This window comes from Trachypithecus francoisi, unplaced genomic scaffold (genome assembly GCF_009764315.1).
Source record: "Trachypithecus francoisi isolate TF-2019V2 unplaced genomic scaffold, Tfra_2.0 Contig01440, whole genome shotgun sequence".
NCBI lineage: Eukaryota > Metazoa > Chordata > Mammalia > Primates > Cercopithecidae > Trachypithecus > Trachypithecus francoisi.
In genome coordinates this window covers 12,598,408-12,670,496 of record NW_022681431.1, presented here as the reverse complement: position 1 = coordinate 12,670,496, position 72,089 = coordinate 12,598,408, and the positions used below count along the sequence as shown (strand labels likewise).

General features: G+C 41.6%; 1 long non-coding RNA gene across 1 annotated transcript; it reads left to right on the top strand.

Annotated features, from left to right (window-relative positions):
• The first annotated feature begins 14,326 nt into the window (after positions 1-14,326).
• On the top strand, positions 14,327-47,885 carry LOC117092154. The gene is made up of 4 exons (XR_004440649.1): positions 14,327-14,412; positions 36,653-36,739; positions 47,251-47,426; positions 47,715-47,885. It is a non-coding gene; the product is annotated as an uncharacterized LOC117092154 (long non-coding RNA).
• The last annotated feature ends 24,204 nt before the right edge of the window (positions 47,886-72,089 follow it).

Here is a 72,089-nt window from a genome sequence, read left to right as displayed (position 1 = left end):
GCAGAATAAAATTTAGGTCAGTGAGAGCCATGGGAAAAACTGTGGTAGACCTCTAATATACGGATGATTATTCCCATTTTATAGGTAGGAAATTAAGTTGCGTGAATTTACATAAGGGTATTATTCTACAAGTCAATGACAGAAGGGTGTAACTCAGCAGGCTGGGCAAACATTCCACTACAGTTCAGATATTTTCCTGGCTCTGGTTTAATGACTTTGACCTAAAGTTCAGTGAAAAATCTTGGCTTAGTAAATAATCCCTACAGAGACCATTTCACGATGCCAATTAAAAAGTTTTCCTGGCCACATTTTTGTTCTCCATCCTTTCTTAATAAAACTTTCTACATTAACTGCCTGGAAGAGATTCATTCAAGCTGTATGCAGATGCTCCAGGTGTTACAGAGCTGTTGAAACTCACTAGCTACAAGTTCTCAGGGAGCATGCTGTGGCTCTCCCTCTGCTGAGAAACTGCAGGAACCAATATGTCTGTATTTGAGTTTTGTTAGCAATGTTTTTTCCCTGATTATGAAAGGAATGCATGCTCATTATAGAACATGATGAAAGCACAAAGAAAATAATAAAAATTGAAATCACCAAAACAGATGCCCTTGTTAAAATTTTCCATTCTGTTTTTCTATGTGTATTTTAAACATATATTGACAAGAATGACTGTATACACAGATACATGTGCACACACACACACACACACAATAATACCTACACTATTCTGAATGTATGTACTTATTGTATAACAAACCTCACACTGGAAGGTAAGCTGCCAAGGGTTAGAGATATTTTCCGTTTTATTCATTTTTATTCTCTGTGTCATAGGATAATGTCTGATTTTTAGTAGATGCCTAACAAATGTCTGTTGAATGAACAACTTAATAAACATTTTAACATTTAAAATGACATTAACATTTCTCCATATTATTTTTCTTTTATAGCATCTCTTAAAATATTTAAGGTATAAGTTACATACAGAAATTGTGTATATATTAAATGTACACTTCAATACATGTTTACATCTGTGTGCATCTATTGGCCCCACCCTAATCAGCACATAGAACATTCCATCACTCCACGGGTGCTTTTGAGCCCCTTCCCATTCAATATCCCGGTAGGTGGCTCTATTCTGACTTTTCTCACCAGAGATTATTTGGCCTATTCTTGAATTTTGTATAAACAGATTTTTTTTTAAAGTACCCTTTTGGATCTGCCTTTTTTCTACTCAGCATAATTTTTAAAAGAGATTCATCCATGTTGTTTCATGGACCAATGGTTCATTCTTCTTCATCATTGCTGTATAGTATTCTAGAGTATAAATATGCCACATTTGCTTATGCATTCTCCTATTGACAAATACTTGGGTCGTTTTCATTTTCGATACCTATTATGAATAAAGCTACTGTGGACATTCTTGTATAAGTCTTTTTGTGGACATATGTTTTCATTTCTTTTGCATACCTAGGAAGAACACATCTCAGGGTAGGTGTATGTTTCCATTGACACTCTCACCAGCGATGTAGGGCAGTTCCAATTTTTCCACATCCTCACCAACATTTGGTATTCTCAGTTTCTCAAATTGTAACTATTCTAGTGGGTATGTGGTGGTATCATTGCTGTTTTAATGAGTATGCCCTTGATGAATAATGATGTTGTACTCCTTTCATGCTTACTGGCTGTTTAAACATCCTCTATTGTGAAGTGCCATTTTTTTGTGATGCCTTTTGGTAAACAGAAGTTTTTCACTGTAATAAAGTCCAATTTATCAATTCCTCTTTTTTTTTTTTTTTGTGGTTAAAGCTTTTAGTCTCCAATTTAAGAAAGTTTTACAGGCCAGGCGCAGTGGCTCATGCCTGTAATCCCAGCACTTCGGGGGCTGAGGCGGATCTCCTGAGGTCGGGAGTTAGAGACCAGCCTGCCCAACGTAGTGAAACCCTGTCTCTACTAAAAATACCAAAAATTAGCCGTGGGGGCGTGGTGTCGGATGCCTGTAATCCCAGCTACCCAGAAGGCTGAGACAGGAGAATCGCTTGAACCCAGGAGGTGGAGGTTGCAGTGAGCCAAGATGGCGCCATTGCACTCCAGCCTGGGCAACAAGAGCGAAACTCCGTTTCAAATTAAAAAAAAAAAAAAAAGAAAGAAAGAAAAAGAAAGGAAAGTTATACCTACCCCAAGGTCATAAAGCCATTCATCTATGTTTTCTTCTAGAGACTTGATACTTTTACCTTTTACAGTTCAGTCTATGATCCATCATAAATCAATGTTTGTGTGTGGTGTGAGCTACAGATCAAAGTTCATTTTTTCCATATAATATCCAGTTGCTCCAGCACCATTTATTGAAAAGATCGTCCTTTCCTCAGTGAATTTCACTGGTGCCTTTGTTGTAAGTCAGGTGGCTGTGTATGTGTGGGTCTACTTTTTTGCTCTGCTCTGTTGGTCTATTTATCTATCTTTGTGGCATTACAGCATTGTTTTTAATGATTTCAAAGCTTATTTGTTTTTTCCCCCATAGTTATTTAGTTACTAAACTTTCTCTTTGTAGGCATGAATATCTCTAGAAATAGGCTCTTATGCAGATCCATGACTTTTTTTTTCCCCATAGGATAAATTGCAGAACTAGAATTGCTGAATCTAAGGAATGTACATATTTTAAGTGTTCCTATACTTTTTCTAATTGCTATTCAGAAATATACCAAGTTAAGTGTCTGCCAACATGACATGACAGTGTGTCTTTATACCAATGTTTATACATTTCTTTAAAATTATCTGTAAATTTATGTTTGGGCTAAGGGCAAACTATGTCTCTCCGTTCTTTTTTTGTTTTTTAAATTATTAGTGTGCCAAAGGTGGATTAAAAAAATATATATTTCAATATGTATTCAAAAAATATATATTAAATAATTCAATAGCAATTTGGTTTTTACTTTTGTGAATTGTGTGCTTGTATACCTTTTCTATTTTCTACTAGGATGTTTGTCTTTTTAGGTATTAGAAATAACTCTTTTGAATATTTAATATATTAACATTTGTCTGTCATATGTATTGAACATTTTCACATTTTTTTAATTTAAAATATTTTAGGTTAATTTTAAACTTACAGTGTAATTTTTAGTGTTTTTATTTTTCAATTTATTATCTTTCAACTTAATCTCTTTCCTTACAAGTTCATCTCTAGTGTCATGATTATACAATCCTTTTCCATTCTGAGGTGGTTCTGTGTATTCACATATATTTTCTTTGATTTACTTTAGGATTCTTACTATAAATTCTAGTAAATTATAAATCTTATCCTAGTTCGCATTTATTGGCATGAACATTTTATATTATACTTAATAAAATCTCTATTCTACTTGTACGTCTTTGTTTTCATTTTTGAGAGAGGTTGTTTATCTCTTTCTCTTTTTCTAGGTCAGTAATCAGTGTTTTTCTATTTTATCTTTTCAAAAAACAGCTTTTCTTATACTCGTGTTTCTTCTCTTTATTACTTTTTCTTCTTTCTTAGGATTTATACTGAAGAGCTTCAAATCTGATGTTTCGTTCATGATTTCAATCATTTTTCTAAATATGCATTTAGTGTGTATTTTTTTCTCTAATGCTGCTTAAGCTTTGTATTAATGCTTTTCATATGTATTTTTTATTTTTAAGTTTTTGCTTATTTCTTCAATTACTCTTGAATTATTTGGAAGTATGTTCTCTAATATCCAATTATACACATTTTGGAATTATCCGTTATTCATTTCTTCTGAATTTCAGGATATTGTGGTCAGAGAATTTTGTTAGTAGAATATTAGCCTCATGCATCATCAATATTTGTAAACATTCCACATACCTTTAGGAGATTTTAAATTTCTCATCATCGGCTTCAGGGTTCTATCCCTGTGTCACTTAGATAAAGGTTGTTAGTCGTGCTATACAACTTTATTCTTAGTAATCTGTTGTCTGTCTAATGTATCACTTACAGAGAGAATTGTGGTAAGAAAATCTCTTACCACAATGATGTATTTATCATTTGCTTCTCATAATCTGAAAAGTTTTATATATTTGGAGCATATATAGTTAGGTATATACGTGTTTAAATTTCTGAAATCTTCATGGTGAATTGTTCTTTTTTTTTTTGAAATGGAGTCTGGCTCTGCCGCCCAGGTTGGAGTGCAGCGGCGAGATCTCGGTTCACTGCAAGCTCCATCTCCCGGGTTCACGTCATTCTCCTGCCTCAGCGTCCAGAGTAGCTGGGACTACAAGCGCCCGCCACCACGCCTGGCTAATTCTTTTGTATTTTTTTTAGTAGAGATGGGGTTTCACCACGTTAGCCAGGATGGTCTCGATGTCCTGACGTCATGGTCCGCCCGCCTCGGCCTCCCAAAGTGCTGGTGAGCCCAAAGGCGTGAGCCATATTAAGTAGTGATTAACTTTATCGCTAATAATGCTTTTGTTCCCAGTTAGAGCAGCATCAGTTGTCTTTTGGGTACCATTTGCCTGGTGCATGTGTTTCGTGTGTGTGAGTGTGCATGTGTGTCTGTGCATGTGCTAATTGATTTACTCTCTATCTCTGCATACTATTAGGTTTTAATTATGTCTCTTGTAAATAATACCTAATATGAATAGAAAGCTTTATATGCTTTTATTCTATTTGAGAAAAATTGTATCTTTTTCTATATTTTATTTTCATTTTTGCCAAGACAAAGCCTTGTATTAAAAAATATGTTAAAATCCCTGCCTCCTGAGTCAGGTCCAGAAGAGAAGCCTACTCTAGCACTGGTAGAAAGTGCCCAGGGAGGGGCTTCCTTCACCAAACAACTTCCAAGGAACCATAAATAGAATAAATATTTACAGAAGTCCAGGGAGAAGCCAGATCGCTCTTCTTTCCATGGAAGAGGAAGAGGCTTTGGGTCCAGCCCTGCTCTTATCCCAGGACAGGGGACTCCTAGAAGCGATATTTTAAGTGGTAAACTTCTTGAACCTGTTCTATTCTCTTATGTTTATTAATAGATTCAAGCATTTACCTTTGAAACCATAGACATTTCAAATTTCTTTTAAAAGAATTCCCAGCTAGGCATGGTGGTGCGTGCCTGTAGTCCCATCTAATTGGAAGGCTGAGGCAGGAGAATCACTTGAACCCAGGAGTTTACAATAGTTTATCTGTTAGCCTTAAATTTTAGATTTTGGCATTTTTTCCCCAGGATCTTTGAGGTTAATTTAAGAGAAGTGGGGAAAGACTGTATTAGGTCATGCTAACCAGATGGCATTTGAAACTGAACTTGAACTCATTTTTTAGGCTTTTAAAGAGCATGTAGAGAAAGTTAGGTGGCCTCCTCAGCCTCATAAAAATCTTGAGATTTTATGCAGCCATAAATCTAAGTAAATTGTTAGAATAATAATATAAGCCATGTTCTCATACTTAGGCTATTGTTTTGTCATGATAATTATGAATAATTATTATCTATTTATTATAGTGCAATTACTATCCATAATAGTTTCCTAGCCTGCTGGAACAAATTATGCCAACTAGGTGGCTTAAAACAACAGAATTGTATTCTTTCACTGTTCTGGTGGCCAGAAGTCTGATGTTAGGTGTGGGCAGGGCCGCACTCCCTCCTAAGGCTCCGAGGGGGAAATGCATTCCTTTGCTTCTTCCTGCATCCAGGGGCTCTATGCTTTCCTTAGCTCGTGGTCAAATCAGTCCAGTGCCTGCCTCTGTGGTCACATTGCTTGTCCTCTTCTCTCTGTGTGTCTCTGAAAACTCCCTCTGCCTCCTCCTTTTTTTTTTGAGATGGAGTTTCCCTCTTGTTGCCCAGGCTGAAGTGCAGTGGCAAGATCTCTGCTCACTGCAAGCTCTGCCTCCTGAGTTCAAGAGATTCTCCTGCCTCAGCCTCCCGAATAGCTGGGAGTACAGGCTCCTACCACTACACCTGGCTAATTTTTTGTATGTTTAGTAGAGATGGGGTTTCGCCATGTTGGGCAGGCTGGTCTCGAACTCCTGACCTCAGGTGATCCGCCGGCCTCGGCCTCCCAAAGTGCTGGGATTACAGGTGTGAGCTACTGTGCTTGGCCTCTGCCTCCTTCTTCTAAGGATACATATGATGACATTTAGGTCCCACCCAGATAATTCAGGATGAGCACCTCCTTTCAGGATCCTTAATTTAATTACATCAATTTTGCTATATTAAGTAACATCAACTCTTTTGCCTTATAAAGTGATAATCATGGGTCCTGGAGACTAGGATGTGCGTGTATCTTTTTGAGGCCACCATTCAGCTCACTGCACTACCTAACATTTTGGCAGCCTTGTGTAAATTACTGCACATCAAAATAATGAGAATCCGTTTTTAAAATTTCAAACTAAGGATTAAAATATGAAAGTTACCTACTTTCTTCAGATGCTTTATACTTTTTCAGAGATAATTGAATGAGATATAAATAGTCTCTATTCCCTTCCCTTCCCCTCACTGTTTTCTCCCACCCCAAACTTTGCTTATGGAAATGGACTAATGTCTTTAATTTTTGTCCTAATCTTAATAAAAGTACCACAGATACACAATGAGGGTCTCTTTCTATTTCTTAGCACCATTAATGTGCTATATGTCAAAACAAAAGTTTGTCTTTTTCTTAGTTGTGCAAAATAATTGCTTATAATTTACGAGCCTTGCTGGGGGTATTTGGTTTGCTTTGTTTGGCTTTATTCTCATTTTTCACATTCTAGCCAGGCTTGGCCATCACAGAGAAGAGAAGCAGCTGTCTGTAGAGTGTAGATGGTGCTGGAGAGGAGGTTAGTAGCTGAAGGTACCTTAGCATTCATTATCTCCAATCTCTTCACCTTGGAAATGCAGACACTGAAGTCCAGAGAAGGGGAGTGACCTGGCCAAGGTTGTGGGAGGTGCTGGAAGAAATGGAATGAAACCCTGCTCTCCTTTTCTCCTCCACAGCGCAGTGATGCCACCTATCATGAGGGCAGTAGGATAAAGTGACATCAGGGCCTCTAAAGCTATGCAGGGGAATCAAAGACCACATACCTTTAAAGTTTTCTCAAGATGGTGCTTTTGAAGGATCATTTCCAAAAGGGAAAATGTTTCTGTAATGACTTAATGCTCCCCCCACTTTTTAAAGCTGCTAATGACACTCGTGGAAATGCCTCTGAAGGATGAGGTGTGTGGGACATAGAGGTATAAGTGATTTGCTTGCATGGATGGAAGAGAGGACTAGAAATCAGGTTCTGGCATCCTGTCAACTCTTCTATTTGTTATTTGAGTCTGTCTGCTCTGCAAATGGGCACATTTGTCCATTTGCAAAAAAAATAAAAAATAAAAACTGATATAGGCCTGAGAAAAATCTAGCAATAAAAGGAAACATAATGTCTGTCTGGCAGCTTTTTCATTTTGGGGATTAGGAGTAAGGATCTCTGAATGTGAAGAGGTTATGATGGTTTCAGCACAGGCGCTACGTTCTTAGACTGTTTCTGAAGGCAGGACCAGGCTTGTCTGTGATCATAGAAGTCTGACCTCATTTGTGCCAGTGACATCCCCCTAATGTTTCCTTCCTTCCCTGCTGGCTGATAGCTGAAAGGGATCATGCTAATACTCTGGACAGGTCATGCTCCTTGAAATGTGTGCTGCAGAATAAATAATGGATATTGTCTCTTTTGCTGCAAGCAAGCTCTGTTAAGAAGGAGAGCCAGGAAGAGGCTCTTTCCCAGTGTAGAAAAGAGTTTGGAGAAAACAAACATATTTTCTCAAGTTTTCATTTTTGCTTAAGGCTGGTACTGGGAAGAGAGGGAAGATCTCCAAGGCCAGAGAAGGAGCAATTGAGCCTACTCCAGCCTTTTGGCCAAATAGAACTGATGTGCATTTGAAAATGTTTGGCAGCTGGGTGTGGTGGCTCACCCAGCACTTTGGGAGGCCGAGGAAGGCAGATCACCTGAGGCCAGGAGTTTGAGACCAGCCTAGCCAACATGGCGAAACCCCATCTCTACCAAAAATACAAACATTAGCTGGGTATGGTGGTGCGTGCCTGTAATCCCAGCTACTCAGGAGGCAGAGTTAGGAGAATTCCTTGAATCCAGGAGACTGAGGCTGCAGTGAGCCAAGATCACGCCACTGCACTCCACCCTGGGTGACAGAGCAAGACTCTGTCTCAAAAGAAAAAAAAAAAAAAAAAGGAACAGAAAAAGGAAATGCTTAGCAAGGTAGTTACTGAAGATCCCCTGAGATACCCGTCAGTCTGGACTCAGAAGCCATTTACATCTGTCTAGTAAAGACAGTGAAGATGTCTAATGAGTATTTGCACTTCCGCAAGTTACCATCTGAAATGTGTTTCAGATGAATGATTTGTGAGGCCTTTTTTGCTGAAGCTGAAGAGCCTGAGTAAGCTTAGATTATGATGTCAGGTGAAGTTTACGCTTATAGCCAAATCTCAAATCAAAAGTGTCTGCCTGCCTGCAGGAAAAATGACTTTTGTTATGCTTCCCAGAAACTAGTTTGTTTGTTTGCTTTTCTGGGACTTAAAAACCAAGGCTTTCCCATCTCCCAATGTGGTTGATTCATGGCAATGACGGAGTTGAATGAGTTAGGTTGGCATAGGCTAGCAAACTACAGCATAATATGAAGTTCCAGCCTTAAGAAGGACAGCACCAGGGATGTTTGAAGATCTTGAGAGCAGAAGCAAGCCAGTTCTTTCTTTTGGGAGTAGCAGAAAGCCTTTCATATCCCAGTTTTCAGTTGTATGTTACCTATTTGGAATACACCAAGTGGGGAGGGAGGCTCTGGGATGGGACAGCCTTTGATGACAGTGACATCAGAACCATCAAACATAGGGAAGGGTTAGTTCTCCAAAGAAAAGAAGAGATGCTGAGTAGATAAAAGCAGCCAAGGTCTCCTTGAAAGGCAAGGGAGGAAAATCTGTTTTCTGAACCCCTTGGAGGAGATAACATACTTTACTTGAAATGAGGAGGGAAGCAGGAGGACACAGTCATGAAGTAGGAATTAGGGGACCTCGACTGACTGCCTCTGACTCTGTGATATCTTGGGAAAGTGAGGGACCTTGTGTCTGTGCTTTCATTCCTGTCCCCTTATCTCCTCAGCTTATCCACTGAGCTTCTCTGAGATTCAGACTGCAAAGTTTGAATTTTGCAGAGTTTTGCAGACTGCAAAGCACTGGAAATACAGATGATCATACCATGCAGATTTCTTAAATTCCGTAGTGGCTGTGCTTGAGAGCATCAGAAACAGTAGCTTACAAAGGTTAACACACTAGGAAACAGACTTCCAAGTTCACAGTGCAGAGTTTTGTTGCAGTCAGGGTAGATGAAGAAGACAGCTGTATAAAATTGCCCTAGAGAGGTTTTATCAGTTACTTGTGACCAGAGAACAAATCTCTATCCTGGTTTTGGTTCTTTTCCTGTTTTTGCTTCCCAGTAGTCCAACTCCTTGCTTACCTCTGGTACCGTTCAGAAGGCAGTACTGCTGCATTGTGTATTCCATATCGGATTTGATTCTTGATGAAAAGAACATGACTGGTCCTGATGTGATGGTTCCTCCTCTGTCTGTTTGCCTTCTGAATGGCAACATGCATCCCAGACTATTTACTCAGCATTTTGCTTTGCAAAAAGTCTTGCCAATGGCCAGGCGCGGTGGATGACGCCTGTAATCCCAACACTTCGGGAGGCCGAGGCGGGCAGATTACGACGTCAGGAGATCAAGACCATCCTGGCTAATACGGTGAAACCCCCTCTCTACTAAAAAATACAAAAAAAAAAAATTAGCCGGGTGTGGTGGTGGGCACCTGTAGTCCCAGCTACTCGGGAGGCTGAGGCAGGAGAATGGCCTGAACCCGGGAGGTGGAGCTTGTAGTGAGCCAAGATCGCGCCACTGCACTCCAGCCTGGGCAACAGAGCGAGACTCCGTCTCAAAAAAAAAAAAAAAAAAAGTCTTGCCAAACATTCTTGAATGATCTCTTCTAACAGTGTTCTGAGGTGTGTCCTTAGTATTTTCATGGTTGAAGATATTCAGCCACTGCAGGCTGAGGCTCTGCTTGCAAATATGTCAAATAAGGGGCTGTATCAGAAAACACAAGACTTCATTGCAGAGGTGCGGATGTGGCCACTTTTTCTTCCCTCAAACTTCTTGTCAGATTTTTGGCAATTGCTGTAAAAGAGTGCTCAACGGAAGTATTTTAAAGTAATGTTTTAATGTACTTATTGAAAATTCAGACATGTTTGAGGGGGATGGTTGGTTGGAGAGCTGATTATTGCAAGTCAGCAAAAATGTCTCTTAAATGGCACGGTGTAGCTGGCTTAATGCAGTCTGTTGAGGCACAGGGTTTGGTATGAACCACATATACCATAGTTCCATCTGTGGGAACTCAATTACTTATAGGGTCTTACTATAATGGAACTTCACAGAGCTACAGTTCTAAGGTACAGAACATGTTATCAGACAACACAAGAGGCCAGAACCTGAGACTCAGAAATGTTTTTAGCAACCAGGAAAGGAAGCTAAAGCCAGATTCTAGAGATAAGAGGGAGTGACAGATCAGGAACTAGGTAGTGGGCAGATAAGATCAAAGATGACATGAACACTGAGAAGCCCCAGTAGGCAGCTGGGCAGGGGGATAACTATGGAACAGGAAGAGTAAGACCAGGTGAGCTAGAGGTGAAAGACCCAGCACTGTCAGCCCCTGATGGGGCCTCACTCCACTCCGAATGTTACAGATGTAATAGATGTCTGCAGTAGATGTTGGTCATTCTCTTCGGTTGCCCATTGATTGAGTTCCATTCCAGTGTCTCCAGTGTGCAGAACTCTCTGCCTTATGAGTGTTGTGGTGGAAGTGAGTTCACCTACCATGGTGGAAGCAAAGATCGGCAGGTATTCACTTTCCCACCCTCTCTTGCAGTGAGGCCATGATCATGCAACCTGGGCTTTGCCAACCTCACACACTCCTTGATTTTGAATCAGGATCTGGGAACACATAGAAGCAAGTACTGCAGTGAATCCTCTGGTGGTGACAATGGCTGCAGCATGACCATCTCCCCACTGCAGCAGTGGCTGCGGGACTGCTGGTTACTGGATGCAATAAGATGAAGATTCCATGGTAGCAGTGATAGGAGTGTAGCCTGTGGCATCTGGGGATAAGTGGATGAAGAATGAAGGAGAAAGGACTGCTAACTCAGAGTTGGGAACCAGTTCTGCTGTGGGTTTTCGGGTACTGTTTCTGGTCTGGCTCTCTAGATTTCCTAGTAATTCTATGAGCTAGCTATTACCCTTTTAAAACATTACTCTTCCTGCTCAAGTTAGCCAGATTTGATATCTGTCACTTGCTACCCCAAATCCTGCCTAATATATTGTTATATTCTATGTAGCAAAAAGACAAAACCAATGAACAAGCAAGCCAACAAACAAATCAACCCCAAAACCTAGTGTCTGAAAGGCCAGTATATAACAATATCGCTTGCTTGTTGAAAATATTTGCTTTGTGCTGTGCTGAGCTATAAGGCAAAGTCTCCATAAAGCTGCCATGTTTCAGACCACACTTTCCCTCACAGTATAACTTTCTATGGAGGACAGCTTGTCACCAGGTCCTGTTGGGTGAGGTGCTCAGAGTTGGGGGGACTTCCTGAAGGTACCGGGGCCAGGTTGACTTGAGAGTGGAGTCCTGCCTTGCACTGTACCTAAGAGCAGGGGTCTGGGGTTCTCCTTGGTCTCTTCCAGAGTCATTTGCAGGTCTTAACCTTGCTTCTTGCCCTCCCTTGACTTGTAGACATAATTCTTGCAATGACCTGGACTCTGCCTGATGTTCTAATGATTTCTGCCTTCACTTGAAAAGTTGGGACCTCCTCCCAAACTCCCTCCTTTCCCCCTTGCCCCACTCCCAGCCCCTGGCTGGTCAGCTGACTTGGTGCTGGCCTAGAATTAGGGCTGAATAGGCTGCAGCCCTGCTTGGACTTGCTCATTGCCTCTGTTTCTCCTCAAGATTCCTCTGCTTCTGCTGCCATGTCCCTCCCCTCACCAGTGTCCCTGTGTTCACAAGAATGTCTCCATGCAGCAGCATATACCCTGCCCACCGCAGAGCAAATTGCGACAAACGCCAAGGAGACCTTGATTCTGAGGTGCAGTCTTGTCCCCGCCAGAATCTCTTTATGTGCTTCCCACTGTGACAAATGCCCACCCTATAGACAGAAACCTGAACAGAGTCTAGATTAAGAGCAGAGCCCAACAGCTGTTGTTTTCCTCAGGTTACCTAACAGGAAATTTTGTTTCAGGCAGCAGAAAAAAGGAATAATGCAAAGTAGGGAGAAACATCAAAGACAAATCAGATATATCAGATCCTCAATATCAAATAGCCAATCTAATATAGCGTTGGCATCCAGAACCCCCTGAGCTTACAAGTTTTGAATTTTGTTATTATACAAAATAAATGAAAAGTAAAACTTCAACTAAAAGGAAGTGTTGAAGGCTTGGGTAGTTGGAAACAGAACTCTGGTTTAATCATTTATGTTTGTAATCAAAGTAATCAGCACTGATTTGTCCACTGTGATCAGCTCACAGCCTGCAATGCAATTCTTTTTATATTTACCTTTGGGTCTAACCCCTTCATCTAATTAGCGGTTACATTAGGCAGGAAATATGTGAATTTGCATAACCAGTATTCCACACTCTTTGCAAAGAGAGGCCCCTCTGCTAAGTTGGCAATTATACCAGCCTCATATCCTGTATTATTTGAAGTGCATTGACTGTAGGAGTCTCTGCACATGTTTAGTTCAGATGAATTTAGCCTAATGAGGTACGGCCAAGGAACTCTAATTAGTTTGTGTGAACATGTAGACATCTCATGCTGTTTTGTGTGGGTTTATCTCTGAGAGAAAGAGCAATTCATCTTTTTTTTTCCTGAGTTTTCTGATTACCCAACCCTCGGGGCCACGTTATTTCTTATCTACTTATCAATTCAGTTAGAAAAAGTTGGATCGCTTCACCAGCAGGTGTTGTAAAACTCTCAAAATTAGGATTGCTGAAATTCAATATAGGAGCAAATTAGGCCCTGTGGTGCTAGAAAGTTTTGAATGTTCCCCTCCAAAATTGTTCCCAAAATGTCTTTGTTTTTTGGAATCCACCAAAGCCCACTTGTCCCTGACACACTCAATATGAAAGGGACCCTTGGGCTTCTACTTGATGGAACACATGAGGCCGAGAATAAATTACTTCTCAAAACCTGGCTAAGCTTTGCACTCCAGACGCAATCTAAGTTTTAAAGTTGTTTGGCCTCTGCAAGACACTGCACAGAGCTGGCTTCAAGAACTAGCCAAGCAAATCAAAAAGATATTCTATTCCTAACCAAGCAGATTCTGATTCAGGGAATGTCTTAAGTCTGCTGTTGAAAAGTCCACACAACCTTCACAAAGCCTCAGGAACAAAAGAAAAAGAATTGCTTGTGGCTTATTTTGCATTTGTATTTTAATTGGTTCCAAATTAAGTTTGTGTCCAGCTTTATGACTCAATGATTGTTATGTTCAATTCTCAAAGATTCTCCTGGCCTAGAATTTTACTTCAATTTCAAGGCTCAGGGCCAGGGAAGGTGTGATATTGAGGCTTCTTAGTTGCAGATAGAGGTCATTCCTGGTTAGTTTAAGCAGAAATGGAATTTATTAGAAGGGTATCAGAAAACTTACAGAAAGGACAGGGAGCTGGAGAAAACAGAAATCATACAATAGTCAAAGGAGACCAGAGGTCAGGGCCCTTGAGGATGCCGCACGGAGTGGCTGGCTGGAGTATCTCCACTGCTTTTGTGGAGTATGAACCTGGGCCCAGCACTGTTATAGCCAGGAGAAGCTAAATGCCATTTCCAGGTTGCTGCTGACACTGCCACCAGGGAAACCTCTTGAGAATTCCCTGATGGCTTGCATCACTTAATCCAGAGCAAATTCCCAGTGAGGGTATCTGATTGGCTGAGGCCTCGTCCCAGGCCCAAGTTACAGCTGCCAGGGTCTGAGAAAGCAACTATCCAAATTTTGGGTTTCCAAGGTGAGATGGCATCTGACCCACCACCAAAAGTCACATAATGAGAGTCCTCAGATACAGAAAGGGGGTTCAGATGATGAGCAGTCAATCAATCAATGAATCAATCATCAATCAATGTCTCCCTGGGCAGTATGGAAGGGAGGGTGGCAGTAAGGTTTAAGCTAGGTGTTTGACTCTGAAGGGGACCTGAAGGAGCCAGGCAGCTCAGAACGCTCCCTGTACATTATTTCCAAAATGTACTTGACTTCTGTGACACAACAGAAGGAGCACCAGGGAGACACGACTTTAGAATGAGGTTGAGAGTCTCACTGGGCTGAGGGGTGTGGAGACTAATTTGGCTGCCAAGGAGTTGACACAGGAAGCTGAGAGCACAGGGCCCAACAGCGTGGCAAGAACTTGTCAGGTCTTCCAGGGAACAACAGGGGTCGGTGGTGGTGGATGTTTAAGCCTCATTCTTGCCCGTCTTGGTGGATTTTCCCTTTGACTTTATTAATTTTCAAACAGGTAGTGAGCTTGAACTTAGTTGTCCCAACAGTCTCCTGCTTAACATCTGTTTGTGGGTGTGTGTGTGTGTGTGTGTCCGTGTGTCCTCTAATTCTTTCTTGGACTCTGATTTTTTAAATTTTAATTTCTTTGTTTTAGAGACGGAGTCTTGCTCTGTCACCCAGGCTGTAGGGCAGTGGAGTGGTCATAGTTCACTGCAACCTCGAGCTCGTGGGCTCAAGTGATCCTCCCTCCTCAGCCTTCTGAGTTGCTGGGACCCCAGGTGCATACCACTGTGCCTGGCTCATTTACAAAATTTTTAAACAATTTTTTGTAGAGATGGCCTATCACCGCGTTTCCCAGGCTGGTCTTGAGCTCCTGGTGTCAAGTGATCCTCCTGCCTCAGCCTCCAAAGTGCTGGGATTATGGGTGTGAACCACCATGTCCTGCCTGGATTCTGATTTTTGTTCTGACCTTTATCCAGTAGCTTGGAGTAACTTCTAGTGGATTCATTTGCTTGACAGTTTGGCCTATTTTTTACTTTAACCTATTTGTTGACTCCATTGGAAATTACTGTTCAGGAGAAAGGGAGCTATGATCTGGATGTGTGTGTCTTCCTCAAATTCTTATGTTGGCCGGGCGCGGTGGCTCAAGCCTGTAATCCCAGCACTTTGGGAGGCCGAGACGGGCGGATCACGAGGTCAGGAGATCGAGACCATCCTGGCTAGCACGGTGAAACCCCGTCTCTACTAAAAAAATACAAAAAATTAGCCGGGCGAGATGGCGGGCGCCTGTAGTCCCAGCTACTCGGGAGGCTGAGGCGAGAGAATGGCATAAACCCAGGAGGCGGAGCTTGCAGTGAGCTGAGATCCGGCCACTGCACTCCAGCCTGGGCAACAGAGCGAGACTCCGTCTCAAAAAAAAAAAAAAAAAAAAATTCTTATGTTGAAACCCTAACACAAATGTGACTGTGTTAGTCAGTTCTCACATTGCCATAAAGTCTCCATACTTGAGACTGGGTAATTTATAAGAAAAGAGGTTTAATTGACTCATGATTCCGCATGCTGTACAGGAAGCATAGCAGTGTCTGCTTCTGGGGAAGCCTCAGGAAATTGACAATCATGGTGGAAGGCAAAGAGGAAGTAGGCACCTCTTACATGGCTGGAGCAGGAGGAAAGGTCGGGGAGGTGCTGCACTCTTTTAAACAACCAGATTTTGTGAGAACTCACTACGAGAATGGCACTGAGGATGCTGTTAAACCACTGATGAAGGATCTACCCCCATGATCCAATCACCTCTCACCAGGCCCCACCTCCAACATTGAGGATTACAGTTGAACATGAGATTTGGGTGGGGACACAGATGCACACCATATCAGTGACTGTATTTGGAGATGGAGCCCATGAGGAGATGATAAAGGTTAAATTAGGTTGTAAGGATGGGGCTGTAATCCAATAAGTCTGATGCCCTTATAGGAAAAAGAGATGCCAGAGCTTACCCAGTCCATCCATGCTCAGAGGAAGGGCCAGGAGAGGGCAGGGCCACCTGCAGGCCAAGAAGACAGCCTTCACCAGAAACTGAACCCTGTTTAAATCTTGATCTTGGACTTTCTGGCCTCCTTTTGGAGAAAATTTCTGTGGTATTTTGTTATGACAGCCCAAGCTGACTCATACAGAGGAACAGCACAGAAGCCATCCTTACCCAACATATTATTATTATCAAGACAGAGTCTCGTTCTGTCACCTAGGCTGGAGTGCAGTGGAGTGATCTTGGCTCACTGCAGACTCCGCCTACCAGATCCAAGCGATTCTCCTGTCTCAGCCTCCCCAGTAGCTGGGATTATAGGTGTGCGCCACCATGCCTGGCTAATTTTTGTGTTTTTAGTAGAGATAGGGTTTTACCATGTTGGCCAGGCTGGTCTCAAACTCCTGACCTCAGGTGATCTGCCCGCCCTGGCCTCCCAAAGTGCTGGAATTACAGGCGTGAGCCACAGCACCTGGTCCCAACATTTATTTTTCGGAAGCATTTTCCCTCTGCTGGTCCATTGGCTTCCTTGTGGTCACTTGACTTGTTGAGAAATTATTCCATTGTTGTCTTTCATGACATTCTAGTGTTCATTTACCAATAACAAATGTTTTTCTGACTCTGTGAGACCTTATTCATTATGAACCTTCAGTGGTGTAATTGGATGTGATAAAATCACTGGGAAACTCATCCTGGAGGAACATCTTATTAAATGAAACTGTAATTAAGTAATGACAGCAAAATCTCGGGGAAGATCATTGAAGCGTGTTTGCCCTTAAAGGCACAGCTAATGTATGTGCTATATAAAATGTTATGATCCATAAAAAAAAAAAAAAAGGAAAACCAGAATCTGAACACTACATTGACTTTTTTTCTTTTAATGTAGAAACTTTGGGAGCTAACATTTGTGTTATAGCCAAGATGCAAAGTATCTTTTTTTTCACGTGTTTCAAAATCTTTGCATCAGAACAGTCTTTGAAACAGTGGGTTGCTGTAGAAAGGTTTTGCACATTTATGAAACAAAGAATTAAACTGGAAATAGCATTTCTGATATTCTAACATAGTAACTGAAATTACATATTTTCCATGAATATATTCAGTGTTGCAAAAAAATTTCATATTTAGTTTCATAGCCTGAAATAATTTTACCTTGCCATCACTAACAAAGACATAAGAAAATGTGTCCAAACATAGATTTTTAAAAATACAAATTGGCTTCCATGCTAGGTTAAAAAATCATAATAGTCAAATAGAAAACAACAGCTAGGAAGCCAAATTATGATTTATTTATGTATGTATTTATTTTTTGAGATGGAGTCTTGCTCTGTGCATAGGCTGGAGTGCAATGGTGTGATCTCAGCTCACTGCAACTTCCATCTCCCAAGTTCAAGCAATTCTGTCTCAGCCTCCTGAGTAGCTGGGATTACAGGCACCCACCACCACGCCCAGGTAAATTTTGTATTTTTAGTAGAGATGGCGTTTCACCATGTTGGCCAAGTTGGTCTTGATCTCCGGACTTCAGGTGATTCGCACACCTCGGCCTCCCAAAGTGCTGGGATTACAGGCATGAGCCACCGTGCCTGGCACTACTTGTAAATATTAAAGGGTATGTTGGCCATTATCATCTGGGGTTCTTGCCTCCCAGTGTTTAAAATATGACCATTCCAATCAGCCACCTTGAGTCGAGCCTTACCTCATTTTGTCTTCATGTGGCAGCCATTTGTCTTGGTTAGGGTTGGACTGTGCAAACTAGATATCCTGGACTCTGTTTCGTCTGGTGTCCTGTTACATGATAACATGTCACCAAGTAGAGCTCCAGTGGCAGGCAGGAAAGCAGGAGGAGGGGAGAAATCCTGTTTCTAGCTCCCTTTAGCATCCTGCCAGCAGCACATGCCAGGGTCCCAGCTTCTTTCAGTACTTCTGGAACCTGCCGTGTGGTCCCACCATTCAAAAGTCTTTTCTTGCAGCAGCTGTGCAATGCACCCCCTCAGAAATCTAAGCACTAACCAATCTAACCAGAAATCTAACCACCTACCCTTCAAGTCCCTAAGTTGTTGTAATTCTCTTCACTTTGTTCCTCCAACCTGGGGTGGGAGCTGCTTCCTGCAGTTATTCATATCTGTGTTGCCTCAACCTTCCAACACCATATAACCAATTGCCTGTATTAAATGCCCTCTATTTGAAAAGCCTAATGTGGCTTCTAATTTCCTGACTTGACTCAGACTAATACAGTACTATTTTGTTCAGGTGATAAGGTTTGGCTGTGTTCCCATCCAAATCTCGACTTGAATTGTATCTCCCAGAATTCACACGTGTTGTGGAAGGGTCCTGGGGGAGGTAATTGAATCATGGGGGCTGGTCTTTCCCATGCTATTCTCATGATAGTGAATAAGTCTCACGAGATCTGATGGGTTTATCAGGGGCTTCTGCTTTTGCTTCTTCCTCATTTTTCTCTTGCCGCCACCATGTAAGAAGTGCCTTTTGCCTCCTGTCATGATTCTGAGGACTCCCCAGCCACATGGAGCTGTATGTCCAATTAAACCTCTTTTTCTTCCAGTCTCAGGTATGTCTTTATTAGCTGCATGAAAATGGGCTAATATACCAGGGATTGGTCTTGTTAAAATTAGCACAGTTATGACTTCAGTACACATTTTAAAATGATAATGGAGAGATGATTTTCCTGCACTAATTGATGTTAGGACAGTATATATGATAAATAAGTATTTTGTGTTTATCCCTGGTTCCTGGCACACAGCTCCCAAATCCCTTGGAATATCCTGGATGATACGACCATCTTTTGATCTAATGAGGCTACTCTTAGATCAAAAAGTAGACCCCTAGATAGCTTCAGGGTAGGGGCTGGTTGCCAGAAGGACCAAGCTATGATAAGAGCGTTGGAACTTTCAGCTGAAACTCCAGACCTCTAGGGAGAAAAGAGGGTTTGGAAATTGAGCTAATCACCAATGGCCAATGATTTAATCAATCATGCCTATGTAATGGTACCTCAAAAAAAAAAAAAAAAAAAAAAGATGGAGTTTGAAAAGCTTCCAGGTTGGTGAATGCATCCGTGTGCTGATAGGGTGGTGCACTCCAACTCCATGGGGACAGAAGCTTCTGTGCTCAGATGGGATGGAGATGGAGCTGGAGCCCAAGAATGGGCAGGACAAACACCATTTATTCCAAGAGCCTGGGTGGGAGAGGTGGGAAGGGAAGGATCAGGTCTGAGGTGAGTGGGATGAACTGTGGCCTCCGTAGGAAGTACTGTACACTTACATGGTAAGGAAAACCTGGCGTTGATTTTTAAGTCAAAGAAAAGCAGTCTGAAAGCTAGAAAGAAAAGAATGGAAATCATGTCTATCTAAGATATGGAGCTGGCAAAGATGGAGCAAGCAAGTAGGTTCTCATCAACACGCTGAGGCAAGCATAGGATCCCTCATAGATGCCACTATCCTGGTGGGTGCCTGCATGCATGTGTGGGTGTGCATCTCTATGCACATGGTTGTATGTATGTACTTGCTCGTGTGTATACGTGTGTCTCTGTGTGTGCATGTGTGTGCACTTGCTCATGTGTGTGTGTGTATGTGTATGTAGGGAATTAAAGCAGCGGAAAATATAAGGATGGGAAAATTCCAGATATTTTTCTTAAATAATAGAACCAGTAGATTTTTGCCCTTACAGAGATAATTGAGGTACAGTATGAAGGATGGTTATCCAATGATGCTCTGTGAATCATGGCACTAGAGCCCTCACCCTCAGACATGTATCAGAATAACATGTCCACTCTTTTTTTGAGATGAAGTCTCACTCTTGTTCCCCAGGCTGGAGTGCAATAGTGTGATCTCGGCTCACCGCAACCTCCATCTCCCGGGTTCAAGAGATTCTCCTGCCTCAGCCTCCCGAGTAGCTGGGATTACAGGCACCTGCCATCATACCCGGCTAAGTTTTGTACTTTTAGTAGAGACGTGGTTTCACCAGGTTGGCTAGGCTGGTCTCGAACTCCAGACATCAGGTGATTCGCCTGCCTTGGCCTCCCGAAGTGCTGGGATTACAGGAATGGGCCACCGCACCCGGCCAATATGTCCACTCTTACAGATACAGCAATAGCTACTACAGTTATAAACACTGATTATTAGAACAAAGTAATAAGGTCAGGTCTGATGTAATTTGTTGGCAATATTTTCCTTAGTAACTGTAGTAACTAATTAGATGGAGCCTCCTTGCTGTTTTAATAACCTGGTGTCATTCATTTACAAAGATCACTTAATCTTTGTAACCTACTTTCTCTCTCTTCATATCATCCTAAATTAGCTGCTGTCAGAATCATCTTTCTAAACAGAGCTCTGATCATATTACTTGCCTACTCAGAAAAGATCTGTGATGAACACTCACTTCCCTGTTAATGAGTAAAATCCAAACTTCATGGTGTGGCATTTGAGGACACTGTGAACAGCTCCAGTTGACCTCTCCAAATTCTGCCATTAGTTCTACTTATAGTCTTGTGTTCAGAAATAATGTGAAAAATATGTAACAGCCAGTAAAATGCAGACACTAACAATCAAAATTAACATGACCACAGCGCTGGGGCAGGGTCCTGCAAGAGTCTGCTGTGTTGGGGGCATCTCCTTGGACAGTGGGAGAAGCTCAGGATATCCAAGTGGCAGCTGGGATGGCCATGTGGGCGCTCAAGAGCTGGAGCTGGTGACTTTTGGTGACAAATAGTTCAGAAGCATCTCATTCTCTGAGCGACCTGCATAGCCTTCTTGTATGTAACAGCTGAGTATCAGCCCAGCCTATCTGTACTCTGCTGTCCCCTTTTTGTTCTCTGCTCCCTGCATGAACTTTTACTTTTCTACCCTCCTACCTTTGAACATAGTTTATAACCCCACCCCAAATAAAATTTATCTCTGCACTTCTAAGTCCTACAAATCTTTCAAGTTTCAATTCGGAAGTCACTTTTCCTGTGAGGTTTTTCATAATCCCTTTTGCCAAAAGCAGTGTTTCTTTCCTTTGAGCTACCTCAGCACTTTATCTACTTTCTTATGCAATCACCACCAACAGAGACCGGTGAGATGCTCACCTAACCCTTTTCTTGTTCTTCCTGGACAAAGGGTTGAACCGCATTTCCCAGTCTCCATGGAGGGGCAGTCACGTGACTGGGTCCTAGACAATAGAATGTGAGCAGATGTGATGTATATGAGTCCTCAGTCTGGCTCATAAAACATCTTCTGTGCAACCTTCCACTCTGTTCCCCAGAATGCCAGCTGGATGCTGAAGGTCCAGTGATGCACCAAGAGGTTGTAGGAAATGGCAGAGCCATGAGATGACAGAACCTGGGTCTCTATACCATCATATAGAGTTGCCTACTCAACTGTTTGAACTGTTGAAAGAGTGAGAAATACATTACTACCCTGTACCATGTACCACCCTATTACCTTCAAATTTATGTTATTGTTGTTCATAAGCTCTTTTGTCTCCTTGATTGTAGATTTCCTCAAATTCAACTTTTCTTTTTTATTTATTTATTTTTTTGAGATGGAGTTTTGCTCTGTTGCCCAGGCTGGAATGCAATGGCGCAGTCTTGGGTCACTGCAACCTCTACTTTCCGGGTTCAAGCGATTCTCCTGCCTCAGCCTCTGAAGTAGCTGGGATTACAGGTACCCGCCACCATGCCCGACTAATTTTTTTTGCATTTTTAGTAGAGATGGGGTTTCACCATGTTGGCCAGGCTGGTCTCGAACTACGGATCTCAGGTGATCCACCTGCCTCAGTCTCCTGAAGTGCTGGGATTACAGGCATGAGCTACCGTACCTGGGCCAAATTCAACTTTTCTTAAGTGAAGTATTTCAAATATATATGAGAAGTGTGAAGAATAATATAGCAAACATATTTGTCAGCCATACTGAACAAATATTACAATTTGCTGATACTTGCTTTAGACTCTTTTTAAGTAATAAAGCTTCACAGACAGAATTGGAATCCTTATTCTTCCATTTTGCAAAGCTCATTGCTTTGCAAGTATTCAAGAAATGCTTTGTGAATGGATACATGAAGTTTGATGCCAGTGAGCTGTTTTCTCACTGGTAGTAGTTGATTTAAATTTGATTTCCTTTGTGATCAAATCCATGCATTTCTGGGATCATTTGCTAACATCTATATAACAGTTTGACTCCATGAAACGCAATGAGGCTAATTCAGATTTAAATAGAAACTAAATCTGTTGCCTCTGCTTGTATCCAAACCACCTGCATTACCTGGCTACAGCCTGATTTTATGATGGGATGGCATTAGTACTCTTTTTTCTAAAAATTTTATTTATTTTAAGTTCCAGGACCCAAGTGCGGGATGTGCAGATTTGTAAACCTGTGCCATGGTGGTTTGTGTACCTATCAACCCATCACCTAGGCATTAAGCCCCACGTGTATTAGCTATGTATGCTGATGCTCCCCCTTCCCCTGCCCCACTGACAAGCTCCAGTGTGTGTTGTTCCCCACTCGCTGGGTCCATGTGTTCTCATTGTTCAGTTACCACTTACAAGTGAGAACATGCAGTGTTTGGTTTTCTGTTCCTGTATTACTTTGCTGAGGATAATGACTTCCAGCTCCATCCATGATCTCACTCCTTTTTATGGCTGCATGGAATTCCATGGTGTATATGTACTCACATTTTCTTTATCTGGTCTATCATTGACAGGCATTTGGGTTTATCCACGTGGTTTTTTTTTTTTTTTTTTTTTTTGAGATGGAGTCTCCCTCTATCGCCCAGGCTGGAGTGCAGTGGCACAATCTCAGCTCACTGCAAACTCTGCCTCCCAGGATCACGCCATTCTCCCACCTCAGCCTCCTGAGTAGCTGGGACTACAGGCACCCGCCACGAAGCCCGGCTCATTTTTTGTATTTTTTAGTAGAGGCAGGGTTTCACCCTGTTAGTCAGGATGGTCTCGATTTCCTGACCTCGTGATCTGCCCGCCTCGGCCTCCCAAAGTGCTGGGATTACAGGCGTGAGCCACCGCGCCCGGCCTATTCCATGTCTTTGCTATTGTGAATAGTGCTCCAATGAACATAACATGTATGTATCTTTATATTAGAATGATTTATATTCCTTTTGGTATATGCACAGTGGAATTGGTATTCTTTAAAATACCACTGAACTTTCTCTGGAAACAATGCATTTCATTATGTACTAATATAACTCTGATAAGTTTATTTGAATGTAAGTCTTTATAAACTCTGAGATTTTGTTTATTTTGATTTCTTTTATATTTCAGTTATTTGTTAATAGATACTATATAAAATATAATACTATTATAGTAATAGATAATATGCTGCTGCCTATTATGTTATTAAGTGTTCTATTTCTATTTTATTTCTATATATCTTTCTATATTTCTATTTCTTCATTAGTCTTTAGACACACCAATACAATATCTTTAAAGCAAAACCCTTGTTGATAAATAAGCTTCACTTTTACTGTAGTCTTTGCGCAGAAGGATGTGTCACCTGAATAAATTTCTCCAACTTGAAGCATATTAGAATCACCTGGGGAGTTTTAAGAATTTCAATTCCGAGGCCAGGCGCAGGGGCTTATGCTTGTAATCCCAGTGCCTTGGGAGGCTGTAGTGGGAGGATTGCTTGAGTTCGAGACCAGCTTGTGCAACATAGCTAGATCCTATCTCTACAAAAAATACAAAAATGAGCTGGGCGTGGTGGCACACATGTGTAGTCCCAGCTACTCGGGAGGCTTAGATGGGAGGATCCCTTGAGTCCAGTTCAAGTTTGCAGTGAGCTATGATTGCACCGCTGCACTCCAGACTGGGCAACAGAGCAAGAGCCTGACTCTAAAAATAAATAAATAAAATAAAAATATAAAAAGTTCTAATTCCCTTACTGCACTCCATACTGATTGCATTGGCATCTCTGGGGAAGGACTAGTGCATCAGCATATTTAAAAACTTTACAGGTAGTATCAAAGTGCAAGTTTGAGAAAGAGTAGTCAAGAATTTTTAGTTTTCAGCTATTCTTTGCATTTTTTTCCAGAAGGTTCATGGATTATGAGAATCAACTTGCTTTCTTTATATCAGACAATAATTGCACTGATAAATTTCAAATGAGCTAGAACATTATCCTGTTCTGACCAAACCTTCACCATGGCAGCATATTTTATCATTTGTGTGTAAATGAAATTTTATAATCCTTGGCCCACACTCTGGTGAATTGCTTAGTAACCTTCTCGCTGAATAATAAGTTTGCAAATAAAATCTTTATTGTTACTATTATAAGCAATTACACATTCTAACACTGGCTATTTTCTTTCCAGTGGGTGTTAAGAAATTAAAGTCATTTAAAATCGAATAACAGGACAATTTGCTATTCATTTAATTTCCTTCTAGAATAAAAAGTTCTCATTCATAATTTAGTACCTGGAGATCATCTTGCCCATCTTATTTAAATGACACTTTAGTGAATGTAAAAAAATTATTCTTGTAAGCACAGAGACAGAAATGGTTAAATTGGGAAAAGTGCAACCTTCTCTTTCCCATCTAAACCATCTAAACAATTTCATCATATACTAAATAAGGAGTGGGTTATTCATGAGTTTTCCAGGAAACGGGTGGACAATTCCCAGAACTGAGAGTTCCTCTCCTTTTTAGACTACATATGGTAACTTCTGGACATTGCCATGGCACTTGTCAACTGTCATGGTGCTGGTGAGAAAGTCTTTTAGCATGCTAATGCATTATAATTAGGGCATAATGAGCAGTGAGGACGGCCAGAGATTGCTTTTTCACCATTTTGGTTTAGGTGGGTTTTGGCTGGCTTCTTTGCCATATCCTGTTTTATCAGCAGCGTCTTTATGACCTATATCTTGTGATACCAGTCCTGCTGACCTCCTATCTTATCCTGTGGCTAAGGATGCCTAACCTTAGGAATGCAGCCCAGTAGATCTCATCCTCATTTTGCCTAGCCCCTATCCAAGATGGAGCCTCTTCAGTTCAAATGCCTCTGACATATTTTCCCCCTCCTTTTTACAGGAGAACCTTTAATCCTTAAGGGTTGTAGAAGGATGAAGATTCACCTTTAGTAATAGTATTACTGCCTAACTCTTAGGGTCTCTTGGATACAGGGTTCCCAGATTTTAAATCTTGCCTAGACAGTACTGTAGTTTAAAATGATAGATTAGCAACAAGAATTTTTCATCTCTGCCACCCAAAACTCGTCTAAAATGATAGATGAGGAATGAAAAGACAAAGGAAAAGAGCGTCTAAGAAAGGCAGGAGGAAGCAAAATATTGCAGTAGAGTTTTGGAAGAAAGAAAGTAGATGAATGAATGGCAATCGATTTCACTGAGCAAAAGAAACTGTACCCTAAAGTGCTTGCAGAACTGATTTGCTTCAGAGAATCAATGAGAGATTCACCAAAGAAGGCAGGCGTGAGGGGCAAAAGGAGGGAATGAAAACAGGAGACTTGGCTGAAAAGCTGAAAACAGAGTTATTAGACATTCAGGTCTTCTACCCCTGCTCACTCTCAGCTGGTCACACCATCAGGCAAGAAAGAGAAGTTCTCGAGAGAAACTGGTCGATAGATACTTAAGAATCGGAGACAGTGATGGCAGAAAGCAGGTGGATTGAGTAAAGTTGATAATGGTTGAGATGTGCTCCTTGGATTTCTTTTCTTGCCTCACTTTAGGAATACAGGAACAAGAGAAGAATGCAAGGATTCTTCTCTAGAGAAAACAAACAGTCCCAGAGAGAAGACACTAACATTTGGATGTCTTCTAATGAAATGGCTGGTTTCTCTCCCAACCACCAGGTAACAAAGCCCAGAAGTCAACAGGCTTTTCCCAGGAACAGTTTCCAATCGATTTTCTTTTTTTTTTTTTTTTGTTAGCTTTACAAAAAGACTTTAATAATCTGTATTATCTTCTGGGATTTGCTTTGCTACTAAAGTTTTGTTGCTTGTGACTTAATTTTCTTCCTGTGTAATATTCTTTTTTTATATATATATATATTTTTTATTATACTTTAAGTTCTAGGGTACATGTGCATAACGTGCAGGTTTGTTACATATATATACTTATGCCATGTTGGTGTGCTGCACCCATCAACTCGTTAGCACTAATCGATTTTCAGTGTCTCATTCTTAAAGGCTAAGTGAGGATCACCCTCAAAATAAAAAATAGAGATTATAGTAAACAGATAAAATGATCCTAAAATTTCAGACATAATGCTGAGAATCAGAGAAAGCATCAATAACTTCTAACTAATATTTTCAAAGGAAACCTACCACAAAATTTGCTATGAAAAATAGAAAATGAAGAAATGTCCTAAGGTAAAAATATGCTACTGAAATTAAAAAATAGATATTAAGGATAAGAGACATGGACATTGAAAAATAATAGGTAAGTATAAGCTTAGAGGATCTAGCCCAGAAATCTAATTTCTGACATAGTAATTCCAGAAAGAGAAATTGAAGAAAATGAAGATGAAGAAATTATTAAACAAATAGGCTGGGCACCGTGGTTCACGCCTGTAATTCCAGCACTTTGGGAGGCTGAGGCGGGCGGATCACCTGTGGTCAGGAGTTCAAGACCAGCCTGGCCAACATGGTGAAACCTTGTTTCTACTAAAAATACAAAAATTAGCTGGGCATGGTGGTGGGTGCCTGTAATCTCAGCTACTTGGGTGGCTGAGGCAGGAGAATTGCTTGAACCTGGGAGGCAGAAGTTGCAGTGAGCTGAGATCACGCCATTGCACTCCATCCAGCCTGGGCAGCAGAGTGAGACTCCATCTCAAAAAAAAAAAAAAAAAAAAAAATAGAAATAATACCTGAAGAACAGAAGAATCCATTTGTCTATCCATCCATCTAAAAAATGTTTGTTGAGTGTCGCATATTCTCTTAAATATAAGAGATATAGCAGCGAATGAAACAGATGAAAAATCCATGTCTTTATGGAGTTTACATTCTGATGGGGGAGATAATACAATTAAAGAAATAGGTAAAATAGTGTATTAATAAGTGCTAAGGAAGAAAAATCTAGCAGGTAAAGGAAGGAGAGTGGCAGGAGAGCTTGCAATTTTGGATAAGGTAGCCAGGGAAAGTCTCACTGAGAAGATTATGGTTTAGTAAGTTCTACAAGAAATAAAGGAGAAGCCACGTGGACCTCTCGATCAAGTGCAAGCGACCGAAGACAGGCGAACTCAGCACTGACTGACACTACAACCAGTAGCTGTCATGGACTAATCCAGAAAGAAATCAATAAGAGGGGGCTGGGCGCTGTGGATCACGCCTGTAATCCCAGCACTCCGGGAGGCTGAGGTAGGTGGATCACCTGACGTCAGGAGTTTGAGACCAACCTGGCCAACGTGGTGAAACCCCATATCTACTAAAAATACAAAAATTAGCCAGGCATGGTGGCAGGTGCCTGTAATCCCAGTTACTCCAGAGGCTAAGGCAGGAGAATCGCTTGAACCCGGGAGGTGGAGGTTCCAGTGAGCCTAGATCATGCCATTGCACTCCAGCCTGGGCGACAAGAGTGAAACTCCATCTCCAAAAAAAAAAAAAAGAAATAAATAAATAAGAGATAAGGTCAAGGATGTGGTGGGGGCAATGAGTAGGGGGGCTTTTATTTGCTACTTTAGAGATTTTGACTGCTACTCTGAGTGACTCCATATCAGTTCAAAAAGAGTCATTCTTTTGTTTTTATACAGATTTCTCTATTGTATGATTGTACCATGGTTTAGTAAATCTGTCTCCTGTTTGGGAATTTGGTGGTTTCTAATTAAAAATTAGAAACCTAGTAAATTACAAATACTGTAGGGTGAGTAGTGTATAAGTTGTTTAGAATTTCTGGAGGTGTATTTTCAGGGTGAATTTCTAAAAGTTGGATTGCTGAGTCAAAGGGGAAGTGCATAGGTAGTCTTGTTACCTATTCCCAAATTCCCTTCCATATCATATGCATACCAAATTCCCTTCCATATCATGGGCATACCATTGTGTAGTGTTACCAGCAAGGCTAGAGAGTGCCTGTTTCCCCATTTTCTCACCAACAAAATGTGTTGTCAAGCTTTTGAAAGTTTGTCAGTCTGACCTATGTAAAATTGTACCTTTGTGAGATTTTAATTTTCATTACTCTTAGTACAAATGAAGTTGAGCCTCTATTCACATGCCCGAGGACCATTTGTGAGTCTTTTTCTGTGATATGTTGGTTCCTGTCTTCTATTCATCTTTCTCTCAAGTTTTTTTATTATCCTTTTTATTTTTTTAAGATCTCTTTATGTAGATTGCAAATATATATATATATTTTTCAAAATGGAGTTTCATTCTTGTCACCCAGGCTGGAGTGCAATGGTATGATCTTGGCTCACTGCAACCTCTGCCTCCCCAGTTCAAGTGATTCTCCTGCCTCAGCCACCCAAGTAGCTGGAATTACAGGCATTCGCCACCATGCCTGGCTAATTTTTTGTATTTTTAGTAGAGACAGGGTTTCACTATGTTGGCCAGGCTGGTCTCGAACCCCTGACCTCATGATCCACCCACCTTGGCCTCCCAAAGTGCTGGAATTACAGGCGTGAGCCACCATACCTGGCTGATTGCAAATATTTTATCCTAGCTTGCCATTCTTTTTGTTGTTGCTGTTGTTATGGGATCCTGCCATGTTAAAAATTGGACTTTGTTATTACATGGTCAAATTTATTAATTTTCTCTTAATGGCTTCCAGATTTTGAGTCATAAGTAGAACAGCTTTCCTTGTATCCTACATCCAGGAACTTGCTCATATTTTTCATGGTTCCTGAACCTTTTTCTTTCATTGTACTTTTTAATGACATGAAATATAGTCTCCTTTAGCCTTTTATTAAAATGGCTCTCCTGTTGTTCCAACATCATTTAGCAAAGTCTGTCTTCTTTTCAGTGATTTGAAATGCTATCATGATCATACTAAATGTTTATGTATGGGACTCGGAACTATTCCTGCATTTTCTATTCTATTCTGTTTCTATTTCTATTCTATTTCTGTTCTATTCTGTTGGATTGTTGTCTTCGGTGCCAGTGCAGTTTCAATTATAGAAGTTTTACACTGTGTTCCATTATCTTGTAGGGCCAATTCTCCTCTTTCCTCTTCTTTTTCAACTGGTTCCTGGTTTTCTTCTGTGCATATATGTGTGTGTGTGTGCGTGTGTGTGCGCGCGCACATGTGTGTGTGTGTGCTTTTTTCCTACAGACTCTAAATAAAACTTGTCCATCTCTAGAAAAAGAAATTATTATTTTTATTGGGATCACTTTAAACTTACATGTTAACTAGTGAATCGCTTACATCTTTCAGATGTTGCTATCCTATCCGAGAACAAAGAATGTCCTTTTCTTTGTCCAAGTCAACTTTTATATCTTTCAGGAGGGCTTTGAAAGTCTCCCTTGTACGGCTTTTGCAAATCTTTTTGTTCAGTTTATTCCTAAGAAATTTATTTTTATTTTATTGGTTCCAAAAATGATGTTTTCTTTTCCTTCATACCTTCTAACTGGTTATTGATTGTAAATATGAAAGCTACTGATTTTTCAGTGTTTAGCTCATAGCCTGCTGTCTTATTGAGTTCTCTTGTTTACACTAGCCTTGGCATTGATATCCTTGGCTTTCTCAGATGGACTATCATATCAATTGCCTTCCCCTCTTTCCATGCACTCCCAACCTGACTCTTCATTCTGACAACACCAGCTGTCTTACTGGTGTTGGATATTAATTTTCCTGCATGCATGAGATTTTCAGTGTTCTTTGTCTCCTGGTTTTGCTGCAGACTTTGGTGACAGATGGTTTTATCTCTTTCATACTAATTCATCTGCATGGTTTTTTAACAGGGTGTGAAGGAATTTAGATTTCAGTTGTCGCCATTGTTCTATAGGAATCTTGAAATCCTGATTCTGTTAGGTGTGAACTATTTTCAACATTCAGAAAATTAAAGAGAATAATATAATGAATAACAATATACTTGATACCAAGTCCCATCTTTTTTTCCTTAATTTGTTTTTTGCTATGTTCACCAGATTGCTTTTATTTTAATAGAAAAGTATTTCACAGATACACTTAAAGGTTCCTCTGTGCCCTCACTGGTCAAATTCCCCTCCTGACCTCAATATTTATAATGGTCACATATGCTTTCCTACTTTAACTAAATATTATATTTTTCTAAACAATGCATTATTGCTTTAAACGTTTGTAAGTTTTTTTAGGAATCATATTTTGCTGTACATAGCCTCCTGCAACATGCTTTTCTTGTAGTTTACTTATTTCAACTTCTAAATCATATTCTGTTTGTCTCCAACTGAATTTACTTATTCATTCTTCCATTCATGGACATTAGGTTATCTTAGATGTTTGTTTTATTATTTATTTATTTTAGAGAGGGGGTCTTACTCTGTCATCCAGGCTGCAGTGCAGTGGCGCAATCATGGCTCACTGCAGCCTTGACCTCCCATGCTCACGCTATTTTCCTGCCTCAGCCTCCTGAGTAGATGGGACTACAGGTGTGCGCTACCACACCTGGCTAATTTTTGTTTTTTTTTGTAGAGACAGAGTCTCACCATGTTTCCCAGGCTGGTCTCAATCTGGGTTCAGGCAATCTGCCTGCCTTGGCCTCCCAAAGTGTTAGGATTACAGACGTAAGCCATCATGACCAGCCTGTTTTATTTTTGATTAGAAATGCTGTGGTGAGGATTCTCACACATGTCTCCTTGTTGCCTGGGTGAGAGTTCCTAGAAGATATGTGTCTAGGGATAGAAATGTTGGGTCATGTTGCTGAATTGTTCCTCGTTTCATTGCCAAAACCAGTGTTTGGGAGTCATTATGTAGTTACATAGGCACCAACACTTTTGGCACATCAGATCTTTACATTTTTCAGACTCTGATAGGTTTTGAAATGTTCTTTTTTCTGAGGCTTCATCATTACAACACAGTTATTTCTAAATACCGAGTCCATTCTGTAATGAGAATGGCATTACTTATGAACAGATTTATACATAATAAACGCTCAAGGATTTATCAACTTTCAATCTCTAATAAACCTTAATTAGTGTATAAACAATAATGATAATTACTATTTATTGAATATCTGCTAAAAACTTTATGTAAGCAGTCTTTTATCTTATACGTGTCCAATGAAGTAGGAATAAGTAAATTTATTTATTAGATGAGGAAACAGACTCGGAGTTTTCAAGGACACTTCCAAGTCACAGAGCTTCTAGGTGAAGGCAAGATTTGAAATTGATCTTGGGGTGGTACAGTCTGGTTATTCTGTGGGTCTCACACTGTCCCATCCTGTATGTCTCAGGCAGAAGCTGTGCCTCTTGTTCTGTGACTCCACTACCCTTTCTATTGACAGACTGTCACCTGCACTGTTGCAAGTGCCAAGTCATTTTCCATTGATATTTATTTATTTATTTTTTACAGAAGTCTATCCTTTCTTTTAATACTCTCTACAAACTGTTGGCTGCCTGCTCCAGTCAATAAATGGGATGGGCTGCACTGTAGCTATCTGACCTCTTTCTTCTCATACATGGTCTCAGCATTTTCTTTTTTGGTTGTATTCATTTTCTTTGCAAGCCAGCACTCTCCTCCAAAATGTTTAACAAAGTGTGGCAAATAGATAGCTAAAGGGAATTACTAACCCAAAAAGACTAACACCAAACCAAACTATAAAACAACCTAAAAATGGACGACTTTGCTGACAGTTCTTAGGCCATCCCTCTGCTGGGCCACCTCTCTATTTTAGCTCCTGGCTGGGTGACATGTTGTGTGGCCAGTCCACCCTCCACAATAGGATTGCCCTGACCACGTCCTCCTCTTCAGGTTCTTTTTCTTTCTGCAGCCTAAAGAGAGGGAGACAACCTCTTCCCATTTCATGGCTGCCTTCCAGACAGCCTGATAATCTGCAGAGTTATACAATGAAAACAGAGCAGTTGAGCTCCATGTTTCCCCAAAGTCTCCATTCTTGAGCAGGAACTGGGATTCTCTCCCTTCCCTGTCCTGCCCTGCAGAGATGCACAATGAAAACAGAGCAGCTGAGCCCTACATTTTCCCAAAGTCTCCATTCTTGAGCAGAAACTGGGATTTTCTCCCTTCCCTTTCCCCTCCCCTTTCCCCTCCCCCTTCCCTTCTCCCTTCCCTTATCCCTTCCCTTAACCCTTCCCTTATCCCTTCCCTTCCCTTTCCCCCGCCTTCCCCTACCCTGCCCGTACCCTCCCCTTCCCTTCCCCTGCCCCTCCCCTGCCCTTCCCTCCCCATACCCTTTGTTTTTTCTTTCTCAAGAGACCCTCCAAATGAGGTTCCTAACTCTCCCCAAACAAAAAGGCAGAAAACTCCCAGTTTTAGACTTGAAGCCAAATCCTGATGCTAGCCACCAAGTTTTAGAAAAATTGAGATTGACTCTGTTAGGGTACATTATCACAACTTAAGGATCAAAATTATATAGGGTAAAATGGCACAGTACTAATGCATAGATTCAAATATTTGTTAAATGTATTGAATTGAATGACTTTTTCTTCAGCAATGATTTACTCAACCATTGAGGTCTCTTTACAAGATTTTTCCAGAAAGGGGTGAAAGAGAAAGTCATAGACACCGCACAATATCCAAAAATTAATGATGGCTAGTGGGAAGCTGGAGAGAGACTACTGGCAGGCCTGCATTATCTCTCCTGCCCAGAATGGCCAGCCACTTGCTAGAGAGGGGCAAACTGTCCAGCAGTTTACTTGGCTTTACCAACTCCAGCTATTTTATTTTATCGATTTACCTGGGGTGAGAATGGATGAGTATTAGACTCTAGGACAGGAATTCACACTAATAACAGTTATGCAAAAATTATAAACCCAGGACATTAATTTACAGATTTAAAATGGTAAGTATATATGGGTCTAGAATCTTTTTTGCAAATTGTAATCGCCATATCTTTAAAAAACCATTTTTATACTTATTATGGATGAAAACTTTCCTGAAGTGATATGAGGTATTTAAAGTTTCCTTTTCAACTTCCTTCATGTGAATATTTATGAACTGCACTCCAAAAATATGTGTTTCATTTCATTTCTGCTGGAGTTGGGACATAATTAATATACTATACATATGTATATATGTACACACAAAATTGATATGTGTATTATTTCTACACAATAGATAGAATTCAAAAATAAATGCATTTTAAAGCACACTTGGTCCCAATGATTTCAGGTGAGGAACAGTGCACTTGTGCTGCCAAGGGTCAGAGGCCTTACACCCAGCCCTGGGTGAAACCCCTCGCTAGTGTCAAAGCGCCTGAGAAACAGGACCCCAAGGCCAACATGGCACCCAATCAGAAGAAGCTGGTTGAGCACCAGGCTCTTAAAGGAACTGTGAGAATCCTCTTTGCTTGTAACAGAAGAGCCTACTCTTTAACCAGACCACTCAGTCTGTCAGTTTGTTTTTCCCATAGAAAGACCTGGATAAACCCCAAAACTGTCCTACCACCAAACTGTTGTGTGTCCATATTCCCTAGCAATGGCAAATGACTTCTATTGTTGGGGGACTGCTTCAAAATTCTTAGACATTGAATCATAACTTAATTTACAAGAGTATCTCTCTCTCTTTATTTTCCTCTCTTTCTCTTCCTCTTCTCTCTTTATATATACACATATATTTTTTGAGACAAGTTCTTGCTCTGTTGCCCAGGCTAAAGTATTGTGGCATGATCATAGCTCACTGCAGCCTCCACCTCCCAGGCTCAAGTGATCTTTCTACCGCAACCTCCCAAGTGGTTGGGACTACAGGCACGCACCACCAGACCAGGCTACTTTTTGTATGTTTTATAGAGATGGGGTCTCACTGTGTTGCCCAGGCTAGTCTCCAACTCTTGGCCTCAAGTGATCCTCCTGCCTTGGCCTCCCAAAGTGCTGGGATTACAAGTATGAGCCATCGAAACTGGCCTAATTTTTTTTTTAAATTGAAATATAAACACATACTGAAAAGAACACAGATCATAAGCATACAGCTCGATGATTTTCATAAACTCAATACCTCTGATAAGTGACATCCAGATCAAGAAACAGAACCTCACCCAACACCCCAGGGGCTCCCCTCATGCTCTCTTCTGATCACTACTTATAATATATCTTATTGTTGTCTTCTTGATGAGATACCAGGAGGCACCATTGGAATTTTGAAAATCGCTGGGAGACACACTCTCTCCCTAACCACATTTGCAAAATATAATTTAATGGGGTTGACACACTAGAAATATTTACATAAATTGCTCATTTCTTTTCTTTGCTTGAATTACTATTTACTCCTATGACACTGATCTTCTCTGGCCTTGTCATCCAATTACTGAATGTCTCTTACTTGTGGTCTACAGTTACTGTGCATTAACTATAACTATTCGTCAAAGATTCCAGGAAGGTCAAGAGCCTCTGGGTCAAGAGAATATATCAGTTTGGGAGGGAAAAAAGCCTGTTCTCTTTTCTGGGAAAATCTAAAGTATGACAACAAGATATGATTGGGTCTAGTGAAAAACATTGCTGCTGAAGTAGCAAATCAGCCAACCCTCATTTTGGTACCTGACATTTTTGCATTTGATGCTTCTCTCATCTTTGTTCTATGCACTTGGGGGATCTGCTTCTCACTCAGAGGAAGTGGTGGTGGAGCACAGGACCAAGCCTAAGTCAGCTGGGGTATTGCCCTAGTTCCTGGACCAGAAGTGTACACATATAAAGGAGGTTGGTTGTCAGCTTGCTGTAGGAGGGCGATGGGGCAGAAATATGTAGCTCTACTTAGTCCCACATAGGCATACAAGTATAGGTTCTAGAACTTTCCTTTCCCCAACATCTCTACGTTCTCTGAGTATTCAATATTCAAGGAATCACCCTTTATTTTGGGGTGGGGGGAGGATTAGAATTGTCCTGACATGGGCAGTGTACTGAAAGTAAAGTTTGATGAGCCCATCACAGTCTTGATAGGTCCTGGGTGGGCTGTTGTTGACTGGATGTTTCCCAGCCTGGCATAAGTATTTTAGCAATGCCTTGCTGCTCAGCACAGGTGGGTGGCACACTGCCCTGCCTGGACTGGCTCTGGCCTCTGCAACAGCTCCCCTGAGACTCAGCATTGTGGACTGAAGGTGTTGCCTGCCTGCATTTGGCTCTCCTTGACATTGACTCTGCACTCCTCCACATGGTGCTCTAGGTTGAGGAGCCTCCAGTCTCCTCTCTCCTCTTCCTCCTCTGTCTTCTTGCCCTTTCAGCCAGAAAAACCTTGATCTTCTGCAGAGAAAGGAGTCCTCTTTATGAACTTCTATTTTCCATCTAATTTAGTGAATGAACGTTATGCCCTGCTCCTTTCAAGCTTTGCCTTTTTGAGGGAAAAGAGCCTTCCTCTTTCCTCCTGCAATGCCTGGCTCATGCAAAACAGATGCTTCAATTTTTACAACTATGGTTTACAGATTTCAAGAGTCTCTTTTGGAAGTCAAAATGTGGACACTTGACTCTGCCTTAGAGAATAGGGGAGGTCACCCAGGTGCAAGTACAAACCAAATACAAAAAGAATTTTCATATAAATGTGAAGTACTATTTCATGACACACATTATCTTTCTTCTCCAATCAGAGTGACACTCAGGATCCCAGCTGGTGTTGGGTTGTGAACCGGGAAGGATGTAGCCCAGGGTCTTGGCAGCCATCTTTTTTTTTTCTTGGTACAGGTGGGGTCTCACTGTGTTTCCCAGGCTGCTCTCGAATTCCTGGGCTCAAACAATTCTCCCTGCTCTGCCTCCCAAAGTGTGGGTATTACAGGCATAAGCCATCATGTCTGGCCTTTAGCAGCCATCTTGCTATGTGGGGGTGAATTGGACAGTGAAGATACATGGGCCAAATGTATTAGTCAGCTAGGGCTGCCATAACAAAGTGCAGCTTCAACAATAGACATTTATCTCTTCACAGTTCTGGAGACTGGAAATCCAAGATCAAGGTGTTGGCAGGGTTGGTTTCTCCTGAGGCCACTCTCCTTGGTTAATGGATGACCTTCTTCTTCCAGTGTCTTCACACGGTCTTCCCTCTGTGCCTGTGTTCTGATCTCTTCTTATAAGGACGCCAGTCATATTGGATTAGGACTCACCCCTAAATACTTTATTTACATTCTTTTTATTTTTTATTTTTTTGAGACAGAGTTTTGCTCTTGGTTTCCAGGCTGTAGTGCAATGGTGTGATCTTGGCTCACTGTAACCTCTGCCTCCCGGGTTCAAGCGATTCTCCTGCCTCAGCCTCCCGAGTGGCTGGGACTACAGGCACCCGCCACCATGCCTGGCTAATTTTTGCATTTTTAGTAGAGATGGGGTTTCACAACATTGGCCAGGCTTGTCTTGAACTCCTGACCTCAGGTGATCCACCTGCCTCGGCTTCCCAAAGTGTTGGGATGACAGGCATGAGCCACCACACCTGTCCTATTTTACCCTAATTACTTTTTCAAAAAAGACCCTGTCCCCAAATACAGTCACATTCTGAGATATTGAGTAGCAGGACTTCCACAAATAAATTTTGAGGGGACAAAATTTAGCCCATAACACTTTTCCAGATTTCTTTATTTCTTTTAACGATTTAATTTTAATTTACTTGTTTCTAATTTGTGTTCAAATTAGCACCATAAGGAAAGTTCATCTGTGTGCTTCCTGGCTCCCTGAGGCAACTGCAGTGAAATTGGCTCTTGCTGAATTGGCAACTGTCAGGTAATGCTGAAGAAGCCAAGATGGGGAGAGAGAAACCAGATCTTGCTTACATCAGCTGGGTCCATAACCAGCTGCACCTAAAGCCACTGCTTATTTACTTGAGCCGATAAAATCCCTATGGCTCAAGCCAGCTGGGACTGGGGTTTCAGTCGCTTGCAACTGAAAGAGTCCTAATGGGTACGCACACAGTAGCATTCTTCCCTCCTGCCCCACTTGAGGGTGCTAGAATTATTATTATTATTATTATTATTATTATTATTATTATTATTATTATTTTGAGACAAGGTCTCGCTCTGTCACCCAGGTTGGAGTGCAGTCGCACAACAATCATGGCTCACTACAACCTCAACCTCCTGGGCTCAACTGACATTCCCACCTCAGCCTCCCAAGTAGCTGGGGCCACAGGTGCGCACTACCATGCCTGGCTAATTTTCGTATTTTTTGTAGATGCGGGGTTTTGCTCTGTGGCCCAGGCTGGTCTTGAACTCCTGGCCTACCTTGGCATCCCAAAGTTCTGGGATTACAGGTGTAAATCACCCCTCCCAGCAGTTCTAGAATTATTTTTTTTCTAAGCTGAAAATAATTGCCTTTAAACATCTAAATAATTTAAATTATTGATACAAATATATAGCTGTTAATGTTTTTTATTGGTAAATACTTTCCCCCTAATGAATTGGACCTAGTTTGAGGGTATGTCTTAGTCCATTCAGGCTGCTATAAGTAAATATGATAGACAGGGTAGTGTATGAACAACAAAAACTCATTTTTCACAGTTCTGGAGGTTGGACAGTCCAAGGTGCTGATGGATTTGGTGTCTGGTGAGGGCACACTTCCTGGCTCAGTTTGTGTCTTCTCTGTGTCTTCACATGGTAAAAGGGGTGAGGGGTTTCTCTTATGTCTCTTCTTATAGCAGCACTAGTCTCATTCATGTGGGCTCCACCCTCTTGACCTAATCACCTCCCAAAGCCCCCGTCTCCTTCACAGTGGGAGTTAGGGTTTCAACTCATGAATTTTGGGAAGACGTAAAACATTCAGATCTCAGCCATGCTGTTTGATGAGTTTTGATAGAGGAACACATTCATGAAACCACTACCACATTCCCAAGCAGTCCTGTATCTCAAAGGTCATTCTTATTTCTTCATATTCTTTATGTTACTTTTCATTTTCTGAAGCCAGAACTAAGAGAGAACTTACGTTTTCTCTTTGGCATCGGTTTTTACTCTTATTTTTGGAGGTTCAGCACTAACACAATGAGAGAACGCACCCAAGGGGCAGCTTAAACCAAAGGTAAAGATAGGGAGTGAGAACAGATAACTTTTTTACTTTTATATCTTAATTAGGTATCATTTACCAAGAGCATGCTACATGTTTGGAACTGTTCCAAGTCATGATTTATCTTGTTTACTCTTGAAAATAAGCACTTGGGGTAGGCACTTTTATTTCCAAATTTTACAGATTAGGAGACTCATAAATAGAGCAATCAGCTTGATCAAAGTTAAGGAGCTCATAAGTGGGCTAAATTCGTGTTGTGGCTCAATCAGGTTCCCCCCAAATTCATATGTTGAAGTCCATAATTCCAGTACCTCAGAATGTAACTGCATTTGGAGATAAGGTCTTTAGAGGCAATTAAATTAAAATAAGGTGTTAGGGTGGGGCCCTACTCCAATAGGACTTCTGTCCTTATAAAAAGAGGGAGAGAACCAGGGGTGTATATATGAACAGAGAAAAGTTCTTGTGAGGACACTGCAAGAAGATGGCCATCTGTAATCTAAGGAGAGAGGCGTCAGGAGAATCCAATCCTGCCAACACCTTGATCTTGGACTTCCAGCCTCCAGAACTGGGAGAAAATTAATGTCTGTTGTGTAGACACTCAGTTCATGGTATTTTGTTATGGCAGCACAAGCAAACTAATACACATGGCCAAAGGGACTATGCAGGTGTGATTCTGTTACAGATCTTGAGATGAGGCATGTCTTAGGCTGTCCTTGCATTGCTGTAAAGAAATACTGGAGACTGGGTAATTTGTAAAGAAAAGAGGTTTAGGGACGGGCCTGGTGGCTCACGCCTGTAATCCCAGCACTTTGGGAGGCCAAGGTGAGCGAATCACCTGAGGTCAGGAGTTCAAGACCAGTCTGGCCAACATGGTGAAACCCTATCTCTACTAAAAATACAAAAATTAGCAGGGCATGATGGCACGCACCTGTAATCCCAATTACTTGGGAAGCTGAGGCAGAAGAATTGCTTGGACCTGGGAGACAAAGGTTGCAGTGAGCAAAGATTGTGCCCCTGCACTCCAGCCTGGGCAACAGAGCCTCTGTCTTAAAAAAAAAAAAAAAAAAAAAAAAAAAAAAAGAGGTTTAATTGGCTCACAGTTCTGCAGGCTGTACAGGAAGCATGGTACTGACATCATTTGGCTCTGGGCAGTTTCTGGGGAAGCCCAGGGAGCTTTTACACATGGCAGAAGGCTAAGTGGGAGCTTGTACTTCAATGGTGAAAGCAGGAGCAACAGAGAGAGTAGCTGGGGGAGAAGGTACCATACACTTTTAAATGCCCATATGTCTCAAGAAGTCACTATCACAAAGACAGTACCAAACTATGAGGGGTCTGCCCCTGTGATCCAAACACCTCCCTGTCCACCCTCCCCTGCCTCACCTGGCCATACCTTCAGCACTGGGGATTACAATTCAGCATGAGATTTGGGTGGGGACAGATATTCAGACTACCAGGGAGATTCTCCTGCATTATCCAGATGGCTCCCATGTAATCCCAAGGGTCCTTAATTTTAATTTTTAATTTTTATTTTTGAGACAGAGTCTCACTCTGTCACTCAGGCTGGAGTGTAGAGGCATGATCTTGGCTCACTGCAACCTCTGCCTCCCAGGTTCAAACAATTCTCATGCCTCAGCCTCCCAAGTAGCTGAGGTTACAGGAATGTACCACCATGCCTGGTTAATCTTTGTATTTTTGGTAGAAATAGGGTTTAGACATATTGGCCAGGCTGGTCTCAAACTCCTGACCTCAAGTGATCCACCCGCCTCAGTCTCATGAAGTGCTGAGATTACAGGCATGAGCCACCGCGCCCAGCACAGGGTCCTTACAAATGAAAAAGGGAGGCAGGAGAGTCAGAGTCAGAGAAGGAGACATGACAATGGAAATGTCAGAGTGACACAGCATGCGAAAGACTCCCCTGGCCTTTGCTGGCTTTGAAGATGAAAGAGAGCCAGGAGTAAGGAATGCAGCAGCCTTTAGAAGCTAGAAAAGACCAGGACAGGGACACTTCCCTGGATTCCCCAGCAGGAATACAGTTCTGCTGACACCTTGATTTTAGCCCAGTGACAATATCAGACTTCTGACCCCTGCAACTGTAAGATCATATATTTGTGTCATTTTAGCCACCAAGTTTGCAGGAGTTTGTTATAGTAGCAAAACAAGACCAATTCACATGGATTCTTTTTCACTTATAAAGAGACATTACAGTGCTAAATTTGAGAATCACTACTCTAGGAGATTGACAACTATTATAAATGTTGTTGTAGAGGAGGAATTTAATAATTAAGTGTTAGAAAGGATAAGTTGGATTGGAGTGTAAACTGGAAAAGGTGAAGATTATAGACAGAGAGATTGTGCGGTGACTCACATCTGTAATCCCAGGACTTTGGGAGGCCGAGGTGGATGGATCATGAAGTCAGCAGATTAAGACCATCCTGGCCAACATGGTGAAACCCCGTCCGTCTCTACTAAAAATACAAAAATTAGCTGAGTGTGGTGACATGCACCTATAGTCCCCGATACTTGGGAGGCTGAGGTGGGAGAATCACTTGAACCTGGAGGCAGAGGTTGTAGTGAGCCAAGATCGTGCCACTGTATTCCAGCCTGGTGACAGAGTGAGTCTCCGTCTCAGGAAAAAAAAAAAAAAAAAAAAAAAAAAGAAAAGAGAAGCTATTGTAATAGTCCAAACAAGAGAAGAAGGGTATCTGAACTTGAGCAGGGCCAAGTTAAGTTTCAGGGTAAAGGATGCATTTGGTAGTTTTAGGAGGAAGAATCAACAATGCTTGTTAAAAAATAAGATAGGGTCTTGGATGATGTAGGGAGACCCCCTGAAACTATTGCTACAGAATAAAAGATGAAATGCTCCTGATTATTGTAAATACAAAGTTGTATACAGGATTGTGTAAAGACAATTCCAGCTTGGACTGCCAGAATGAGCCAATAGCACGTGATGTACTCCCCCCTGCAGAGAGCCTATGAATGGACGTGCATTCAGGGAGGTTTCACATCACCAAGATTCCTATCCCAGAAAAGCAGATGTTCATAACTCTGGGAATAGAATATGACCCTTGTGGAGAGCCTATAAATGGATGCATGAGGGGCGCCTTTTCATATGGATAAGATAAGGCTGTAAATGCCCTCATCTTGCCACAGCTCTTCTAGGCCTCTTTAGGGTTATGACATACTCCCTTCTGAGAATTTCTGGTCTAACCGGTTGCCTAGCTTCACGTCCTGTTTCTATGGATTGTTTGTAACCAGTTTTTACTGCAACTGTTACTGCTGATTAATATCTTGTTAATCATAGGTTATGGAAAGACTGTGTTTCTGTTTTAAGGCTCTGTTAGAAATTACTGATGCACACACTATATTGTAAATTCTTACCTCTGTATACTGTACTTCTGCATACAGATGTTAAAGAATTACTTCATGCCCATGTGACCATCTCACCTCATAATCAAATGACCCTAAATCCCTCACTAACTTACCCCCGCCCTCACTAAACTTAATAATAAATGCTGGCATATCCAGTGCATTGGCGGCATCGTGGGACCAGAAGGCGGTGACCCCGCTGGACCCAGCTTTCACTATCTTGGGTGTGTCTATTATTTCTCAACCTGCCGATCCGCCTGGGAGCAAAGAAAGAGCCCCGTTGCATTGCGGGCTGCTGGTCAGATCCCGCAATAGGATAATATTCAAGTTTGTGGTTAGGAGAACTGGGTATGCTGTGGTACTAGTTTTGTTTGACATCTAAATTGAAAACTGGTGTTTAGGGGAGGGACGTTTGAGTTAGAAATAGACTTGACATCATTGGTGTAGACAAATATTGAGGCCACAGTTATGTGTGAGATCACTCAAAGACAAAAGGCAAAAGGAGGAAACAAATGGGCTGAGACTCAGGTTATCTACCTCATAGTAACTTAGTTACCTTCCAAATTGTTTTCTGCAAACAGGAAATCTTCACTTAAATTAACCATTTATAGGGAAAGAACCATTTAATGGGAATATTTGCCAATAGATCTTCAAAACTATGGGTGATCCAGGGTCTGTGTGATCAAATTTTGAAACTATTGCTACTGCTGGTATATTGAGGGGAAAAAGGAGACCATGTCTTAGTACATGAGGCATGCAGACACTTTACAGTTCTTAGTGGGGGTCATGTGGGACAGCCTGTGTATTACTATGTGAAGTTGCTGTCCCTATCTAATGAGTCAGCAAAATGGCTGTTATTTATTTAAACTTTTTTGAGAGGCAAGAGTTAATAATAATTGGAAAGCAGTACAAGTGTGAAGAACCAGCACTTGGGGGGAAAAGAATCCTCAAATGTGCCTGATCTTGTGGGTGAGTCATGGCTTCCAAAATAGGTTACATGTGTTTGAAAGCAGAAATTATGTCTTAAAAGCCTATGGATTTTCAAGCTACTCCCCTATGAACTATTTTGTGACATGGGCTCAGGTGTTTTATTCACTCATTAATGAGGAAATTTCCCAATTCCTGGTAGAATTTAATCAACAAGAGTTTTTGCAAGTCAGTCTCTTACACTGTTACTCAAACATTTTTTACCTGCTACCCTTGTGGGATAAAATGAGTGAAAAAGTACCACACACACACACATATAAAACAACAGAGTCAGAAACACCTGATTATTCTTAGTCCAAGGGCTTGTTTTATTTTGGAATACTAGAGCTTACAGTTGTGATTTTCTTATTCTTAACAGTGAAACTGCCTTTGCAAAATTATAACTGAGCGAATTATGACAGTGACAGAGATCAGACCTAACCGACTCCATCTTGCTCTTAACCTTTAAGCTGTCCTTGTTCATTTCTGGGCATAGGCTGAACTTACTTTGGGAAGGAATTCAGTTCATGGTTTGGCTCTGAAGCAAAATTGATAACAGCTCTTTCTGGAAAAGACTCCCTTCTTGCCTGGGGACCAGTCTGTCTTTGCAGGACTAACAAATTAACTACAAGATTAGAAATTGTGGTTTAGGTGTCAGACAGCCTTTGGCTCCAAGAGTCTGAACCTCCCCAAATTGCTCCTGGGGATAGCATCACTACTGCAAAACCTAAGATCAGTGCCTGGGATAGTTTGCACACCCTGCACTGGATGGACCACCACCACCCAGACAGATAATCTGACTGAATCAGTTCTGCCATCCCACCCAGCTACGGAAGACAGCAAGAAAACCTCACTTCAACCCCCTATGATTCAGTCTCCAACCCAACTAATCAGCACTCCCCACTTCCCAAGCCCCTACCCACCAAATTAATCTTTAAAAACTCCGATCCCCCTCCAGGCTGGGAGACAGAGTGAGACTCCATCTCAAAAAAACAAAAACAAAACAAACAAACAAACAAATCCTCCAATCCCCAATTTCAGTAACAATAAAACTCCAGTCTCCCTCACAGCCAGCTCTGCATGAATTACTCTTTCTCCACTGCAATTCCCCCTTCTTCTGTCTTGATAAATCAGCTCTGTCTAGGCAGTGGACAAGGTGAACCCATTGGGCAGTTACAATAGTTAGCAATTACATTTCCCACTTTGGAGGATGAAATGAAATCTGTTTTCCAATGCGTATTTTGTAGTGTACTAATTCTGTGGGATTCAGGGCTTATATAAAAAACTCTTCAGTCAAATAAGTTTGGGGAATACTGGTTTAAACAAAATTAAACTATTTCCTCAGAGTCTATGAAATGAGATTGTACCTTACATATCTCCAGGAAAAAATGGAGCTACATTTTCCAAACATATTTGACCTCAGCACCATAGTTTTTCTCCACTCTATCTTGTGGGGCTATTGTTCCATAGAAGGCTTTTCGTTTGTTTTAAACATTGATATTGAGCATCTCATGTTCATGTTTACTAATGATTCCTGGGTATTTTATCTCCTAAACAAACTTGGGAATGACTGCTCTATGTCACCAGAAAAACCTGGGAGATTACTGAACAGTAGGCGTAGTATGGCAAAGACTGCTGATTGTTCCTCAGAATCCATTCTCATCTTCTTCTTTTGATAATACCACTCCCAAATTTTAACAATGCACAGAAAAGTCTTCCTTTCAAGCCTCCTTTGTAGGAGGCAAAAACATTGAATTCTGGAGGAACCAATATGAAAAATCTCCGTGTTACAACATATTTTAAGCTTCACCTCTCCTATTTCTGTTGGCTGGAATGCAGATGTGATGGTAGGAGCCAAAGCAGCCATACTGGGATAGGAGATGAAACCTGAAGCTGTGAATGGCAGAGAAATATGATGGAAATAGTCTGGGACCCTCAAGATTATAGAGCCACCATATCTACCCTGAAGTGCTTACATAGTATTTTAGATAAAAGGGAAATGTACCTTAATCTGGTCTAAGCCATTTTTAAGTTGTGAGCCTTTGTTATAACCACTGAATTTATATCTTAACTCATCACTGGGCATGTGAATCAGGAGGAATGAGAAACACATGAGGATGTGACAGCCCTGGGCGCTGAATGCACTCAGAACAGCTGTGGTTTGCTGGTTAAGATGCTGTTGATGTGTTTTTATTTTGTGTTTACTATTATGCTGCTTTCTTATTGCCATCTACCTTGTCAACAATGAACACATTAGCTGTGATTTACCTTCCTGAAGCCATTATTATACTTATCAGGATAATTTATTTACATTATTTGATAGTTTTTTTTCTTTAGAGTTCCAGGTGGAAACTTTGACATACTGTCTTTTGCAGCAAATGAATTCTTTTTCTCAGACCAATTTTCAAAAGAAATACAGAATATCCAGGAGGTGTGACAAACCTGAATTGTCATTTCTGTCTCCATGCCACCTGTGGCAGAAGGAGGTTCAATTCAGCAAACATTTATTGGAAACCTACTGTATGCCCAGCTTTGTGCTAGATTCTGTGGTGATGACAGAAGACAAAGTCCTTGCTATTAAATAGACTACAGACTGGAGTTCTTGCCCTGCCTTTATGGGATTTTCTTGTTTGTTGGTTTTGCACAGATGTGCTACATAGGGCTCCCCTTTCCATGTGCAGTTTTACCAATATAGGACTTAATCAAAAAGTGCTGAACACCTACTGTTATGGAACGTTGCTATAGATATGACTTTATAGCTGCAAGAAACATGATCCTTTAAGACTAATTAAAAGAGCACATGTAGCAATGAGCAAACATTATAACAGTGTGAAATTAAATGCTGCTTATTTAATAGTTGCAGGCATCCAGGTGGTCAGTCTTTGCTCAATGCATGACAGATTTCTTTTCTTTTCTTTTTTTTTTTTGAGATGGAGTCTCGCTCTGTTGCCCAGGCTAGAGTGCAGTGGCGCGATCTCGGCTCACTGCAAGCTCTGCCTCCCGGGTTCACACCATTCTCCTGTCTCAGCCTCCCCAGCAGCTGGGAATACAGGTGCCCGCCACCACGTCCAGCTAACTGTTTTGTACTTTTAATAGAGACGGGGTTTCACCGTGTTAACCAGGATGGTCTCGATCTCCTGACCTCGTGATCCACCTGCCTTGGCCTCCCAAAGTGCTGGAATTACAGGCGTGAGCCACTGCCCCCAGTGACAGATTTCTAATAATCTCCATGGGAAAAATTTCTGTAGCACTCTGCCGAAAAATTAATTTCCTTATAGAGAAAAGAGGAAGAGTTAGGTGCGAGAGAAGATGAAGTGTATACAGTTGTGATGTGAATTGGAAAGGGTTTCCCCTCACACCCCCAGCTTCTGTTTTGGTGCATCGCATTTGTCATTTTCATTGTTTCCTAGGTTTGCAAAATCACAGTGTCAAAGAACCTGCTTAGAGTGTCAGAAGAGAAAGCACGGTAACCAGTTTTGATAAAGATAAATAAGCCCTTTGTCTAAATAACTTGCTTGTGTCTTCTGATGGTGCCTTTGTGATTTACTGAAATGTCTTCCCCAGCAGAAGACCCACATTTTCTAGATGAGCGAAGTCCATGTGATATATCACCTGGAGACAGAAACAATCACAGATTCTTCTCCATAGTCACTTACACCTCCTAGTCTTCTTTAGTCCCCAGGCGTCCTATGCTTTTAAGGGAATTTTTGTCATTGTTCACAGCATCACTACAGATGTGTGGAGTTCCAGTATTTAGATAGCACAGGAGCGAAAATGATGGCAGAATTTGTTGAGGCCAAAGCTAAGCCTTAATAATTGTCTTGATTGGGCATAGTGGCTCACGCCTGTAATCCCAGCACTCTGGGAGGCTGAGGTGGGAGGATTTTTTGAGTCCAGGAATTTGAGACTAGGTTGGACAACATAGTGAGACCCCCATCTCAGGAAGGAAGGAAGGAAGGAAGGAAGGAAGGAAGCAAGGAAGGAAGGGAAAGGAAAGGAAAGGAAGAAGGAAGAAGGAAGAAGGAAGGAAGGAAGGATTAGCCAGGTGTGGTGGCATGAGCCTGCAGTCCTAGCTACTCATGCAGCTGAGATGGGAGAATTGCTTGAGCCCAGGAGGTCAAGGTTGCAGTGAGCCATGATCATGCCACTGTACTCTGGCTTGAGCAAGAGGGCGAGACCCTGTCTCTAAAACAAAACAAAAAACAAACCCCAAACTGTCTTTTGTGTACCCCCAGTAGAAAGAATACTGGCAACTAAGTAGAGAAAGATAAATGGAGCATGACTGGAGGCAGAAGGTTTATGAGGGGAGGTGTGGAAAGAAAAGACTCTGAGTGCCTCCACTGTGTACTTCCCTTTTCTTCTCTTGTTTCATCCTCACTACAAAGTAGGCACAATTATTCTGTGGAAAAGAAAATTGAGATTTAGGGAGATTAAATAATTTACCCAACTGGACAGCTGGATTCAGTTTTTCATCTGTCTACAATTGTGGACAAAGAACAAATCAGAAGTGACCTGTGTGATCTAAAACATGGAGGGCATTTTCCTAAATGTCCTGTACTGTTTGTTTACAGACTCTTGGGACCTTCTCAAACAATGGACTGTAGAGTGGGAACCCATGTCATAACTGAAATAAAATTTTCTGGTGACCTAATGGATGGCAGATCACATCAGACTGTTTTTGGTTTAGGGGAAAATGTGATATTTCCTGCACACTGATGTTATGGACTGCAATTCATATGTGTCATACATGTAAGGTGACCCAGTGAGTTGTAGTCACTGTGAATATTAACACTATGTGGATGCCACCCTCAGAGAATAGCTTGTCTTTATTTTGTCAGCTCTAAGATCATGCATTAGAGGCATCCAAACCCACGGCAGAACCTCTGACTTCTCTGCATTCTTTTTAGCTGATTCATGGTGCAATTCTCCATCATCTCAGCCATTTTCGAGGCAGGAACTGGTGCAGAGAATAAAATATTTTAACACAGACATTCAAGACACCCTTAAGAGTAAGATTAGCAAGCTGACAGTTTCAATGGAGATATACATATCTGAATTGTTGCCTCGACCTTCACCGTGAAAGGTGAGCACCACACACAGCAGTAAGGGCTTTATGTCTGCAATAAGCTTTAACAGGGCAGGGCTTGTGTCCTGCAGACAAAAATTCTCAAAGGAAAACAAAAATCCTCTGAGAAAAAAATATTCCTGTAATCACAGATGGTGCGGTATATTTGCTCAACCTCAGGGTGGGAACATTCTGTTTCTCTCTGGGAGGGAATGCAGATATCTAATAATAATGAAGATGAATGAAGATTCCTGAGATTCCTTGTTTCAGGGAATAAATCCTTTGCTCCTCTTGTTCTATTTTCAGGAAATTGTCTGGGAGCAGGCTGCTTCCTGCTACAATTGCCAGTAGTGGGCAGATAGAAGGAAAGGCGAAGGCTAGGGGGAGAAAGAAACTGCTCAGCCGCCCCGCTTGCCGCATGCTTCAGAGCCGTAGAAGTATTCCAAATATGGGAAGCGAAGAGTTTCTCTTCCTTACTCTTGGTAGTGACTTAAAATCCTCTTTTCTACTTTTTCTGGGGGCGGAGAGGGTGAATGTTTGGCCTGAGAAAAATTGCAGCAGACTGGAAAAAATTTTGTTCTTTTGATTCTCAAATGGAGTGTGTTGAAGTTAGCACTGCAAATGTGTTCAAATAATAGGCACATTAGGACCTCGATGATGGAAGAGCTGAAAACAATCTGGTGGCCCCGTTCTGTGTGGGATTGAGGTTAGATGGTAGAGCATGCTGCTGGCTGTAGACTAGATTGGACTACATCTAGGCAGACCTCAGGGATTGAGGAGTGAGAGTGTGGCAGCCATGAAGGGAGACAAGGAATTTGGGTGAATTCTTGAGCAATTCAAACCCTGGTAGCTTCAAAGAGCATCAACAACTTCCCACTAACTAGCTTTGCTGGCAATTTGTTACTTCTGAGACTCAAAACCATCCACATCAACAACTTGTTGACTATGTAAGCATCACTGTATTATTTGGCCATCTTCACTAACATGACTTTACTCTCATGCTGTCTTCACTGATGTGCCTTACTATTTCAGTGAAGTGGATCAGCATATAACATCCCAAACTATGCCACTTGGGCATAAAAATTGCTTTGAGCTGAAGTCAATTAAGTAGTAAGTACACAAGGAACTCTCTCTCTGTCCTCCCCTATCTTTCTAGAAGTGGGGGATAAACTTCCCTTTGTGAAGTTCATCCCCCTCCACTCTCACATACAAGAGGAGGAAAAACAACTATTATCCCTGGAGACAGAAATTTGGTACCAACATGGGTCTGTACATACAAACCTTATTAAAACTGCCCGTATTTTTCACTAGACTGCTCCTCCTTCCTACCATTTACTATTCCTAGAAGCCCAAACCTCTTTTCCTTTATGTTACCATTTCACCACAATTTATTACCCTTTGTTAAAATGGTATACAACCTTCCAGATGTAACCACTTTTTTGGGCCTTCACTTCTTTCTGTGAAGGTCTTTGTGCATATAAAGATTAAAATATTAACAACAACAACAACAAAAGTATGCCTTTCTCCTGTTAACCTGTCTTTTCTTTTATCAGTTTAATTAGCAGGCCTTAGAAATGGAATATAGGAGGATAGAGGGAAAAGATTTATCTCCCCTCTACTGGAAACTTTTGCCTAATAAGAAGAAAATTGCTAACAACTTTATTATTTTCTTCAGGAACTTCCTGAAAAGCTCATTTAAGTGAACATCAGACTGTTCCATCTTTTAATAGCATCAGAAAACTGCTTACTGTACAAGTCTCTTAAAAACCTTCATCTGAAAACCCTCTTCTTATGTCCACTAATCCTAGTGATTATATGGTAACTACTGTCCTAAAATTACCCTGCATTAAAAGACCCACCTTGACCAGGCACAGTGGTTCATGCCTGTAATCCCAGCATTTTGGGAGGCCGAGGTGAGTGGATCACTTGAGGTCAGTAGTTCTAGAGCAGCCTGAACAACAAGGTGAAACCCCATCTCTACAAAAAATAGAAAAATTAGCCGGGTGTGGTGGTGCTTGCCCATAATCCCAGCTACCTGGGAGGCTGAGGCAGGAGAATTGCTTGACACTGGGAGGCGAAGGTTGCAGTGAGCAGAGATCGTGTGACTGCATCCAGCCTAGGTGGCAGAGTGAGTGAGACTGCATCTCAAAAAAAAAAAAAAAGGCTCACCTTAAACCAAACTGCCAAATCTCATATATATTCTGACTTTGCCCCATCCTCTGAGATGCTATGTAGGCTCTATCAAAATAGTACTCTCCCTCACCAGTGAACTTAGCTTTGTCTCATCAACGAGTTGTCTAGGTGGTGGTTTCACAAGCCAGCAATCTCCTTGATCTCTTAAAAGCATCTGCTTACTCTTTTTATTTTTTCTTGAGACGGAGTCTTGCTCTGTCGCCCAGGCTGGAGTGCAGTGGTGTGATCTCAGCTCACTGCAACCTCTGTCTCCCTCCTGGGTTCAAGTGATTCTCCTGCCTCAGCCTCCCGAGTAGCTGGGATTAGAGGAGTGCACCACCACATCTGGCTAATTTTTGTATTTTTAGTAGAGACGGGGTTTCACCATGTTGGTCAGGCTGGTCTCAAACTCCTGACCTTGTGATCTGCTTGCCTTGGCCGTCCAAAATGCTGGGATTACAGGCATGAGCCACTGTGACCGGCCTGATTATTTCTTTTTATCTCAAAACTCTCTTACCTCTTGGGATTCTACACCATTCTGGTCTCTTTCTACCCTGAAGGTATCTCATTTTCAAGACTCTCAGTGAACATTTCCACAGAGATAACAATAAAATCATGTCTTCCTCAGGATTTGTTTCTACTTTTCCCTAAAGTGAAAGATTTCTTCTTAGTTATTTTTTAAGTTTGAATGTTTTTTATTTAACTGAATATATAAAAAAAGTATCTTTCCACATGTAATCAATATTATTTACAAAATATTTTGCTTATGTCATTGCTATTATTTTTAAAGATTCTTTAAAAATGTTTTTATTTTTAATTTTGTGGATACATAGTAGGTGTATATATTTATTGGGTAAGTGAAATGTTTTGATGCAGGCATGCAATGTATAATAATTATATCATAGAGAATGAAAATTACACCCCCTCAAGCATTTATCCTTTGTGTTGCAAACAATCCAATTATATTCTTTTAGTTATTTTAAAATGTACAATTAAGTTATTACTATAGTCAACCTGTTGTGCTATCAAATAGTAAGTCTTACTCATTCTATTTTTTTTTTTTGTACCCATTAACATTAACCATCCCTACTCACCCTCACCTCCTACTACCCTTCCCAGCCTCTGGTAACTATCCTTCTACTCTCTATGTTCATGAATTCAGTTGTTATGATTTTTATATCCCACAAGTAAGTGAGAACATATGATGCTTGTCTTTCCATACCTTGCTTATTTCACTTAACATAATGATCTCTAGCTCCATTCATGTTGTTGCAAATGACAGGATCTCATTCTTTTTTATGGCTGAGTAAGACTCCATTGTGTATTTGTACCACATTTTCTATATGCATTCATCTATTGGCAAACACTTAGATTGCTTCCAAATCTTGACTATAGTGAACAGTGATGTGGCAAACATAGGAGTCCAGCTATCTCTTTGTCATACTGATTTCCTTTCTTTCATGTCTCTACCCAGCGGGGGAAGTGCTGGATCCCCCCATATGGTAGCTCTGTTTTTAGTTTTTAGAAGAAGCTCCAAAATGTTCTCCATAGTAGTTGTATGAATTTACATTCCCTTCAAGTGTATGAAGGTTCTGAAACACTTCCTCTTGAATATTTCCTTGTCGTTACAACCTCAACAGGTTCCTGACTTTCCTTTGCTTTCCTTTCCTTTCCTTTCCTTTCCTTTCCTTTTCTTTCCTTTCCTCCTTTCTTTCTCATTTCTGATGACAACAATATGAGATAGTCAAATTTAAAACATTTTTATTATCTTTGGTTCATTTCTTCCCTTTGTTGCCTACAAGTAATCAGTCACTAAATCCTGTTAATTTACCCAGAAACATTTTAATTGATCCCTGCCTTTGTATTCCTGCCACTGTCAGCTCAGTCTGGGTTTTTATCTTGTGATCCATAAACTTTATTGTGCGTATAGACTCCTTTGAGGTTTTATTAAAATTTATGAATCCTTTTTTCCCCAGAAAAATGTAATTGTCCATAGGCACAAAATTTTGAGTATATCAGGAGATTTGCAGCAGCCCTGAAGTCCAAACTCTTATACAATTGATTCTGGCTGTCTGTAATATCAACCTTCTCATTCCATCCATGTGTCACCCATGCTAATCTTCTTTAATGTCATCCCCTATAAAAGACAGCTAATGACTTCTTATAAACTTCAGAATAAAATCTGAGGCTCAGTTGGGCATTCCGAAAGCCTTTCCCAGTCCTATAAAAGGAACTCAAACTGCCTTTTCAGTTTTACCTCCTCAAACACAGAAGAAAAATAAACCTAATAATAACAAGAATAATAAATAACACACATACTCAATTGAGCACTTATCGTATGCAAGGATGCTCTGCTGGGCACAGAGGTTGCAGGGACTCCCTTACTTTAAGCTCCTCCAACCCCTTATACTGCACAGCTGGTCTCCTTATTGTCTGTGTGACATTGGTGGGGAGTTGGGAAGGAGGAAGGAAGTATGTGGGCTTTGGACCTAAGCAGACTGGGGAGTGAAAAATCTATATTCTCCCAATCTGACTTCTGAACCTTACTCCTCCTGAAAAATGGGAATAACAGTAACTACTCACAGAGTTGTGATGAAAATTACCTAAAACAACACAAATACCTAGAAGAAAGCCTGACACCTAGGAGTCGCTCTACCTGTCATAGCTGTTTCCAAGCTCAGCATAAAATTTGAATGTCTTCTAATCTAATAAACAATTGCTGAGGTTTTCCAACAGGCGAAGCCTTCAGTAGAAGACACTTCTGTCATAATTGGCCTGACCGAGCAGCAAATCACTGAATGCCTTCAAAGGTCAACTTACATCTTTGTGTTTGTGAGTGGACCCCATATTGTGCCTTCTGTTAGGGTAAGGGGTAAGCAGTGACCCCACCGACAAGCCTCTGTCCTTTTCAGCATGTGAGCTCTTCCAATGTTGAGCACAGACAACCTTAGATAATTCTACAGATGGTCTCAGGACAGAGCCCATGAGTTCAGAGAGCATTGGCCGAAAAAGTCCTAACAAGTAACCAGGAGTAACTTCATTACTTAGTGCAAGTTTCTCAATGATAAAAACACGTTGATGTTTTTTATTCACATTCACTGATTTAATTAAGTGGGTGGAATTTTATTATCCCCATCAGCAGAGGATGAGTAAGGAGCAATGAGAAACTGAGGTATTTTAAGTTACCTTTTTAAACCTATAATTTATAACTAATTAAAGAGAAATATGTCTTTAATGAACTCAAAAACTATGCTGGGTACTCTACTTGAGGGAAAGGTCTGGAGGGACTCTTCGAAAGGGGAGTTTTAGGGAGAAAAAGAGGTGGGGGGAGGTTTAGTGAACCAAAAATGTATTCTAATTTTACTGGGGAGACAGAATTTATTTCTGAAGTAATTAGATCATAATTATATTTTAAACCAAAGATTTTTAGAAGGACCTTGCAATATAATTGACTTCCTATTATTTTCATTTGTGGAATTTAGAACATTATTTTCAGATGGGGCTCATAGGCTTCTTTAAACGACTGAAAAAAGAGAGGAAAAAAAACTAAGAAAGGTTAAGAATTTCGTCATAGCTTGAAGCTATTCATAGGCTTTTCAGCTATTCTCAGGTACGTGGAGGAAAGGCGTGGGCTGGGAGGGTCTCACTATCCTTTCTTTCGAAGCCAGGATCCACTTGTACTGAAATCTGTTTCCTCAGTCTACCAGGCTGAAACCCTGACATAGTGGAGGTTCCTACCAGCAGCCGCAGCATCTGCAGAGGAACAATGTCCCCTCCTACTGCATCCAGAATCTGAGCACCACAGAATCCATTGTACCCCTTTTGGCCTGGATCAAAACCTGTGGGGTAGGACCGTGCTGTTGGAGCAGCAGCTTGAGCTGAGGCCTCCCTGGGAAATGGAGATAGAATAGAGCACCACCTTCCTCAGTTATTCAGGGGCAGCTGCTGAGATGGGGGCCAGTCTCTGTCCCCCATGCCCCCACCTCACAGCAGGAGGAAGCAAGGGCAAAGAAAGAAGTGGGGAAATGACTCTGCCAACAACAGCCAAGGACTGCTGAGTTTGAAGGCCTGCCTCCACCTCTGCCCATTCCCTCTTCCATGCTCAGAAAAGACAAGACAGAAGAAAGACCAAAAAAAAAAAAAAAAAAAAAAAAAGAAGCTCTGACTGTCTCCTCTGATCACTGCAGAATTGGCGAATTGGCAGGAACTTTCCCTGTTGTCAGCAGGAGAGAGCCTTTCCTAATCCATCACAACCTTCAGATAACCTGATTCATGCCCTACAACAGTGTCATCTTGTCTGGTGGCAAGTAGATTTCAATTTCATTTACTCGCACTGCATTTTAAAATAAAATGCTAGTGACCGTGGAGGCAGACTGTCTCTCCCATCTCCCTCCAGACAGAGCCATTGCAAATGCCAGGGCCACTGCATTCATGTCACCCTTGCTGGGTCATTTTGTGTCCTTGAGTTGAGGTTTGCTGTCCTCCCTGTGGGCTTGGCTGTCTATTCCGATCAGGATAAAGTCAAGTGGTATTACTGAATATGCCATCTCTGAGGCTGGGGGAGTTGCTTTACCTGGGCTCCTCTGGCTATGGACCACACTTACCTCCTGAGATGTCTCTGAATATTCGAAACAAAGTATCCATCCCCACTTGCTGTGATGTCCTGGGTGTTACAGTGTCTTCAAGGACTGGTGAAGCCCCAGTCACCTCCTAATTTATGTCTACAGTGTTCACCATCCTAACATCAGAGCTGGGGTCAACTCTAATCAGGTTCAGAGGCAGATACTGATCAATCCCTGGTGACCACTGCCTTCTCCTAGGTTAGCCAAGTGAGCATGACTAGGCACGTGCAGTTCTTACACATTCACCTTGGGGAGCTGAGTTGTAATATTTGAGCATTTATATGCCAGGTCCTTTTTAACTTCTCATATTAAATACTACCTGTTGAGTCTGACCATGGTACAACAGTTAAAATCCCATAAGGGCATTCTACCCTATCTGTAGTTCAAATCCCAGCTCTTTCCCTTATTCACCGTATTAACTGGTTGAGTCACCTAATGGCTGTGTCTCCATTTCCTCCTCTGTAAAAACAAAGGCAAATCGTTTATTATCAGGGTACTGGGAGGCAAAAGGAGAAGGCATATCTGAGAACACTCACAGTGTCCAGTATACAGAGTATCTTAGATGTCGGCCCCTTTCCTGCCCACCAGCCTACAACCACGCTATAAATCCATGACAATTTTAGGAGAACAGGGTAGAAAAGAAGGTCATGCCACATTCCTGATTCAGAAGACACTATAAAAAACAAACAAACAAAACAACCTTAGCTCTAAAGACAATAGACAATACACTGGAAGAATTTTACTTTTGTTATTTGTCACTTTTCTTGCCACAATTTATATGTCATATAAATATTTTTTAAAACATATGCTATACTAATCATTATATTGATCCAATGAAGTTGTGCATAATCAGCTGCATTATGATGGTCTAAACTGACTCTAAGTTCAAATAGACCACTATCTTAGTAAGCTTTCAACTTGTATGTCTAAGGTATTATTGTATTCATCAAAAAGATATAGTATATATTTCCTTTCTTGCATAGTTCTCTCAAGGTGCAATAGGCAGTAAAGTAATATACAGCAACCTACCTGAGTCCACCAATATTTTCTTTTCAACCCAGTTTAGAAGGAAATAAGACATTATCTTGATTTGCTCAATCTCTACATTATGTATGTGAACCTAGAATGGTTAAGCTTCTCAACGTCAGGCTAAGGGCAAAGACAAAACCAAAATCTAGTTTTCCTGAAGACAGAACTCAATAATCTCTCCTCAGCAGACTTGGAAGATCACACTCGAACTTACTGTTCTACCACTTGGGCATGTGAACTTGGTGTAGAAAGATATTCGTACGTCTTTGAGCAGTTTTGGTCCAGGAAACAAGCCTACCAGGTTGTGCAAGGCCTGCGCTTGGTGCTTTGCCGTGATGCAATTTGACCATTAGGTGGCAGGAGCCTCCAAAGAGAGAAAATTTAAGTTGGGGAAAAAAAAGGCATTGAGTACGTCTGTGCAAATATTGTATGTATGTGCAAGCATATTAAGTCCTCTCACTTTTTTTTTTTTTTTTTTTTTAGTATATGTTCTTCCAAAGTGAGCACAAAGTCCCCTCACTCTTTTGACTCTTATTCTAAGGGCACTGTAACTAACCACTTATAGAATGAATCCTATGAGGACAAATTCTCCAATAAAGCAAAAGTTTATGGAACCTTCACCTTTTTTCCCTTTCTGCCTAGTGCTTTGCTTCCCCCATAAAGAAATAAGTGGGAGGGAAATATATATCGAGCACCCTGCAATGGGCTGGAACATTCAGCTCTTCTATGACTATTTAGCTCAACAAGCCAAATTACGATCCAACAGGAGCAGGAACATATTAATATCTTTGTTTCCTTTTTTGGACCTTTCGCTTGGGGTATAAGATGCTGTAAAGTAATATATAGCTGCCTCCATGGGGCTATCGCAGAGACCTGCTATTTTAAACCACCTAATTGGGTTTGTCATCTTTGTTAGTAAGATCTGGAAGGTGGGAAGTTTAAGAGGAGACGGAAGACACTTAATTGGTGCTGTGTTCTATATATCTTTATGTAACTGCAGGCTCTTGAAAAAGGGGGAAAATCTTATGTAAAGTACTTGAGGGAGTCTAATCAAGGGAGGATGCAGGCAAACGCTCCAATGGCACACAAATTCTGCTAGGAGTGTCACTGACGTGGCCATGACCATGAACGAAAACCTGTTTCTAACAGGCTCATGTGGTCTCATGTTCTTGATGAGTCACAGTCCTTAAATGAGTGAAGTTTTTGCTATAACAAGGTTAAATAAACCCTCGCAAAATAGCACAATCAGAGCAGAGAAAATTTCCCAAAGTGTGAAAAATGCAAAAAGTGGGAAAAAAAACAAAACCCATCTGCGTTCAGGGCTTAAGCTTGAAAATTCTGTAAAAGCCCAATGTTGTTTGTATCTGGAAGCATCTCTGACCTAAGCTTTAGAAATTGCTTATTCCCCATTAGGTGCTTTGTCTCTAATGAATTATTGAATGTCTATCGGGAGCCTTGTTTTAAAAAAGCAGTTTGTGCTATTTCTCTCTTGTGTATTAATCTGTAGACACCAGGAGCTCATGGTGTCATCACCGAAGCCAAGTAGCTCACGGGTGGCCCTGTTGTTTGGTCTCTGCAGGGGTGGCACCTCAGGCACTGGGTTCAGCCCAGGCACTGGGACAGCCTCCGCCCAGCCTGGGGCTGCTGCGGCCCAGAGCTCACTGCAGTAGAGACTGCAGCAGCGGCCTGGCACACCCTGTTAAAGTCGCAGTGCTGAATTCCCTCCCCAAACTCCATCTTTGGCTGTGCCTAGGGAGGCTCTGGCACCATGGGAAGAAGGGCTGGTTTTCAGTAAGGGATACCCTTAAATCTCAGGAGGATCCGAACCTCCAGGGCTGCAAAGCGTATAGGGCAGAAAGATGGTATTTTTAGGTTACATTTCTTCTTGGGATTCTTAGATTTGTGACTGCTGAAAACTCAGTCTTATTTCCAAGGGGAAATGACTTTCAGCTTTCCACCTGCATATTGGAGCTCATTTTAAACTTTCTGAGAATCTCTGCCAACCGCTGTATTCCCTGCGCTAGTGACCACTGGGTCCCATTGAAGTTGTCTGTAAAAGGGGTGGTGAGATTCTGGCGTTTTTGCACAACCTGCATCCTAAGAGAGTCTTGGGCAGTCCTCTTTATCCTCACAGGGCTCTTCTTCTCAGGCTGCCCTAAGCTCATCCTACCTGCTGTCTGCTTTCAGAGCATCTTGTAAACCTGTTCACAACAAAGCAGCGGGAACTTGAGTTATTCTTCCTGGGGGTACTTCTATTGTAAAAGACACAAAAACCTGGAAACCGTTTTTCTATCTCTCAGTAGTTAAATAAAGATGGTCTATTTATGCAGTGGAATTTGATAGAAGCAGATCTACATTTGCTGATGTGGAATGTTTACAAGCAGGGGGCCAAGCAGGACCGCAGCTGGTGTTACACGCGTAGTCTAAGCATACACGCTTTTGTGGACATTGGGTAGGTGGGAAAGGCAGGTGTCAAACCTTACAGAGATTCAACAAGACAGAGGGGAGAGCATACATATTCAGGGTGAAAAGTGGAAAGAGAGCCTGGCATACTGGGAAACAGCAGAAACTTTGGTGCAGAAGGAGCTTAGGGAGGGCACAGGTGGTGGCATGGAGGCGAGGCTTTGCAGGGTCTGAGTTTGAGGCTTGCAGGGTCTGGGTTTGAGGCTTTGCAGGGTCTGGGTCTGAAGGCATTGAGCTCTTCCTGGTGGAGCAGCTGCCTGCTCCTCCCTCTGAGAAGAGCAGAGAGCTTAGCTCCTGGAAGAGGGGCTACGAAGTCATAGACCCAAAGTGGCTCAGGTTCCAGGCGCTTTGATTAAGGACATGTATTTTCTTAAAGCCCAAATACAATTAGGATGGTCAATAAACCTCTGTCCAGAGCCCTGTGGTCAGAACTAAAGGAAACATTAAACTGAGTAAGATGCTGTTACTGCCTTCCAGCCAGACAGATCCACAATAATGGCCAGCACTTGTGTAGTGCTGACTGTGCGGCTAGACCTGTTTTAAGGATGAAATTAACTCATATATTAGTATATTACCTCATTAAATCCTCATAATAGCCACATATAAAATGGATTAGTATTATTCCTATTTTGCAGATGAGGTGAATGAAGCACAGAGAGGTTAAGTAATTTGCTCAAGGTCACACAGCTAGCAAGTGCCAAATTGGGATTCAAACTCAGGGAATCTGGCACCAGACTAGAATCTACTTAACCACTGTGGAATCCTGTCTCCATATGAATAAATAGACTTTGATGTGGAAGAGAGTAAATGCCAGGAGAAATTAAAGTCCTGTGAGAAGCCAAGGAGGAGAGAAATTACGTCCAACTGAAGAAGATTTTTTTTAAAGTTAGCATTTGAAATGTTTCCCAAAGAATAGATGGCCTTTCTGCAAGCAAGTTCAAGGGAGGATATTCCAAATGGAGGTAAATAATGTATGCAAATGAATCCTCCTGCTGTCCTCAGATATTACCAACTAAGTCTGATTTGTTTGCTATGAGAGTACTGGTTTTTTTCTATTCCCTTTTTAATTATTATTTTAATTTTTTATTCATGTACTTCCCAGGAACTGGATCCTATTCCCTTTTTATCTTTCGCATTCATTCATTCATTGTCTTCATTCATTCATACAATATATTTGAGCGTTTACCATGTGCCAAGTATTCCCCTGGGCTGGACATTCACAATGCAGGGAGAGCCTTTACCTACATTTTCCTCTGAAAACAAAAACAAATACTTCAGTGTTTCCTCCCCAGTTACTGAGCATAAATGTAGACTTTCTGCAGCACCCCTTGCCCCTGACTTTAGTAAGGAGGGCTTCAAAGTTGAGAAGAAGAAAGAAAAAAGTTGAATTTAGGAGAGAAAAAGGGAAGGACAAAAAGCATTCCTGACTTGGCTATGTTGGCTTTCAATTCCCTTGCAGTGCCAAGAAGCTGGGAGATTCGAGATCGCTTCAGGGGACCCTTGTCACTGAGTACCTGGGAGAGGAATGCTGGTTTTTTTTTTTAATGCAGTTACCGAGAATGAGAGTGTAGCTCTGCATGTATTCACTGTGTGGCCTGGGCAAGCACGAAGCCCCTGGATGCCTCAGTTAACTCATCTGTAAAATGACGTTAATGATAATGCATACGCTGACAGCACTGTTTGCGGAACCAAATGAGACAATACCCGTAAAGCGCTTGCACAGTGCCCAGCATGGGGCGATTTGATAGAAGAGAGGCCAGTGAGGCTCCTGCAAGGGAGAGGTGAAGGATGCTGAGTTCAACTTTCACTTCACCTACTACATAGTTTTGCCAGTTGGGCTCCACATATAACCACAGTGTGCTCCAATAAGAAGACGCTATGAGACAGGGCAGGTGCACTGGGCTTCTGACCCCCTGCACTGCTGTGTGAGTTTAGCCAGTCCCCTAATTTCTCTGAGCCCAGTTCCCTCTCATGCAAAAACAAGGGTAATAATACTCCTCTGGCCAAGTAATTGTGAGGACTTAAATGAGAAACATGCACACATGTGCTAGCAGTTGCCAGGCACCCAAGAAGAATTCAATTCATACCAGTCCTCTTCCTTTCTGACCCCAGACCAGGGCCATAAAGAGGGTGGAAGCGGTCACTCGTCTAGAATCTTCTTCCCAGGAGTGGGGCGGGGTTACTGCAGCAGCCCTGGGAAGTTCCAGCAGCAATCTCAGCCCTGGCGCGTTAGGACGGGCAGCAGTGGTTTCAAATACTCCTCGGATGGAGAATCGTTTTGGGGAGGAAGGGAGGCAGTCGTGGAAACCCAGAAAAGCACTTTTTGAAGAGTGTGGGGGCTGAGGAAGGGTGTAGTCACTGCAGTTGTCTGCGTCAGGAGCATCCGCAGAGAGGAGAGGCAGCACTGGCTGGGCATCAGCTTACAGCAAGTGCAGAAGGCTGGCCTGTGACAGATCTGGAGAGGAGATAGCAGGCCCCTGCTGTCAGGGGAAGAAAGGCCTTAGGAAAGTACAAGAAAGAGCCACCTAGGAAGGGGAAGATGTATTCAGAAGGCAGAGGGACAGCACATTTGCCCTTTGAGGAAAGAGAAAAATGTGCCTGGGTATGAATATAACATTCTGCAGAGAAGTGAAAACCTTTTAGGTGCAGACGGGCGTGGTGTCAGGTTCCAACTCAGCTTCTTGCCAGCCCCGTAACCTTGGACAGTTCTCTTTACTGCTCTGAGCTTGCATAAAATGAGGATCACACCCAGTCTAGCAGTTGTTAAGTTTTTTTTTTTTTTTTTTTTTAAGAGGATGAAATGAAATAAACTGCACTCAAGTTTCTGTTACGGTTACAGGTGCTACAATGCTTGGCATGTAGTAATCACTCAATAAATGAGAGTTACCAGTAGAAGGGTTGTTATTTCTACTGTTAGACATTCAGCACTAGTACACCTCCATTTACTATAATTACCTGCTTTTCTCAGGCTATGAACTCTTATAGGATAGGGAACGTATGTGATAGAAGCACAAACAGATATTGTGATTGCTGAATAAAGGAAGAGATTGGTTCTCAAAAAGCATAGTAGGCTGGGTTTGGTGGTTGACAACTGTAATTCAAATACTTTGGGAGGCTGAGGCAGGAGGATTGCTTGAAGCCAGGAGTTCAAGACCAGCATGGGCAATATAAAAGATGAATTAACTGGGTGTGGTGATGCATGCCTGTGATCCCAGCTACTTGAGAGGCTGAGGTGGGATAATTGCTTGGGCTCAGGAGGTTGAGGCTGCAGCGCACCATGATTGTGCCACTGCATTCCAGCCTGGGTGATAGAATGAGACTCTGTCTCAAAAAAAAAAAAAAAAAAAAGCATAGTAGGTGATGGGGGTATATATACATATATTTTAGAAGTGTGTTTTAATTAGCCTGTGCTAGACAGTGGTATAGCTCTTGCCTTCAGGTAGCTCATAACTACCTGAATGTGGGGCTCTTGGAGGATAAGAGATTATAGAGCTATTTGGATAAAATTAGCTGCAAAGGCTTATGAACAAGATAGGAGAATGAGGAAGGCTTGGAAAGGAAAGGATTTTCAACAACAATAAGGATACAGGGCAAGAAGATGGGAAGGATCAGGGTGGGGAAAACCAGGGGTGGTGAGAAGACTGGCCAGGTTGGAGGTGAAATTCTGTGCTGTCTCGAGGTCACAGAGGACCCTGAATGGTAGAGTGAGGATTCTTATGCTTTTCTTACATATGTCCTTAAGCCAAGGGTGGCATGATGACAATGATGCTTTTAGCTGATTAATCTGGTACTGTAGTGCAGGAGCTATTAAAAAGGAAAAGAAGTCCTATCTGTTAGAAAGTTATTGACACAGACACGTGAGTCCTAAATGCAATTGTGCTTATGTTCGATGTCAATCAGCTTTCTCACCCTTTACTGTGTTCCCAGAACTACAGTGCGTGCTTTTATACCTCATGTAGGATTTTTTCCAGGTGTCAAAAAATCTGTGCAAGGATGAATATTTACCCCTCTTTTACATGTAAGGAAGTTCTGGCTCAGAGAGGCTGTGTAATTTGTGAAACTTCTAACAGCTTGCAAATGACAGATGGTAGATTGGAAGTTGGGTCCTTTCATTTCCGACCCAGTGTTTTCTATTTTATACAATAGTTGACTTTCTTATTCGAGGAGTCTGTGGCAGGTGATGCGTGGTGGAACTCATAGAAAAGAAAAAAATAATAATCATTTTGAGGATCAAGAGAGGGTATCAGGAACTTGATGTCCAGACTGAACTGGAAGAGGCAAAGATTTCCATTGAATCTAGGGGAGAAAGTAGGCTTAAAAGAAAATGTTAGTTTATTTATCTATTTACATTATATTATGTCATATTATATTATACTTTTTTAGAGACAGGGTCTCGCTCTGTCACCCAGGCTGGGGCGCAATGATTTGATCAGAGCTCACTTAAGCCTCTAACCCCTGAGCTCAAGTGATCCTTCTGCATTAGCCTCCCAAAACACTAGGACTACAGGTGTAAGCCACTGTGCCCAGCCTTAAAATGTATTTTTAATCAAATACAAATGATTTGGGAGGGTGGATGGGAAAAAAGACTTTTTGCTTTGGTGCACCCACGAGAAGATGTCCTGAAGATAAAATTTGAGAAAGAATTAGCAACTCTGAGGTAACCCACTGGAATTGCATGGTGGTGGGTTTTTGTTGTTGTTGTTGTTGTTTGTTTGTTTGAGATAGGATCTTGCTCTGTTACCCATGCTGGAGTACAGTGGCATAACCATAGCTCACCAAAGCCTCAAACTTCTGGGCTCAAGCAATCTTCTTGCCTCAGACGCCCGAGTAGCTGGGACTACAGGTGTGTGCCACCATGCCTGGCTAAATTTTGTATTTCTGTAGAGAGGAGTCTTGTTTTGTTGCATAGGCTGGTCTTGAACTCCTAAGTGATCCTCTTGCTGTGGCCTCCCAAAGGGCTGGAATTACAGGCATGAACCACTGTGTCCAGCCGGAATTGCATGATTAAAGAAGAAGAAGAAAAGAGCAGATAAGGAGTAAATCTAAAATGTGTTTGAATAATAGTATTATAAGATTGGAAGTTTAAACATTTTAATGAAACAAAGTGCACTGATATACTACTATAGAAAAATTTTTTTAATAAAATGATTCCATCAGAGGAAATGAGATGCTATATAAGAATCTGTAGTATATTAACTAGTTTCTTCCTCAGAAAAAAATTTAACATAAATACTTATTTACTACTTAAAACCTTTAGTTTTGGATCCATAATAGGGTATAAATTTTTTACTGTATGATATAAATAAATTATAGAATAACCTTCAAATCCTGTTTCTTTAGAATTTAAATGGGCTAGAATTTAAATAAATTCTTATTTTGGGCCCAAAACATTCAAAGTAGAAAGATTGATGCTGGGAGAGCAATTGAAATGTTGTCCTGTCTCTTGAAGTATAGGATTTTGTGTCAAATGAGGCTGATGAATGTGGTCGGTTGAATCTGAACACTGAGGTTATAATTGACAGTGTTCCCTAAAGTCAATAAAAACTAGAATTGCCAGAGATTTTTGGACTCTTATAAGTGTACTCTGCTTTACAATTGCAAGAAAAACAAAAACGGATAAGCCGGACATAATTAAACTAAAAAGCTTCTGCACAGCAAAAGAAGCTATCAACAGAGTACAGACAACCTACAGAATGGAAGAAAATATTTGTAAACTATGCACCTGGCAAAGCTCTCATATCCAGAACCTATAAGGAACTTAAATCTACAAGGAAAAGATAAATTTAAAAATGGGCCAAGGACATGAACAGACACTTCTCAATAGAAGACATATAAACCAGTCAACAAACAGATTTTTTAAATGCTCAGCATCACTAATCATCAGAGAAATGCAAAGCAAATCCACAGTGAGATACCATCTTGCACCAGTCAGAATGGCTATTACTAAAAAGTCAAAAAATAACAGATGTTGGCGAGGTTGTGGAGAAAAGGGAACGCTTGTACACTATTGGCAGGAATATAAAATAATTCAGCCACTGTGGAAAGCAGTCTGGAGATTTCGCAGAGAACTTAGAACTACCACTTGACCCAACAATCCCATTACTGGAAAGGAAAATAAATTGTTCTACTTAAAAAAAACCACATACACTCATATGTTCATCCCAGTCCATCACAATCGCAAAGACGTGGAATCAACCCAGGTGATCGTTAATGGTAGACCACATGGAGAAATGTAGCACATGTACACCATGGAATATTATGTGGCCATAAAAAAGAACAAAATCATGCCACATGGATGGAACTGGAGGCCATAATCCTAAGCAAACTAACACAGGCATAGAAAACCAAGCACCACGTGTTCTTGCTTATATGTGGAGCTAAACATTGAGTACACATGGACACAAAGAGGAGAACTATAGGCACTGGGGCCTCCACCAGGGCCTCCACCCTCACGTACGGTGGGAAGAGATTGAGGGTTGAAAAACTACCTGTTGGGTACTCTGCTCCCTACCTGGGTGACAAAATCATTTGTACACCAACCCCTAGCAACATGCAATTTACCCACGTAACAAAACTGCACATGTACCCCTTAAACCTAAAAATAAGTTAAAAAAAAAAAGTCCTCTGTTTTATCCTCCAAATTTAATTGATAGGAGAACTAAATATTTATTGATTCTCTGGGAAGTATATTATGTTTAGGTGGAATGCCTGAGGTTTGCACCAATCTTCAAGATTGACAATTAGGGAGAAGGCCTCAAGAGTAAACAAGTCTCAGGTGACAGAGGGAGGGGCTCTGATGTCCAGGCCCACCCCCACTCCCTATAAAGTTCAGCATTTGCAACTTGGAGGATCAGGATTTGGTTATCATTAAGGAAATTGGAAGTTACCAAGGTACATATGCAATACCACTTAGTATGATCAGTATGTTTTAAAAAGTCAACACTGTACAACCCCTGTCCTCCCATCCCCACCTACCAAACAGGACAGTGTTGAGCCACATCTGGAGGATCTCAGGTGCTTCTCTTTGCCAGAAAGGTACCTGCCCCCTGCCCCAGCCTGGGAAGGAAGGTTCAGAGCTTATCTCTGCAGCTTCTGTTTTTCCTGCAGCCCAGATTTTACGTAATTCTTGACCTGACTAAACTAAGCCATTTGGCTTTCCTGGGTTTCCATGAAATTTCTCTATCACGTGAACTATGAGCTTTCCCCATCATGTGACCTATGAGATGATGTAAGTGGCTTGAAACTGAAGAGGCTAATGACAATAGACAGAAAGCTGAGGGAGTCCTTATCCTGTGCTGTTCTTTCCCTTTCTAGGTCTGATAGGAGGCAAGTTAAGTTCATTTTCTGGCATCAAGGGGCCAGGGGAGAATGGGAGATGGATTGACCTAAAGGACCTGCTCCATGCAGCAGAATGCATTTGCGGGCATCTGTCAGACACAGAGTACGTGCCAAGCATTGACCATGTAACATCTGGTTTGATTTGGTCCTTGCAATATCCCTAGGTGATGAGGTGAAAAGGGACAGTGATCACCTGTTTCTTATCTGCACCCCAAATGCCTGCCATTCAGAGAAGACTCATAATAAACATTTGTTGAAGGAAAAGTGAATATGAATATGGGAAGATGGTTTTTATTTTTAGAGTATTTTTAGGCAATAAAATGGAGTTTCAGAGAGGTTTAAGTAATTTGCTAATAACTTGTTAACAGTGGCCCGGCCAGGAGCAGTGGCTCACGCCTGTAATCCCAGCACTTTGGGAGGCTATGAGGGGTGAATCACCCAAGGTCGGGAGTTCGAGACCAGCCTGACGAACATGGTGAAATCCCGTCTCTACTAAAAATACAAAATTAGCTGGGCATGGTGGCACATGCCTGTAATCCCAGCTACTCAGGAGTCTGAGGCAGGAGAATCGCTTGAACCCAGGAGGTGGAGGTTGCAGTGAGCCGAGATCGCACCACTGCACTCCAGTCTGGGCAACAAACAGCAAAAGTCTGTCTCAAAAAAAGAAAAACAAAAAACAAAAAAACAAAAAAAAACCAGTGGCCTATCTGGGTTTCAGTCCAGTCATTTGACTCCCAGGCTGGTACCTTTCCACTGCAGTGTGATGCATTTTCATGTTACCAGTGAATCCTTGCAGGCCAATTTTCTCATTGAATTAGCTTCTATGATTCAGGCTAACCCTTCAGTGCACCAGAGAGCATCATCCAGAGGAAAGATACAAGGTAAATGCAGTGATGATAAAGTGGAACTCCCGAAACCTGGATGAATTTAGGGAAAAAGAATCACCACTATTGACTAAGAGCCTACTATGTTTCAACCACTTTGAGGACCATTTTACATGTAGTAAGACAAGCGGCAGACAAAACTCCTCAGACACCGAGTTAAAGAAGGAAGGGGTTTATTTGGCCAGGGGCGTCGGCAAGATTTCTGTCTCAAGAGCCGAGCTCCCCGAGTGAGCAATTCCTGTCCCTTTTAAGGGCTCACAACTCTAAGGGGGGGTGCGTGTGAGGGGGTCGTGACTGATTAAGCAAGCAGGGGGTACGTGACTGGGGGCTGCATGCACTGGTAATTAGATCGGAACAAAACAAGATAGGGATTTTCACAGTGCATTTCTATACAATGTCTGTAATCTATAGATAACAGAACTGATTAGGTCAGAGGTCGGTGTTTAACTACCAGGCCCAGGGTGCGGCGCCGGGCTGTCTGCCTGTGGATTTCATTTCTGCCTTTGAGTTTTTACTTCTTTCTTTGGAGGCAGAAATTGGGCATAAGACAATATGAGGGGTGGTCTCCTCCCTTATACATGGACGTTCTTTTTTTTTTTTTTTTTTTTGAGAGGGAGTCTCGCTCTGTCGCCCAGGCTGGAGTGCAGTGGCGCGATCTCGGCTCACTGCGACCTCCGCCACTCGGGTTCACGCCATTCTCCTGTCTCAGCCTCCTGTCTCGCCTGTAGCTAGGACTACAGGCGCCCGCCACCACGCCCAGCTAATTTTTTGTGTTTTTAGTAGAGATGGGGTTTCACCGTGTTGGCCAGGATGATCTTGATCTCCTGACCTCGTGATCCTCCCGCCTCGGCCTCCCAAAGTGCTGGGATTACAGGCTTGAGCCACCGCGCCCGGCCTACATGGATGTTGTTATTGAATCCCAACAAGTACCCTTTCTGTTCCCATTTTACAATGGAGGAAACAATGAAGCACTTTGTAGTTGGGTGACTTGCCCAAGGTTTCACAGCTGGTCAGTGACAGAGTTGAGACTGGAACTCTGGTCTGTCTGGCTCTAAAGACCTGTGCAATTCCCAATACAACAAGGTATGAAGGCACTCAGAGACAGTATCTAAGCTTTGGTTTTGATGGAAAGACACCATTCGACTCAATCCAACAAATACTTACTTAACATCTAGTGACAGTAGTTTAGACAGTAAAAAATTTGAAGGCAAACTGCTTTCAGGGAGATTATAATGTGGAGATATGACAGGGTATGGCCTAGGATAGGTGTTCAATAAATATGAGTTTGGTGAAGGAACAAATAATGAATGAATGATGTAGCTGACTGTAACAAGAAGTTCTGTTAGAAAATTGCAGCTCATGAGATCCGGCCACTGCACTCCAGCCCGGGCGACAGAGCGAGACTCCGTCCCAAAAAAAAAAAAAAAAAAAAAATTGCAGCTCAAAATTCATGAGAGGACATGAATTGTAGCTCTAAGATTATGTACCTCGAAGGGATATTAAAGATCATTATTTCTAATCCTTTATTTGTTAGATGAGGAAACTGAGGCTCACAAACATGAAATATTTTGCCCAAGGTTTTATGGTCAACTAACAGCAGAGTGTGAACTAACACAGTCTTCTGACTAATTTGATGGTCTACGATTTGAGTTCTTCCACTTCCCACCTTTCACCACACCCAAACTGCATTTCCGTCTTCCCTCTGCATGTAACCATGAAAGAGCTATTGTCATGTCCTTCCTTAGACAGAATCTCTTTATTTTCTTGGACCTCAGGGGAATGCACGCATTAGCTGACAGGAATTGACTACCTATCAATCATAAAGAGAAGGTTCTTTTGAAAGAAATGAGTCATTTCTGGGGATTGAACTTTTAATACATGAAAGTTCATTGATTTGCTATTGTGATTCTCCTGGCATCTCTGAACATGTGCATACATGTGCAAGAACACACATACACAATACCCAACAGTGCATCTGTACTGAAAACCAGAGGCATTGGAGAGACAGGATTCTACTGCAGCAGCATTGAGAAGACTGTTCAGGCAAACAGCTGACTCACTGAATTCTCTATTGTTCTTTCCATTCCTTCCTCTCTTATCACTCTTTCCCCACAGATGGTACCCTCTCCTCATGTGTCACTTTCTACTTACACTAATTAAGATTCTATTATTGAAGGTGGCCAGGAGTGGCGTTTCAATAACATAACAATCTCCAGTAATTTTTAATATCTACTGCCTGACAGCGCAGCGTGCTCAACATCATAGTATTATTTTTTTCTAAGTATCCACATTAAATCTTTTCTTCAAGAAAATGATGAGTGTTTTTAGTGATTCCCACCTGCTTCCCTGTTTATCATATGATCTATAAAAATGCTTCCAATGATGAAAAGCCTCAGCACCAAGTACAAACCATTTATTAAAATAGGTTAAACATTCCAGATAAGAGAGCTGTCATAACCCATGCAAAAAAGCCAAAGCTGTCAGATGCAAGGTTGTAAAATAATCGCATTTTGATTTCAATTCTTTAGCAGTGAGCACTTTTACAAAAGAGCAGTTTCTAGGTTATGCTTATATGCCATTTAGCAAATATTTACTGATAGCTGGTTTTGTGGTTTTACATCTTATTGTTTACTGAGAGAAGACTCTTGAACAAATAATTTCAATATCATGGGTTAGGTCCTTGGACACAGACACAACACAACATGTTTCTCAAGTTAGCCAGGCAGACTGGGGAAGGCAGGGGCCTTGTGGTGCTGTGATTCTTTCATGGAAAATGTCCACCTCCAGGAAACAGAGAGAGCACAGTTCAGCTTATAGATGTTTGAGCAGGGTTCTCCTTTCTAGCCTTTAGGAAGGAGCGGGGGTAGCCCCCCCGTCACTGCATCAGTGGACACAAGACCAACCCTTGGGTCTGCTGTCTCACTTTCAGATTCCCCATTCAAAAAATGGGGACTAAAGTCATTGTTCTGTCTACTCCATCTGAATAAAAGGAAATACTACAGTGGCATTCAGGGAAAAGATAATCACAAAAAACACCTCTATCAGGTGAGGCCCTCTAGATAATGGCGCTTCCTCCTAGCCACTTACACCATCCCATATGCGTAACTCTAGTTCATTTGAAAACCCCTAGCAAAAAAGACTTAGCAACTCCTTTCACAAGGGGCAGGATGCAGCCCGGTATAGAGAGGGCGAGTGCTGGCAGTGGTGTCAGGGCCACTAATGAAGCCACATGACTCAACCAGAGAGGGCACTCAATTCTGCCTGCAGACGAAGTTTCTAGGAGGAGAACTTACAACAAGCTGGGGAATGCTGTGCTTCAGAGTAATAGAGGCAATTAATTTGTGCAAGTTCATTAGCCTAATTCTGCCCGGAGATATTGATCACGTGAGAATGGTACCCCACTACTGGAGGTATTTCATTACGTTCACTTAGGATGGTCAGAAATAGGAAAGAAAAAGATAAGATCCACCAAAAAGAAACTCATTTCTGGGCCAGAGGCATCAGGCACGGGAAGTGACCTGTATTTAACGTTGAACTGGCCAGCAAGACAGGCATTTGCTTCATCCTATCAGGGACTGCAATTTACCATGCTCTGAACAAAGAGGCTTTTGACTGCCCGGGTAAGAAGAGAACTTGATGGGCTTTTACAGAAAGCTTCCTAACTTCATGGCCTGTAAATGCTTTCAGGCCATTGCATGTTTTCTCTAGAGAGCTCTACAAATCCATCATCCGTCTCCTTTCCTTTCTTCTTTACAAAGAAATAATCTAATAACGGACCTCCTGTTAAGCCCACATACTGTTAATCACATGTGGGGAGGTGACCAATTGGCCTGGATTAACATAATTAATCTTTAAATCATACATATTCAGTAGACTCTAAAAAGCATCTGGGTACCTCTTTAAAAATTGTTAGTGAGATGATCAAATTAATACCAGCATAATAAATTAGAACTGCAGCTGCTTACTTTGAGAGGGTTATTCTCCTTAAAAGCAATGTTTGTAAAAGACAGTAAATCCCACTGGACCTAAGGAAAAAACATATTCTTTGGTGGAATTAATTGCCAAGAATAACATATTTGCTGGAGATTAGAGTCCCCTGTTGGGGTTTCCAGATTCAGCTGAGCACAGAGAGAAGCCATCTGCATTTGTAACTGGTAAACCTTCCAAAGAGCTTATCTGGGGACAGATGAATAAACTATAGTCATCTATAGTTGAATGTTCAGTTTTGGCTGATTCATCCCTACTAATCAAATTACCTAGAGTTACTTAGCTTTACGCTGTTTAGACCCAGGCTTATTAACATCAAAGGCTCTTTCACAGATTCTGCTTTATAAGTACTGAAAATAAAGGAGTGTGTGTGTGTGTGGGGGGGGTGGGTGGTAACTGATCATAAAGCTTAAGCTTGCAGGAACCCAAAGCAAAAGGCTCCGGCTAGAAGTACAATCTGATATCTTATGAATTTGTAGCCTTTTATCCATCCTCATAGCCGTAGGGTTTGAAGTAAAGGGCAAGCAGAAATATGCCCATGAACATTTACCTTTGTTTTCACTAATTATTGTCTGCTGAGAACAAGACATTGGGTGATGTCTGCAATTAGCTGAAAGCTCCTATGGTCTGTCATCTTCTTCGAGCCAAAGTCAATTCCTCTTAACAAATTGAAATTTCAAAGTGGCTACTGCAGCATGTGAGACCCAGTCTGCAGGAGATCTGATACTGAATGCTAATGGCATGCAGCAAAACACTGCAGCAGGGCGGAGGTTGTCAGGCAGAAGCAGGGAGAGATTATGCTGTAACAGGGGCTTTTGTTCAGAATGCAATTCAGAGGAGCCCTGCCTCGGACGTTAATTCATCCATACATCAAGGTAAATCATTTCTATTATTAAGCAGCACTCACCCCAGGTTGCTATTTACAGAGGATTCTTAAGTCTAAGAGAAACTGTTAAATAAAGCTTCATCCCAGTCCTCCTCTATACATCATGCCTGTGCATTTTAACTATGTCATGTGTGGATATTGAATTGTAAGTCCCTTTTTACCTGGACAATGTTACTTTTACATACGCCAGCCTTGATCTTTAGGATCAACCTAAACATGTCTTTAGATAAAGATCTTAAACTCAGGGAGCTGGCAGGGACCTTAGAGAGGTCATCCACCCACTTGAATAATAGAAACAAGAGAACAGAGGCCAAAATATATAAATGATCAGCCTAAAGCTACAAAGCTGATTGTCCCACATGTCCCCATCTCCCAGCTCTCAGTGTAGGACTCCATCGGCGTCAGCTAGAATGAAAGGATGTGTCCCTTGGTCTCTCTGGCTTTAAGATTGACACCACTGAGTAGAGTACAATACATGCACAGACACACCTGGAAAGAAAAGGATTACACCAAATGAGGTGTTGTTCCTAGCTAGAAGTGATTTTTAACCTTTATTGTGCTATTCTTTATTTTCCAAGTTTTTGATAACGAACATATCATTTTGAGAATTTAAAAGAAAATAATAAATCACATTGAACTAAAGGCCTGTCTCAGGCATCCCTCCCACTGGGGAGCCCTCTGGCCTCTCTGCTGGCTGTACATCCCTGCACAAAGCTTCCCTGGCACTTTGAGGGTACCACGGCCACTTGCCACAGTGTTTTATAATCCCCATAAGTGTCTGTTTCATTAGGTCATGGGCTTCCTCTGGTGGGGGCTGTAGCTCCCTAGTTTCTTTGTATACTCACAGAAGTGTCTTTTATAGGGGGCTTAGGAAGGATGTTTGTTGAATGAGTCAGGGACAGAATTCATGAGTAAGTGTCACCAGACAATGAATATCTTCATGGTGGCTTTGGGTTCAAGTTGGTTTCAATAGCATGAAAAGCTCCCCTCTTTGGAAGCTATTATCACTGTCCTCTCTTTCCTGGAAGGGATATACGTCCCCAGACTCCTATTAAAGGGGACTCTGCCTTGCCCTTACTTTAGCTAGAAGACATTTCTCAGGGTATACTGTTCAATCCCTGAGAGGACCCTAAATGAATTCAGCTTCAGGATCTTAGAAAACTTTATTATTATTATTATTATTATTAGAGCCCCAGAATAAGATTTTCATTTGCAAATAAGCCAGACCCCAGCCATCCATAACAAATACTACATTTCTCCTGAAACCTGCTGAACGTTTATAATCCCATTGCATTCTTTC